Genomic DNA, 69,744 nt, shown 5'->3' on the forward strand with positions numbered 1-69,744 from the left:
CACTTACTAGCTGTGTGACCCTGGGCAAGTCACTTAACCCCCATTGCCTCACACACCAAAAAGAATTAGAGGTTGAAGGGGATGTTGAGACCTTCCGGTCCAGCCTTCTCCTTTCACAGATGGCTGAAAAGATCAGAGATTTAAGGCTCGCAGGGAGCCCGAAGGTCATCTCATCCAAGCCCCTCATTTCACAGGTGAAGAAAGGAAGTGAGAAGCCCAAAGGCTCATAAGCATCGAATGGCAGAGTCAGGCTCCATCTCTGGTGCTCCAGGACCAGTAATCTTTAAGGGCAGAAGGGAAGTGGAGAGAGGGCATCGTGGACTTTGTCCTGTAGATATTAGGAGTGATTAACCTGCCCCAGCCTGGGCAGAGTGGATTTGAAGACAGTTGAGGCTAGTGGGGTGGAAGCAGGACAGGGTTCATCCCTGCTCACTTTTTGTTCCTCCTTCCACCCCTAACCTACAGCCATGTAGATGCAGAGACACCCGGCCAACCCAAGCCACACAACCTTATCACCTCCTCTCCTAGTTGCGGATCAGAGGTGGGAAGACGATTCTAGGACAAGATTGTGTGGATAAGTAGGGCTCCAGTGAGAAGGATGCAAAACAGATCACCCAGATGGCAGTCCCACCATAAGGAAACAAATAGGGAAGAGGGCGGGAGAGAGCCAGCAAGACCCAGCCCAGACAGAAATCACTTCTGTTTTCTCAGGCTGCGGAGAACCAAAGCATGGAAGGCTGTGGAGAGGAACAGGAGAAAGGTCTTGAAGTCCTGGCAGGTAAGATGCTGCCCAATCCCACCCAGTCATCGAGCACAGGAAGGGGAGGGGAGGAGCCCTTACAGGAGGCAGAAGGGGTCCAGGGAAGAATCTCAGCTTTTCAGCTTTCGTCCAAAAGAAATAGAGGGGGCAGCTACATGGCACAGTGGATAGAGCACCGGCCCTGGATTCAGGAGGGCCTGAGTTCAAATCCAGCCTCAGAAACTTGACACTTACTAGCTGTGTGACCCTGGGCAAGTCACTTAACCCCAATTGCCTCACAAAAAAAAAAAAGAAAAGAAATAGAGACAGAAACACAAACACCCAGAGAGAGCCCCCCACTGTGAGTTATCCCAACGAGGGCTTCCCTTTCTCACAGGGACCTGTCCCAGCCTTGGGAGAAGCCAATCCAGCTGGGCTTTGGGTTTGTCTGCAATCCATCATCTGGTTATGACTGGGGGGGTGGGGCAGATCAGGAACTCTGCTCCCAGCTAGGGACCAAGGTTCTTTCAACTGGCACCTACCCCAAAGGGTGGATGAACTGGATTTCTAGTAGACACCTTCAACTCAACATGTCCAAAATCAAACTCATTATCTTCTCCCCCACCATCCCCCACCCTCCCTAACTTCCCTATTGCTGCCAGGAACACTATTATCCTTCCAGTCCCTCAGGCTCAAAAGTCAGGAGTCATCCTGGACTTCTCATTTCCTCTCATCTGCCATATCCAATCTGTGTCAAGGCCTAGCAATGACACCTTTCCAACATCGCTGGAATAACCCCCCTTCTCTCCTCCGACACTGCCCTCACCCTGGCCCACACCCTCATCACCTCATGCTTAGTTTGCTGCAATAGCTGCTGGTGGGTCTGCCTGTTTCAAGTCTCTCCTCACTCCAACCTATCCTCTATTTAGCCACTAAATAGATTTTCCTAACCATTTTTTCTGACCACGTCCCCAACTCTCCTCAATAAATTCCAGTAACTCCCTATTACCTTCAGGAACAAATATGAAATCCTCCTTTTAGCACTGAAAACCCTTCATAAACCCCCTCCTACCTTTCCAGTCTTCTTATGACTCCCCAACAAGTACTCTTTGATCCAGGGACACAGACAAGACCTTCCATCTCTCGGCCCTAGGCATTGTCCCCCATGCCTGGAATGTTCTCTCTCCTCATCTTCTGTTGAATCCCCCCTACCCTGGCTTTCTTTAAGTCTCCGCTAAAACCCCATGTTCTACTGGAAGCTTTTCCCAACCTCTCTCCATTCTAGTGTCTTCTTTCTTTTAGTTATTTCCTATTTGTCCCATATAGAGCTTGTAGTACATATCTGTTGTCTCCCCCCTTCACTGTGAGTTCCCGGAGGGCAGAGACTTTCTTTTGCCTCTTTTTGTATTCCCAGTGCTTGGCACAGAGCCTGGCACATAGTAGGCACTTAAGGCTTCACTGATGGATAGAGGGCAGGGCCTGTGTCTCCCCATCAGACTATCCCACCCACTCTTGAGTCCAACAATGGCTCACATTTATACAGTTTGCCTGTAGATGAGGGCCACATTTTTAGGCCCATTTCACAGATGAAGAAGCTATAATGTAAAGGGATAGAAATGACCCCCCTAGGACACACCTAAATGTGTGAGGCCAGAGCCGGGACTGGCCTCGACATCCATTGAGCTCTTCACCACGCCCCACTCTGCACTCCAGGGCTTTATGGATATAGAGTCATGAGTGACTAAAGCAAGAAGAGCCTTTTCAAGGAAGTCTTCACCGAAGGAGGCAGCCCCTGGGCCCAGTTGTGTAACAGAGGAAGGGCCGCGTGAATACAAGTGGGTGAGGGCAGAGAGCCTCCAAGATCTAGGCAGAGTCTCTCTGAAACCTTGGAGGAGACAACGGCCAATGTCCGCTAGGGTGGGTGGGATAGGCCTTAGCATGAAGGTCCTGAGTTAGGGCCTCACGGACCTCTATCCTCCAGCTATGCTTGAAGACATTGGTAATGTCAGAAAGAGCAGCTTGGTGTCTTCCCTCTCCGAGGAAGCCAGCACATCTGAAGATGAAGAGGAAGAGTCGGAGGAGGTACAGAGACACCTACTAAACTCTCTCCCTGACACCACCATGCCACCTCATCCCTCCCCGAACTCACAGGGTTATCCTGGGCAGACAGAGTACCGAATAGTCCTGAATACCAGGCCTGAGAACTGGGTCTATGCCTTCAGAGAGCGAGCCTTTTAGGGGAAATGACCCAAGTGGCCAAAAGATCACAGATTTCAAGCTGGAAAAAAAACTTAGAGGTCATCTAGTCTGGTCCCTTCATTTCATGGTTGGGGAAACTGAGGTCCAAAGAAATTAAGTGACTTGTCCACGGTCACACAACTTGGAGGCCGTTCTCATATACAAAAAAAAAGCCACTAGGATGGCAGGGGATTGGAGAGCATTGCAGACAGGGGTCATCTGGAGAGACAACGAACCTCCTCGGGAGAGGGACTATGACCCACTCCAGGAGACTGACCCAGGAGCCCCGGGTGGGCTGTGACGGTGTCACGTGTCTCCCTTTGTCCCATTTCAGCAAAGAGCCTGGGAACAGGACAGGAAGAAACTGATGGAGTTAGAAGAGGGTGAGTCCATCCCTAACCATCTCCCCCTGCCCCTGCCCCTGCCCCTGCCCCTGCCCCTGCCCTCTGCCCTCCCTAGGGAGACACTGGAAGGCAGACAAAGCCCACCCACATGTTTTACATGATTGCTGACCTGGCTGGGGTGGGGGGGGATAGAATTTACATCTGAAAATTTTTTTTTTTTTTTTTTTTTTTAGTGAGGCAATTGGGGGTTAAGTGACTTGCCCAGGGTCACACAGCTAGTAAGTGTTAAGTGTCTGAGGCCGGATTTGAACTCAGGTACTCCTGACTCCAGGACCGGTGCTCTATCCACTGCGCCACCTAGCCGCCCCTACATCTGAAAATTTTAAAAATTGCTTTAACATGTAATTGGGGGTGGGGCAGTGGTTAAAGCACCAGCCCTGGATTCAGAGCACCTGAGTTCAAATGTGGCCTCAGACACTTGCCACTTATTAGCTGTGTGACCCTGGGCAAGTCACTTAACCCTCATTGCCCTGCCCCCCCCCCAAATTAACAAACAAAAAGCATGTAATGGGGGGGGGAGCGATAAACTATTATAAACTAAATTCCACCAGCAGGCAAGAGAGAACTCGAGCAAGACTGGGAGGTGTCTTCCTGCCAGCTAGATCAGCTAAGTCATTAGCCCTAGGGAGGCCTGCCATGACTCTGCTGACCCTTGTGGTCCACCAAGAATTTCATAGATATGTGCCATCGTCAGAGGGGGACTCCTGGGAGTGTGGATGGCTCCATGAAGCTCATACCCACTGCTGGGAGCTCAGCTCCAACAGCCATAGGAAGAGATGACTACATTTTGGAGAGGCTCCACTCTTAGAGACCCCTGGCTTCCAGGAAGGCCCCTTGTCAGGGGCCCCGTGACAGCCATCCTGGCCATCCCCTCCACCTCAATCCATCTTCACTTCTGGGAGTAGAGCCTGGGTCGCAAACCCCTCTTCCGGACGTCAAGTCAGAGGCTGGGGCCGAAGGCAGGGATGCATGCTGGGAGGGCAGCAGTTACATACAGGGAGTCAGTCCCGGGGCATGATCAGGGCCCCAAAGCAGGGTCACAAACCTAAACTAGGAAGAAGGAGATTGAGTGGTCACAGCCCCAGGTTAGGGAGAAAGGATCCCAAGCAGAGGAGGGAGGACTCTATGGCTATCCCTTCCCCAGCCTCCCAGGCCCTGCTGGCTGAGCTGTCTGTCCTGGAGGCTGAATGCCAGGTCGAGAGGTCGTGCAGAGAACAGGCAGAGGTATATGCTGCTCAGGTGAGTGAAGCTCCCCCTTCCACCCCCACAGAGGCCTCTCCCCTCTGCACCCACGGGCCTCCCTGCCACACAGGTCATGTGTCTCAGGAAGGTCCATTCAATGTCCCACTGTCTTCCTTCCTCCTACCACTATTTACTTCAAGTCCCAGTGATCTCATCAGTGAGGGGGAGCAGTGAGGGGGGCCAGGCTTGGAGTCAGAAAACCTGAGCCAAAATCCCACCTCAGACACTCCCTGCTTGCAGGACCCCAGGCAAGCCATCCCTTTCAGCCTCAGTTTCCTCATCTGTAAAATGGAGGTAATCATAGCCCCCACTTCCCTGAGTTGTGCGAATCCAGTGAGATCCCATCCGTAAAAAGCTTGGCCAACTTTAAAGCGCTTCGTAATTATAATCTGTTATTGTCATATCTGTGCAGCTCTTCCCTCCATCACCACAGGTCTCAGCTCCTCCCTACCTTGACTTCTGTGGTTAAAAGAAAAAAAAAATCCATTGGCAGCCAAGCCTGCAGATGTAATCTCTCCTCACTTACTAGGCTGGTGCTCAGGTGACAGACACACGGACTCTGCTTCCATTTATCAGAGAGACAGAGACAGAGAAAGACAAAGAGAGAGAGGATAAAACAGAGGGAGAGGGAGGTGGAGGGAGATGATAGGGGAGAGAGACACAGAGACAGAGTGAGGAAGAGAAAGGCAGAAAGAGAAAAACAGAGAGGGGGACAGGAAGGGAGACAGAAAGAGAGAGAGAGGATAAAACAGGGAGAGAAAGAGGGAGGTGGAGGGAGATGATAGATAGGGGAGAGAGACAGAGAGACAGAGTGAGGAAGAGAAAGGCAGAAAGAGAAAAACAGAGAGGGGGACAGGAAGGGAGACAGAAAGAGAGAGAGAGAGAGGATAAAACAGGGAGAGAAAGAGGGAGGTGGAGGGAGATGATAGGGGAGAGAGACACAGAGACAGATGCAGACAAAGAGACTAGATAGGAAGGCGATAGAAGACTAGAGAAAGAGAAGACACAGACAGTCATTATAGATAGACACATATGCATATACACCTATATGTCTATATTGTTTTTCCTCACACACACCTTGTTGCATGTTGTCTTCTAATCAGAGCAAAGACAGATTGTTTTGTTTTGTTTTGTTTTGTTTTGAGGCAATTGGGGTTAAGTGACTTGCCCAGGGTCACACAGCTAGTAAGTGTTAAGTGTCTGAGGCTGGATTTGAACTCAGGTCCTCCTGACTCCAGGGCCGGTGCTTTATCCACTGCGCCACCTAGCTGCCCCTGACAGATCGTTTTTGTCTGTCCTTATATCCCAGCCCTTGGCACAGTGCCTCACTCCCAGTAGGCATTTAATAAGTGCCTATTGACTAATGGTCTTCTTTGACCTTCACAACAACCTTGTGAGGCAGGAGCCACTTTTATCTCCGTCAGATTGATGAGGGAATAGAGGCTGAGGGAAGGTAAATGAGCTGTCCAGGGTCACACAACCCATAAATGTCTGAGGGGGAGGACTGAAACCACCTGAGTCCAGAGTCTCTTGGTGACCTCATTTGTACTTGTAATCTAAAAGTCCCACCTGGTCAGAAAGAGCAGGTTTAGCTCTTGATGGGCCACCTACCAGCTGTATGACTTTGTCAAAGTCACCTCACCCAGCTCAGACTCAGTTTCCTTATCTCTAAAATGGGATAACAACACTTACAGCACCTACCTCACAATGGTTTGTAACAATCCAGTGAGGGAAAAAAATGGTTAAAATTACTGAGAAAACTACAAAATTAGAATTAGGGGGAATAATAATAATCTGTGCTTGACAGGCCCACCCCCTCAATTAGCTCAACCATCCCCCTGGGACCCACTCATTGACTCTGTGAAAAAGACAGGATTAGGCCTTGAATCTGTATTTGACGGGAAGGAAACTGAGGCTGGTGGAGAAAGTGAAAGTCTTGTCCAAGCTAAGGCTGTAGAAGTTCATTCACCCAGAACTCTCAGCCCCAGAGCCTCCTCAGAAAAGAAAGCAGCTGAAGCCTTTGACCTTGCTGGAACCCCAAAACATATCTCCCCACCCCAATACCAGAGGGGCTCCTTGAGAGAAAAAGTTATCTCCCCATGGGATCAGGGACTCCCTGGGGGCAGGGGATGCGTCTCCTCAGTGACCTGTCGACCTTGTTCTATCCTCCACTCCAGGTGAGCCAAGAGAATAAGGAGCTGAAGCGACTAAGTGTTCTCCTCCCCAGCCTGGACTCTGAGCCTCTGCACATAAAGCCCCAGGAAGAAGGGCCCCCCTCAGAGCCCAGCCTGAGTCCGGAACAGCAACACATCAGAGGTGAGAGAAGAGGCGACCCAGCCCACGGCTGTCCCAGCTCAAACTCAGGATGAAAAGGGGACACTGAGCCAGTGAGCAGAGGCCTGGGCCCAGCCCCCCTGCCCCTGCCTCCCCTCCTGGAGTCGGAGGGGCCCCAGTCAGGACTAGCCTCTGTCCCCCGTGGGAGAAAAGTATCCTGGGCCGGGATCTCAGGAGCCATGGGGAGCCCAAGCAGGTACTAGAGAGCTGTCCAGTGTAAAGTAGGGAGCACTGCCAAGCCCCCAGGCAAGGGGATGGCTACAAGGACCACCACCCCACTTGGAGGTCCGAGGGCTTCCCCAAAGCTGAGCTGCCTCTGTTCCTCTCAAGATCTTGGGGCCCAAGTGGCCGAACTCCTTCAAGAGAAGAAGGAACTAACCCTGCAGGTGCAGGAGCTCAGGAGGCAGCTGAGGGAGCAGGAGGAAAAAGTAAGCATGCCTGGGGCCCGCCCCAGACCCTAGTCCTCTTTCTGGGGCCCTCCTCCCCTTTCCTTCCTTCCCTCTCTCTGTCTCTCCCCTCCCTTTTCCCTCTCTCTATCTCCCCCCCACACTTCCTCTTTCCCTTTCCCTTTCCCTGTGGCCCCCTCCCAGAATGGGGGCTCTAGCAGTGCTGGATGCAGCACGGGGGGGGGGGGGGTGTATATGTAAATCCACTTTTGACCACCTTTTAGGGAGAGGAAGGGGGGAGGAGGAGGGGGAGGAAACGAGATGACCTCTAAACTCCTTCCAACTGGGGACCCCCTTCTTGAGCCTTTCTCAGCAGAACAGGGTGTGGCCCAACAGAAAAGGTCGAGGCAGAATGTGCACAAGTGGAAAGGATGGCTGAAGTGTCTGCCTGCCCAGCCCTCCCTCTGACATCGCCCCCCTCCTTTTCGCTGGCTTGAAATCCACCCTAGGTTGGGCCCCTTCCCCCCCCCTCTCTCTCTTTGTGAGGCAATTGGGGTTAAGTGACTTGCCCAGGGTCACAGAGCTAGTAAGTGTCAAGTGTCTGAGGCCGGATTTGAACTCAGGTCCTCCTGAATCCAGGGCCGATGCTCTATCCACTGCACCACCTAGCTGCCCCCCTCACTCTCTCTATGTGGAGGAAATAGATTTTGGGGGAAAGCTGGGGAAGGCCTGAGGAGATCAGCTTGGGGGGAGGAGGCAGGGCAGAGAGACGGTTCTAGAAAAACCCTGAGGAGGGCAAGTAGGAGGGGTCCACAGAAATGGGGTCCCCACCGTGAAGCCATACAACAAACACACAGCGAATCCCCCTGGGCACCCCTGGGTCTCTGTATCCTTGACCGGATGATCTCTGGGGTCCCGTGCAGCTCTAAATCGGAGATCCCCTGAGCTAAGGAGAGCTGTAGGGCCCAGGAGGACATGACCACACAGCCTGGCGTAGCCCCCCTCATGTGTTCGCATCTATCCGTGTATGTGACTGTGGATACAGTCCTCTGCGTGGCTGGCTGCGCTTCTGTCCACGTGTCTGTTTTCCTTCATATTCCGCATCTGTGTCCATCTCTCTGCGTGCTCATGACTGTCTCCCTCTGAGTCTGCGTGCGTGACCCGGTCTATGGCTGTCCACATCCGTCAGGGTCTTTGACACCATCCATAATAGTGCGCCTGCGCCTTCTTCCGTCTGTTTGCGAGTCTTTCTGTTCCCATCCCTCTGCACGTCAGTCGGTCGTGTCTCGCTGGCTGGCTGTGTCCGTGCATAGGTCTGGGTTTCTTTGAATGTCCAGGTTCTCAGGGGGTCTCATCCCCAGCCTTGTCCCCACAGATCCAGAAGGAGCAGCTAGAGCGGACCTCCCTGCAGATGTCCATGGGGCAATCTCAAAGAGCCTTGGCCAAACTGAAGCGGGGTGAGTGAGGAGTGTTGGGCTGGGGAGGCAGGCCCATCACCTCTTCTGAGTCAGCTTCTCCCGCCCTGGCCTTGAAGTGGGGAGATCACAAGGCGGGGTGAGGGAGGCAGGCACCAACATTCCTCATTTCCAGTCTCCCCTTCTGCCCCGGCCGCGCTCCCCGACTCTGCCGTCCTCCCTCACGCCCCTCCCTCTTCCCCTCCCTCCCAGTGTCCCACCTGGTGCTGCAGGAGTGTGGAGAGGCCTGGCAACAGCTTCACCTGGAGCAAGACCTGCGCCAGCAGGCCGAGATCTTCGCCCACAAGGTACCGTCAAGGCCCTTTCCCTGACTGGTGTGCGTGCCCAAAAGCCCCTGTGAGCAGAGGACTGCAGTGTCCAGCAAGCAAGAATTTACAAAGCACCTACTATGTGCCCAAGCACTCTGCGAGGCCTTGGAAATACGGACGAAGGAAATCGGCTCCTGCCCTTGAGGGAGTTACGTTCTATCAGACAGAGATGTAGCTTCTGAGCCAGCATCTGAGGATGGGGAGGGCATTGGACTGGATCACCCCTCCAAACTCAGCACCCTTACCCAGTCATCCCCATGACCTGGCTCCGAGGCACCAGCCCCGTCTTCTCACGACCTCCCTCTCTGTCCCTACCCCGCCCCATTCCAGATGCTGGTAGAGAAGAAGGAGGCCCACCGACAGAGCGCCATCCTCCTGCAGAACCACGGCCCCAGCACCCAGCTGTCCGCAGCCCTGGCGGAGGTGGCCACGCTGAGCAGAGCCCTGGAGGAGGCAAAGCGTCAGCACAGGGAGCAGGTGAGATGGGAACAGATGGCCAGGGAGCCGGCTGTCCCGGCACGAAGGTGATGGGCAGGGGAGGGAAGGTCGGACTGAGCACTGACAGAGCCCTCAGCCAATAACTCAGAACAGCTCGTACATTCACGGGCATGTGCGATCTGGAGCTAGAAGGGCCTCTAGATCGTGGCCTCTTCAGCTTTTTCTACTCGCGACCCCTTTTTGTCCAAGAAGCTTTATCGGTATATAAAATAAGTTTACGTAACCTTTTACTGTTGCCAAATTTTTCACGATCCCCACATTCAGTTACACAACCCCATATGGAGTCGTGACCTACAGTTTAAGAAGCTAGACTGTAGGGGGCGGCTAGGTGGCACAGTGGATAAAGCGCCAGCCCTGGATTCAGGAGTACCTGAGTTCAAATCCAGCCTCAGACACTTGACACTTACTAGCTGTGTGACCCTGGACAAGTCACTTAACCCCCATTGCCCTGAAAAAAAAGAAGAAGAAGAAGGTAGACTGTAGACCAGTGGATAGAACACAGGACTTGGAGTCAGGAAGACCTGGGTTCAAATCCCACCTGGATAACCCTGGGAAAACTACTTCCCCTCTGTGCCTCAATTTCCTCACCTGAAAAATGAAGGGGTTGGACTTGATCCCTTCCAGCAAAGTCTATGGTCCTCTGAGCTTTCCATTCAATTCAGCAAGCATTTATTAACTGCATACTCTGTGCCAGGCCAAGTACTAAAGACACAAAGGTAAAGGTCCTTAAAGAGCCCCTTGCCCTCAAACAGCTCATATTCTGCCGGAGAAACAACACATATGCATATAATAATGACGACAACAACAACAATAATAATATAGCGTATAGTACTTACTCACTGTGTACCAGGCACTGTGCTAAGCACTTTACAATTATTATCCCATGATCCTCACCACACTGGGAGGGAGGTGCTGTTGTTATCCCCATTTCACAAATAAGGGTGTTGAGGCAGCCAGCCTAGGATCACACCACTAGTAAGTGTCATTGGATCCTCATAGCAACTCTGAGAGGTCGTCGGTGCTACTATGATCTCCATTTTACAAATGAGGAAACTGAGGCCAGCAGATCAAACAAAGGAAGAAGCGCCTCTGGGAATGTCACAATAGCTAGCATTTACAGAGTGCTTTACAAATTTCGTCTCATTTTATATGCATTTGCATACAGAGAAGCACATATGAAATCTATACTCAGCATTTTCAGGGAGAAATACTGATGGGAGGGGGAATCAGATGAATCCTCATGCAGAAGGTGGCACCTGAGCCGTCCCTCAGAAGGAGCTAAGAGGGGCAGCTAGGTGGCGCAGTGGATAGAGCACTGGCCCTGGAGTCAGGAGGGCCTGAGTTCAAATCCAGCCTCAGACACTTGACACTTACTAGCTGTGTAACCCTGGGCAAGTCACTTAACCCCAATTGCCTCACACACAAGAAGAAGAAGGAGGAGGAGGAGGAGGAGGAGGAGCTAAGAATTCCAAGAGGCAGAGGTAAAGGTGGATGGCACTCCAGGCATAGGGTACAGCCTGTACCAAGGCATGGAGGTGAGAGATGGAACGTCCTGTGGGTGGAGTGCTAGAGTCTTCCCCTCTAAGTTCACCTGCTTCCTATAACGCTCTGTACGTATCTTGTATGTGCCTAATTATTTGCTCATCTCCTCCTTCATAAGAACATAAGCTTTTTGAGGGCAGGGATGGTTTTTGCTTTTTCTTTGTATCCCCAGGGTATCGTCTGGTAAGTGCCTAATAAATGCTCGTTGGTTGATTGACTGCAATAAACCATTTTAGATGGAATGCAGAGTTCTTGAAGAAGGGAGATGTGACGCACGTGGATAGGGAGGCCATCTTCCCCAGACTGCCACAGCATCACCTTGCTTCCTTCATTCCACTCTGTGTGTCCCTCCCATCTATCCTCCTCCTCAATTCAATTCAATAACCATGGAATCATGGTCTAGACTTAGTCTAGGCTCTGAGAACTTTTGTTGGCTTGTTTGCTTCAGACGCCTGCTGAAAAGGACAGCTGTCAGCAGTGAGTTAGGACTTGGGAAACAGTAGAAAGTCACCTTGGGTTCAAACCCCAACTGTGCCACTGGTGTGACCTTAGTTCAGTTGTCCAACTCTCTGAGACCCCATTTGGAGTTTTCTTGGCAGATATACTGGAGTGATTTGTCCTTTCCTTCTCCAGCTCATTTTACAGATGAAGAAACTGAGGCAAACAGGGATTAGTGACTTGCCCAGGGTGACATAGCTACCAAGTATCTGAGGCCAGATTTCTGACTCCAGGCCCAGCACTCTACCCACTGACCTTGGCCAAGTCATTTAATATCTGTGGGCCTCAGTTTCCTCATCTGTAAAATTGAGGGGGTTGAAGGAGATGGTCTTTAAGGATCCTTCCAGTTCTCATTCTGAGCCTATAATTCAAGTACAGTCCTCTTCCTGCTTGTTTATGTACTATCCTGTCTTATAGATACCATATGCATTTGATTCCAATCTCCCCAATCAGGCTGTGAGCTCTCCAAGGGCAGAGGCCATATCATTCCCATCCCTCACTCCCTACAGTCTAAGAAAGCACAGAACAGAGTACAAAGTAAGTCTAGCAAAGAAAAAAGTATTTATTTTTGTCCTGCTAACCACCAGGTGGTATCCTGGGAAGCGTCCCAGGAGGAAGTGGGATGCCTCAAGAAGCAATTAAAGGAATTAGAAGAGAAGATCTCCCAGTTAGAGGCCTTGGGTACGTTCTTCTTGGACAACCATGGTGACTTCCCCTTTCCGAAATTCCTTGTTCTTACTGCTACTCAACACATGCCCACATCCATAGCCTTTGCCTGTTGGGAGCCCCCAGTATGACAGGAGAGATAGAGATATATAAGGTTATTACAAGGAGACAGGGATGGGGAAAGGAGTATTGCTAATTGCGATGATAAATTGAAGAATGGGTCATGCTCAAGGAAAGCTTGCTGGAGAAAGTGGCCTGGAGCTGTGAAGACCCCCCTCTCCATACCTATGCTCCCAGGACTTATAAAGAAAGCTGTTATGTAGTGGGGAATGAACTTCATTTAGAGTCAAAGGACTTGTGTTCAAATCCTACCTCTACATCAAGGCAGTGAGGTGACATAATGGACAGAGCACCAGACAAATCTGGTGTCATCCACTTTACTAGCTCTGTGACCTTGGGCAGGTTACTTAACCTCTGTCTCAGTTTCCTCATCTGTAAATAATGAGGAGGATAATAGCACCTAGCACCCAAGGTTGTCATGAGGATCAAACGAGATCATATTTATAAAACTGTCAATGAAGTGCCTGGCATTCAGTAGGCATTAAAATATTAGCTATTATTATTAAGCTTGAGAAAGCCAGTTTCCTCATCTACAACATGAGGCCACTGCTCTAAATGATCCCTAAGGTCTTCCCCAACGCTTAATTATATCTGTTTTTTAAATATTATGTTCAGATCCTTAACTTTTTTCTTGTTTCCATTTCTCATTTCTGTTAGATTTGTATAAGTCTGAAAGGAGGATATTGAAGTTCTCTGTAATTAATTATTTACTATCAGTGAATTGATTTACCCTACCTATTAGCTCAAAAGTCAAAGAAACTTGTGACTTTGAGTTGAAGAGGTCATCACTCATTGGATCATAGATTATGGGATAGAAGAGATATTATTGAGCTTCCTCACTTAACAGAGAAGGAAACTGATGCTTGAAGAGGCCAGGTGACTTGTTCATGGTCACACAAAGGCAGAGCCAGTATTTAAACTTAAAGTTCTGACCCCAAATCCAGTGATCTGTGCACAACACCATGCTGGCCTAAGACACTGATTCTGGAAGTGGCTGTAATTCTAGGTGAAGTGCCCAGAAACTTAGAGTACATCTTCCTGTCTTTCCCCATCTCTGGCTATAGTCTGTACCCTGGAAGAGAGGGTAAAGAGGGCTGAAACCCCAACCCAGGGACCAGAGGATCTGCCTCCAGCTCCACCGCCACCGCCACCTCCACTGCCTCCATCCCCTGCTCCTGCAGCAGAGTAAGTATCCCTTGTCCTCCTTGTTCACCCCACCATGCTTACCCGAAATGACCTGGTAGGTGATGGGAGGAGCAGGTCCTGAAATTGGAGTGAGGGAAGGAAGCCTTTGGGGGTGGGGACAAGACAGAGAAAGGAACATCAAATGTGGGTGGAAGGAAGGGGGAGATGCTGGCTGTGGCCCCTAAGATCCTCCTCCTTACCATCCCTAGCCCTCTTCAAGTCATCCGGCTGAGGCGAGGCCTGAATTCACAACCAGGTCAGAGGGGTGTATGGGAAAATGATCTTGGGGAGGCCAACTTAGGGGGACTGAGTGGGAGAGGAAAGTCAGGGCTCAGCAATGAGGGACAAGGAGGATGTTGGGGAGAAGATGGGAAGGGGAAAGAAGGACCAGGTAGAATAGAAGGTGGGATCCCTTCCCATGGATCTCTGCCCCCTCCCCAATATCCACTGCCCCACCCCCAGCCCTGGAAGCCCCCTCCCTGGAAGACAAGAAGGCAAAGGCGGTGCAGGAAATGATGGACAGGATTCGTCAAGGAGTTGTCCTGAGACCGGCCACCAGACAGAAGGACCCCAGTCAGGTACAGCTCCCTGAGAAACCTGGCCTCTTCCCTCCCTCCCCACACCCCCAAAGGAGCTGGGCTCAGCTTTAGCAGTGGGGGTCTTAATGGAAGAGAAGGCAATGACTCCACACCGTGGAAACATGGGATTGAGTCTGCTCAATTCAGATACTGGGCGAGTCGCAGCCTTTCAGTTTACTCATCAGTAAATGAAGAGGTTGGATCTGATGCCACCCAAGAGACAGAACAGAGTTCTGGGCCAGGACTCAGGAGGACCTGAATTCAAATCCAACATCAGGCACTGGCTGTGTGACCCTGGACAAGGCACTTAACCTCTGTTTGCCCCAGTTTCCTTATCTGCAAGATAGGGATACTAACAACACCTACCTCACAGAATTGTTGAGAGGCTCAGATGAGATCATATCTGAAAAGTTCTTAGCATAGCGCCTAGAGCATAATAGGTGCTGTGTAAATGTTAGCTATTATGAAGTGCTTAGTGCTGTGCCTGGAACATAGTAGGTTCTATGTGTTATCTAAACTGCCTTCAAATAGTGATCCTCTAAGAAAGGCACTGATGTGGGTTGATCAGGACAGTGTCCAGGAGACGAGACTTGAACTGGACCCACTGAGGTAATATGTAACTCTTATGTTAGAATGAAGCTCTAGGAGGGTAGAAAATGGTTCTTTTTCTTCTTTGTATCTTCCCATCACTGCTTATAGTAGGTGCTTCATGGATTTTATTTTGGGGGGGGGGTGTTAATGGTTATTCAATTCACTAGCATAATGGGCAGCATTTATTAAATACACTATTGTGCTAGGCGCTATCCAAGGTGCTGGGTCCTCCCCTTGAGACGCCCACATTCTATTAAAAAGGAAATAGGTGCACTGAGAAGGGCATAGCAGGTAACTTGAAGGCAGAGAGAGTGCCACCAACTGGGGTAATCCAGAAAGGTTTCATGGAGCAGTGGACCCTTTGCTCAGCCTTGTGGGAAGATGAGGGTTCTGACAGGAGATGAGGAGGGAGTACACTCCAAGCAGGGAGGTTGGTGTGTACAAATGCAGGGAGGTGGGAAATAAAATGCCAAGCTCAGGAAGCCACTCATCATTCAGTTTGCATGAGCCAGGAGTGAGGGAAGATCAGGGAGTAGTATAGAATAAGGTCACCCAATTCTGCTTCCAAAGTCAGGGGAGGGTCTAGAGAAGCCACAAGGAAATCTATCTGCCCTTTCAAGGCAAAGAGAGAGCACTATTCAGGTACAGATACAACAACTGCATAGGAATGGGTTTTTTCCATGTTTGTTTGTTTTTTTATCCCAAAGGACTAACTGGGGGAGAGGGGGTCAAAATAACTAATATAAAGATAAAATGAATAGATGGATGGATCAAGAAACAGTTACTATATCCTAGGCATTGGGAATACAGATAAAAAAGGACAGGCCTTGCCCTCAAAGAGCTTACATTCTAATAAGGAAAGACAACAACTCGAAGGGGAGTGGCAGTCAGGGAAGGGGGTTTTGGTCTTTGAAATCACAGGGATGGTCAATGGCACCAGGAATGGTGGGGTTGATGGGGTGCTGAAAAGGCAGATGGAAGCAAGATGGGGAGGGGTTCTAAATCCAGGCTGAGAAATTTGTGTTTTATCCTAGAGGCAAACTTGTTGGGCAGGGGAGCCTTCTTGAGCACCTCAAGAAGATGGTCTGGCCAACTACGAGGAGGTCAGGTTAGGGAAGGGAGAGGATGGAAGCAAGGAATCCACCTAGGAGGAGGGTCATGGTCTAGGCAAGAGCTGATGAGGGACTGAACCACGGAAAGAATTTCCAGACATGTTGGGAATGAGAAATCCACGGGACCCCATGGAAGTGGGGGTGAAAACAACAGATGAGCCAAAGGTGATTCTGAGGTGGAAATCCTGGGTAGCTGAGAGGATGGCATCTCATCCACAGAGACAGGGTAGCCATGGGAAATACAGAAATGCACAAAAGAGATAGTTGTCTAACAGCATTTATCACAGAGGGCTGTGTGATCTGCAGGTTCTATAGAGATTGTCCCCTCCTCTTTTTATTCCCAGGACCTAAGCAAGCGTAGGAGTGCCGCCATAACTGAGCTACAGACCATGCTGGTGAGAAGCACTAAAACTGGGGGACAGGGGGGAAGAGGTGGGAAGGGGAGATCCAATACCGCTTGGCATAGAACACTGTGAAGCAGGCAGTGAACATCCTGTCCTAGCAAGACTTCTCTTGTCAAGGAACAAAAGGGCTGTGAAACTCACTTAAACCACATTGTAAGGGACTGAACAGCAGACCAAACCTGGGGGGCTGGTGGGGTGCAGAACCCAAAGGGGATGGGGAAGTGAAATGCTAATGGTAGAATTTCAGATACGGTGATGGAGCAAAGAGAGCTGTTTGGGGGAATTCCTTCCCAGTCATATGGCCCATAGGTAGGGTCAGCCCTGTTGGGCACTTCAAACCAGGCTATGGAGGCTGTCTCCCCCAACTTCCCTTTCCCCTAATACTATCCCCACCATGGAGCCAGGAGTCTTAGGAGTATTGTGTCTGGTTCTGGACGTCATCTTTGGGGCAAGGCCTTGACAAGCTGGACCAGAAGACGGTGACCAGAATGATAAGGGATCAAAGCACCGTACATGGGAAGATACACTGAAGGAAGTGGGAATGTTTAGCCTGGAGAAGACTTGGAGTACAGGGGAATGGGGGGATGTAGTAGCTATCTTCAAGGATGTGAAAGAACTATATTATTGTGCTTGGCCTCTGAGGACATAATTAGGAGCAGTGAAGGGAGAGTTCGTGGAAGCAGATTTTAATTTTAAACAAAGACAATTATAAAGATTAGAGCAATCCACAACAGGAGGTAGTGAGCTCACCATCATTAGAGGTCTTGGAGCAGAGGCTGTATGACCATTTATTGGGGATGTGTCGGTGTAGATCCTTGCTAGCTGTAGCCCGGTGAGACCAGATGCCCTCTGAGGTCCCTTGCCCTTCTAAGATTCCCTAATTCTCTGAAGGGCTCACTCATAGAATGTTCAAAAGTGCAGGAGATTGGGACAGCTAGGTGGCACAGTGGATAGAGCACTGGCCCTGGATTCAGGAGGACCTGAGTTCAAATCCAACCTTAGACACTTAACACTTACTAGCTGTGTGACCCTGGACAAGTCACTTAACCCCAATTGCCTCACCAAAAAAAAAAGTGCAGGAGATGGGCTTGTTGTTGCCGGTACCTCCTATTTCCAGGTGGGGTCTGAAGACTCTGGCAGCTGCTGACTTCTCTTTCTCCCCCTCCTTTCCCTTATGAATGGAGGGTGAGGGAGGGATCTCTTAAAGGCCTCTCCATCCCCAGGCTTCCAAATGCCAGCCCCTGCACAGGGGCAGCAGAAGAAAGAGGAGCAGCCGGAAGGGTGCTGATGGCCAGCTGATGGCCATCCTGCAGAGAAGGCGCCACGTGGTTGACTCCACTTCAGCAGGGCCCCAGGATGGCACAGGGGAAGGGCACAAAGGCATCCACAGGGCTGAGGCTCAAGGTGCCAAGAGCCAGGGCCTATGTGAGGACTGGAGATCTGGAAACAGAATTGTTCAGGGAGGCAAGGCTGGGGCTGACCCGAGATATCTTCCTAGAGTAGGTAAAATGACCCTTGTTTCTGAGTTACGAAGCCACCAGGGTACTGAACATTACTTCAGCAAGGAGACACAGGAATGCCCACCTGAACCAGCAGAGGCAGATCGGGCTTCTGTTCCCCAAGCCAAGGTTAACTTGAGAACCCCAGCTCTGTCAAAGGCATCTGTCCTCTGGGGCCAGCCAAAAGACCTTTGAGAAAACCATGTTTCCCCCTTGCCTGACCAGAGAGTCCCAGGGAGCAGAAAGAGCAGGCCATCAGGGAGTCCCTGACAACTTGCTGGGGGAGGTGGGAGGTGGTTAAGAGAGATGAGGCGAGGACATGTACCTCAAAGCCAGCGGCACTGATAGCAGGCTAGACCACAAAGTTAAGGGCACTAGGCTCAGGCTGCAGCTGCCCCTCCCCTAGGAAGTCCAGAAGTCAAAGTTCCCCCTACCCCAAACACCCCAACCTGGACTGCCCGCTTCCCAGAAAAGACAGGGCATCAGACAGAGCAAAGCCTTTGGATTCAGAGGCAATGGGGAGAATGTTTCCCTCAAAGGCCTGGGAGAGAGGATGCTGCACACCTCCAACCTCCCTTCTTCATCCTGAGTTCCACCCAGGCCTTGTCACTGAAGTTAATGCTATATTCTTTTCACTTTTTTGTTGTTTTTGTTTCTTCTTTCTTGTCTTTTTTTTTCTCTTGTTCTGGTTCTTCTCTCACAACATGACTAATGTGGAAATATGATTGTACTGTATAACCTCTATCAGATTGCTTGCTATCTTGGGGAGTGGGGAGAGAGGGAGAAAAATTGGGAACTCAAAATCTTACAAAATAGATATTGAAAACTATCTTTACATGTAATTGGAAAAATACTATTATAAAAATTAAAATAAAATAAATTTGATGCTGAAAAACTAAGCTGCTGGACTGTATCATTTTCTCCTTCCCAGAAAACAAAGACCCAGATTTTTAATGTTCCAATTCCCTGCCCTCCTCCACTCCAGCGTGAGCTCTTCCAAGGTCAAGGACATTGACAATTGTGAGGAAAATAGCTTATAGATCTTAAAATTCTCTGGAAATGGAAACAATGACTGTGAGATATTGCAAAAGTTAACGTGCGGTGTTATTGTTGGTATTATTGTTGATCCTCATTGGTGAGTGCTGACTGTCACTGTCACAGAACCCTGGAATTACAAAATATGAGTGTTAGAAGATGTCAGTAGGCTTCTTGTCCAATCCATGCACAAAATGAAGCTCTGCCCCAACATATATAACAAGGGGTAATCCATTTGCCAGCTTGGAGACCCCTCAGGTCAATCAATCAACAAGACTTTATGAAATGCCTTCTATGTGCTTGGTACTATGCTGAATGCTAGGGATATAAAGACAAAAGGCAAAGAGTCCCTCCTCCCAGAGAGCTTACATCCTACTAGGGAAAGTAACATGTCAATACAAATATAGGTAACATACATAAGTCACAGGATTTGAAGGTTGGAAGGGTCCTCAGTCCATTTAGTCCAAACCTGACCTAAGCTGGAATACCGGAGTGGTCATTCAGCATCTACTGTCAGTTCCATTCAGTTTCATAATCCTTTCATAAGCACCTTCTTTGTGCCGGGCCCTGTGCTAGAGGCTGAGAATACAAACAAAAATGAACCAGTCTTTGACCTCACAAAGTTTACTTTCTACTCTAGTCTATATTCTCCTTCCACTCCGAGGGAGAGGTCTTGGTAGAAAGAAGGCCACTATAATAGAAGCAAAGAATTCTAACAATGTTTTCTAAACTTGGCAATGGGAACAACAACCAAATGATCGGCTGCCTGAGTATAATGACCAATCTTGACCTTAACAAAAAAAGAGATATGAGAAGGCCCATGCCCTTCTTCTTTGCAGAGGTGCGTAAATATGGGTATAGAATACTGTATAGGAAGTCAGACTTCCGGGATATATTCATTCTGCCCAACTAATTTTTTTCTTCTTTGTTATAAGGAATACCTCTCGGGGAGAGGGAGGGAGGGATGTAATGGGACAAGTAGGTGACATAAAAACAAATTCTATTAGTAAAAAATCTAAAAATTTAGGTTTTTTTTAAGCTACAATGGAAAAAGCCCAGGACCAAGGACTGGAGGGCCTAGGTTCTAGCCCTGACTCTACCACTAACTCCTCTACATGACATGGGTGTGTTCTCTCTGCACCACAGATTCATTCCCTCACCAATGAAGGTGACAGTTTGACTATGGGACACAGTGGGGAGGAAAGGTGGCTCATAAGTCATAGGACAGGTTCAGATCCTCCCACTGATCCTGACTCCCTGTGTCTCCTTGGACAAATCACTTCACCTCTCCTGGGCTGTGGTTTTCTCAGGAAAAAGAGAGGTTTGGACTGCATGGGCTATGGGCTCTTTGTAGGCTCTCTGAAGCTCTGATCTCTAAGGCCTCTTGTAGATCTGACATTCTATGATTTTTAGATCTTCCAGTTCTGACACTTTGTGCTCACAAGACACTCCAAGGGGGCAGCTAGGTGGCACAGTGGATAAAGAACCAGCCCTGGATTCAGGAGTACCTGAGTTCAAATCCAGCTTCAGACACTCGACACCAGCTGTGTGACCCTGGGCAAGTCACTTAACCTCCATTGCCCTGCAAAAAAAAAAAAACAAAACACAAAAAACAAGACACTCCAAGACCCTTTTCAGCTCTAACCTTTGGAAAAGTTGCAGCCATGTGAGCTCCATACAGTTAGGTGGATTCCAAACTGGATGAACAGCTAGACACGAAAAATGAACCTGGGAAGTGGTTTCTAGTGGAGTGGCCCAGGGACTGGTCCTTGGCCCTGATGAAGCTGCTTGACAGTTTTACCAATGACTTGAACAAAGGCATCCTGGTTAAATGTGTAGATGGCAAGCCTTCTGGCCCAACCTTCTTTTTTTTTTCTTTTTTCTTTTTTTTGCAGGGCAATGAGGGTTAAGTGACTGGCTAGCTGTGGCATCCCACAGAGTATTGGCTCCATGGCCACCATGGCTCAAATTCCTGGCCCAGTGGGCATCACTGGACATTTAAAACTGAGGACAAAAGGAAAAAAGCACAAAGAAACACTACCACTCCCAGGCACATTCTTGGAGCCTCTCAAAAAAGAGACAAGGGGAAGGTAACCTTTCCAGTTCACCCATCAGCTGTGTGTGACCTTCAGCCTCTGGCTATAGTAGGGGAGAAAGAGGCTAAGGCTGTCCCAATTTGGCCATTCAAAGGAGACTACTCCTGCCCACCTGTTAGGAGCACAGAGGCCTCCAGCCACCTACATGTTAGGCTGTCTGTGAAGGCTGAAGACAGGCACAGAGGGAAGGACAAGCCCCCTTCTAGTTGGAAGAGGGGTGGGATGGATTCAATCCAGCCACAGCCAGGAGCCGAACAAGGAGTGGTTAATAGGGATGGTCACTGAGGCTCAAGCCTAGGGCTGAGAGATCTGAACCTCTCTCTTATCTCTGACATTTACCGTAGGTATGAGCTGGGGTGAATATATTGACATCTCTGGGCCTCAGTTTCTTCATCTGTAAAAGGAGGGCATTAAAGAGAAGGGCCTTTGAGGTCCCTTCTAGTTCTAGAACTAGCGTCTTATGACATTTGTTAAGGTTAGAGTCTCCACCTTGGGTTCAAAACGTCAATTATCATCAGTGCATGGCAGAAGGGATGGGGAAAGATCTGAGGGTATGAGTGGACTGCAAGCTCAATGTGAGTCAAAAAGGGGATATGACAGAAAAGGACTAAAGCAAGCTTGGGTTACATTGTAATGTGCAGGACTAAAGTGACAGTCCTGCCCTCCTTTACCTTCAGACCACATTTGGAATATTCAGATCTGGGCTAGGAAGGACTTGGAGTATGGTCAAGGAGATGGCAAAAGGTCTTCAGTTATACCATATGAGGATCAATAGAAATCATTCCTCATTTGTGGAGGATAGCATGTTGAACTTGGAGTCTGGCAGACCCGAGCTCAAATCCTGCTTCAGGCAAGACACTTAACCTCTGTTTGCCTCAGTTTCTTCATGTTTATAGGTTGTCTCCCCCTTTACACTGTGAGCTCCTTGAGGGCTGGGATTGCTTTTTTCCTTTGTATGTCCAGTCCTGAACACGTTGCCTGGCACTCACTAGGTGCTGGTGATGCTAATTGACTTAACTTGGGGCCAAACAAGTCAAATCCTGCCTCCAATAACTCTCTAGCTGTTAGGCCCCAGGCAAGTACCTTCATTTCTCAGCCTTGGTTTCTTCATCTGTAAAATAGGGGTGTTAATATCGTGTATTCCAAAAGGTTGTTGTGAAAATCAAAGAGGATAGGGGGCAGCTAGACTATGAGCAAGTATTTTGCCTGGCATATAGAAGGCTTTTGATGTTTATTGATTGACTGTTATGGGGGGGGGGCTTCTTGAATTGGGTGGGAAATCTGACTGGATGATATCTAAGGTTCCTCCTTAACAAATGTGTGCGGGGCAGCTAGGTAGCACAGTGGATAGAGCACTGGCCCTGGAGTCAGGAGGACCTGAGTTCAAATCTGACCTCAGACACTTGACACTTACTAGCTGTGTGACCCTGGGCAAGTCACTTAACCCCAATTACCTTGCCAAAAAAACCAAATGTGTGCAATTCTTATTCTAGTTCTAATATGATTTGTGACCTTAGCAAAGTCACAGCTTCCCCAGATGTCAGCTTATCCATCAAATACTGAAAAGATGAGATCTTCAAAGATGCAGATTTGAACCTGACATAAGGAAAAACTCCTAACGATTTGAGATGACTCAGGGCTTCCTTGGGGAGGTAAGCAGGCGGTTTAGCAGGTTCACCCTCAATGGAAGTCTTTAAGCAAGATTTGGGTGACCACTCATCAGAGAGGAGGCCCCAGGGCCTCCTGCTTAGATATGGCTGGAGAGTTCTCCCAGCTCTGGTATTCTGTCATTTGCCTTTCAGCCCTCCCCATCATTCCATGCTTTAAGATGCCTCCTACCCAACATTCCAAGAATCTAGCATTATATTAGTGAACTTTTTGAGAACATCAGCTTGCAGGAAAATACATGTAGAGTGACTGCCCTCTGCTGGATAGACATGCCCCAAGCTGATGAAAATCCATGTCAGGGCTTCCCAAATTAATTCAGCCAGGGAGGAATTTAAGAAGGCAAAACAGAGTCACTTTTCATTCAGAAAATTTGCCACTTGCAGATTCCCCAGGATAAATGCAAAGCATCATTTTTTAGACAACATTTATCATAATTAATATATAACTATCATTCTATATACAATGATTATTGGTATATTTCATAAACTAATAAATGGCAAATCCCAGTACTACGAATATCCACCCCAAAATGCCCTTGAGAAGTCAAAAAATAAACCATACTTGAAGTGAACCACCACAAACAGATTGCCCACAATTGTCCAGATATAACAGTCTTTTTTTAAAGCTGTTACTAATGTTTTGCATGACTACACATGTATAACATATTGAATTGCTTAAGTTCTTAAGGGAGGGGTGGAGGAGGAGGAGAATTTGGAACACAAAGTTTTAAAAATCGACGTTAAAATTTGTTTTTACATGTAATTTGGGAAAAAATGAAATTCTAAAGGTGTCACTAAACAGTTTACTACTAATCTCCAAAACACTGAGAACTTCTCAAAATACAGAGATCAGTAGGAGGAGGGGATGGGTCCAGTAATTCCAGGTCTCCCACCCAAACTGGGGTAACTGCCAGATGAGTCACAGCAAGACAGGAGGGGGAGGGGACCTGGAAGAAATCGAGTTGGAACGGACTTGTAGGAGGCTGGGGAAAAGGTCCACCCCACCCCCAGCCCCGTTTTACACAGAAGTGTAAAAGAAGTCGCGAGAGGGAAGAGGACTCAGTTGCAGCCCCGTAATCCAGACGCAGACCTTTTGAGTCCAAAGTCTGTGGTCCGTCCACACCACACACAGCTTGCACACGGTGAGGTAGTGTGTGTGTGACCTAGTCAAAATAGCCTTATGCTTGCTCGCTCGTCACAGGCGAACTTTGGCTGCCCTCGGAGATTACCTCTCATTATTTCCTGCATATGTGCGTGCTGCAGCCTCCGTTAGACTGGGAGCGCCATGAAGGCAAGGATGGTATTTTTGCCCCTTTTTGTATATCCAGGGCTTAGCACAGTGCCTGACACATAGTAGGCGCTTTGCTCACTACCTAACCAGTCATTTCCTTCTTGCTCTTTTCCCATTTCCCACAAACTGCCTAAAGAGATACTCCTGGGCTCTGGCTGCAGATTCCTTCTTCTGCCCTCCTCCTCCCCTCCATCCCTTCCCGACTTGGGGGGAGGAGGGGCGGGGAGGAGCAAGGTGCACCCGAAGGAATCCGAGGAAGGCCTCGAGGCTCTGCCAGCTCGCGCTCAGAGCAGCCGGGAGTGGAGAGGGAGAAAGCACGTTATTAACTACCAGTCGTTCCCCCAGACCCATAAGCCGGCGCTAGCGGACACAATGAATAGGTTCAGCCTAGCGCGGTCCTCCCAGGGCCGAACCTCCTACCCTTCCCAAAAGAACGCCGTGGGCAGTGCGGAAAACCCCATGAATGGGTCCGACCCCTTCTTAAATTTGTCTTTGGACAGCACTGACTCAGATATCATGAATGACCCCAAGTACGACAGCAGCTGGTTTTGGTTCGCTTCCTCACTGTGGGCCTCACAACGGACTGAGAAAACGCAGAGCCATTTTGCGCTGCATCCGCAATCCATCTGGATGTCCATGTGCCCTCTGTGCGCTGGCCAAGGGCCAGAGTGGGCTCGCGTGGTCCAGGAACCCCCGTACTCGATCCAGATCCAACCGTCTGACTACCCTCTGGGAAGGAAAGTCATCCAACCCACCTTACCGTCATGGCAGCCCATGGACTGGGGCGACCCCTGGGCCCACCGACAGTCATTTTACCACGGGTGGGTAAGAGGCCAGAGCCGGCAGGTAGGGGTGGAGGGAGGAGGGTGCATGCAGGTGAGTTAGGGACGGGGATCCTGGGTCTCCTATCCACCCCGGGGAACTGCAAGGTGGGAGCTGGGCAGGTCTAGCCCTCCCCTAGCTACACGGACTTTGGAAGCCAGAAGAGGAGGGAGTTCCTGAATGCATAAGGAGAAGAGAGAAAAAGAGGGACAGTCAGGCTAAGACTAAACTCTGATCAGCTGTGAGCCAGAAAGTGAGGCAGACGAGTGAGAGGGGCTTGGCTAGCAGGGAGATGGAGTGCTAGAGAGGTGCAGGTCAGGAGAGAGAGGGAGAGACAAGCAGAGGGAGACAGAGGAAGAGAGGGAGGGGGGAGAGAGAGACTGAGGGAGAGACAGGCAGAGGGAGACAGAGGAAGAGAGGGAGGGGGGAGAGAGAGACTGAGGGAGAGACAGGCAGAGGGAGGGGGGAGAGAGACACAGAGTGAGACAGAGACAGGCAGAGGGAGGGGGAGGGAGAGACAGAGACAGAGACAGAGAGGGAAAGAAAGACAGGCAGAGTGAGACAGAGGAAGGGGGGGGAGGGAGAGAGAGAGAGAGGCAGGCAGAGGGAGGGGGGAGAGACAGAGAGGGAGAGACCAGCAGAGGGAAACAGAGGAAGGGGGGGGGGAGACAGAGAGACAGAGACACAGAAAGAGACAGAGAGGGGGAGAGAGAGAGAGAGAGAGAGAGAGAGAGAGAGAGAGAGAGAGAGAGAGAGAGAGAGAGAGGCAGGCAGAGGGAGGGGGGAGAGACAGAGAGGGAGAGACCGGCAGAGGGAGACAGAGGAAGAGAGGGAGGGGGGAGAGAGACAGAAGGAGAGACAGGCAGAGGGAGGGGGAGAGACAGAGACAGAGAGGGAAAGAAAGACAGGCAGAGTGAGACAGAGGAAGAGAGGGGGGAGAGAGACAGAGAAAGAGACAGGCAGAGGGAGACAGAGGAAGAGAGGAAGAGGGGAGAGAGAGAGAGAGACAGAGGGAGAGACAGGCAGAGGGAGGGGAGAGAGACAGAGACAGAAGGAAAGAAAGACAGGCAGAGTGAGACAGAGGAAGGGGGGAGAGAGAGAGAGACAGGCAGAGGGAGAGAAGGCAGAGGGAGACAGAGGAAGAGAGGGAGGGGGGAAAGAGAGAGAGACAGAGGGAGAGACAGGCAGAGGGAGAGACAGGCAGAGGGAGGGGGGAGAGACAGAGACAGAGAGGGAAAGAAAGACAGGCAGAGTGAGACAGAGGAAGGCGGGAGAGAGAGAGAGAGACAGGCAGAGGGAGAGGGGAGAGACAGAGAGACAGAGGGAGAGACAGGCAGAGGGAGGGGGAGAGACAGAGACAGAGAGGGAAAGAAAGACAGGCAGAGTGAGACAGAGGAAGGCGGGAGAGAGACAGAGAGAGAGACACAGGCAGAGGGAGAGGAGAGAGACACAGGCAGAGGGAGAAGGGAGAGACAGAGAGACAGAGAGGGAGAGAAGGCAGAGGGAGACAGAGGAAGAGAGGGAGGGGGGAGAGAGACAGAGGGAGAGACAGGCAGAGGGAGAGGGGAGAGACAGAGACACAGAGGAAGAGAGGGAGGGGGGAGAGAGACAGAGACACAGAGAGAGACAGAGGGAGAGACAGGCAGAGGGAGGGGTGAGAGAGAGACAGAGGGAAAGAAAAACAGGCAGGGTGAAACAGGAAGAGAGGGAAGGGGGAGAGACAGAGAGAGGGAGAGAAGTCAGAGGGAGACAGAGGAAGAGAGGGAGGGGGTAGAGAGACAGAGACACAGAGAGAGACAGAGGGAGAAACAGGCAGAGGGAGGGGGGAGAGACAGAGACAGAGGGAAAGAAAGACAGGCAGAGTGAAACAGAGGAAGAGAGGGAGAGAAGGCAGAGGGAGACAGAGGAAGAGAGGGAGGGGGGAGAGAGACAGAAGGAGAGACAGGCAGAGGGAGGGGGAGAGACAGAGAGGGAGAGACCAGCAGAGGGAGAGAGACAGAGAGGGAGAGAAAGGGGGGGGGGAGAGACCGAGACGGAGAGGGAAAGAAAGACAGGCAGAGTGAGACAGAGGAAGAGAGGGAGGGGAGAAACAGACAGACACAGAGACAGAGAGAGGGAGAGACAGGCGAGGGGGGCGGGGGGGTGGGGGAGACAGAGACAGAGAGGGATCGGAGGGGTGCCGGGACAGGATGAGAGGTGTCTGAGGCTTCACTTAATATAAGGCATGTTGGATCGGATTGGTTGGGATTGGAGAGACACGGAAGGTGAAGGGACGCGAGGCCAGAACCATTGGGGAGGTGTGGTTAAAAAGAGAGGAGGCGGGACGGGGCCAGGAGGGAGGAGAAGGAGGCGTGACCAGGTCAAAGGAAATAGGGCGGGGATAAAGTGACGGGGCGGGGCCAGAAGGGGTGTGGTCTAGAGAATAGAGAGGACCCCATCAGAAAAAAGGGGTGTCAAGGAGAGGCTTGTGAGTTAATAGAGGAGAGGCGTGGCCAAGGATAAAGAACGGGGAGGGAGCGAACTGTGAGGGTGGAGGCGGGGCTAGACAGGAAAGGCCGGTGCTCCAGTGAGGAGAAGGGAGGCTGGCTGCCTCCGTCTCCGTTTCCCCGCCTGTAAAATGGTTATGATCCTAGCGCCTCCCTCCCGGATCCCATGAGACAGTCTCCTCCGGGGCTTGACTGCCGGCCCGCTGCCCGGAGGGCCCATGGGCCCGAGCAGTAAAAGCTGGGCGGGGGGATTACCTGGATGGGGACGCCCGACCAATCTGAGATTCACCGCCGCCAACCGCTTTGCCTCCGAGCCGAGCATCTCCCCCTTCCCCCGCAGGTCATCTTGTGCTTCCATCCCCGCCTTCCCACGGACCCGCCTTCTTCCTTACCTCCCCTCTGCCTCCTAGCCCCCCCCCCCCCCCGTTCCACCGCCCATCTCCAATCAACTCTTCCTCCTGGCTGGTCCCGCCCAGCCCCGCCCAGCCCGCCTCCAAGCCCCACCCTCTCTCGTCTTTCCTTTTCATTCTAGCTCCGCCCTTTCCCCCCAGGGCTGCTGCTGCTTCTCTCCAACCCCTTCTCCTCCTGGCCGGCTTCACCCACATCCATCCCCCACCCCACCCCCGTCCCCCAGGACTCCAGGCCCCTTCTCCAAGCTCTTGCGCCAAGCAAAGGGCTCCCCGGGGAGCTGCATGCGCCCTCCCTGCCACGAGTCCTTTCTTCATCCACCCGCAGCTATCGCAGCGGCAAGGGGATCCCTTCCCGAAGGAGGGCATTTGCGCAAGACCAGGAACTGCTGGCAGCCTCAGTGGGCAACTTGGACTGGCTTCATCATTGCCTGAAGCACCAAAAGGACATCCGCACTGACCGCAGGGTGCGTGCGCCCCACGGGCGCTCAGGGAAGGAACGGGAGGAATCGCAGCCCCCGCTCCATCGGGGATCCCAGGCTGCGACGGGCAGACACAGCCCCTGCTCTCGGGGAGACCCTGCCCGGTCCGCTGAACTTGGGGCTGTCCCGAACACATCGTGGCCAGTCACATTTCTTAGAAATGAAGAGGACGCTGCGTCCGAGCTAGCGAAAGGAGTCCCCAGGGCTCGTATCTCCAAGAGAATCTTCATTCCTGGAGATTAGTCTGGTGCAGTGACTGGGGCAGTGAGTGGATCGCTGTGCTTCTGGGTGGAAGAGGGGAGGAAGAAGGGAGCGATGCAGCTTAAGCATGCCCTTCTTCTTACCCCTCCCCCAGGGCTTCACAGCTCTCCACCTGGCAGCTGAACGTGGCAACCTGGAGTGCGTCACGGTGCTCGTGGAACAGTACGAGTTCCCCCTGGTGATGACCACCATCAAGGGCTGGACTCCCCTTCACCTGGCCATTAACAAGGACAATCCAAGCGTGTCCCTTAAGTGTGTTCAGTACCTTATCGAGAAGGGAGCCCCAGTCAATGTGTGAGTCCAAGGCCCCCCGGGCACTGCCCACCCCTCCGGCACTGCCCCCACCCCAGGCAGCATGGCTAAGTACTAGAGGACCCGGATCTACATCCCACTTTGGACACAAACTGGCTGTGTGATCCTGGGAACTCTCTTTGACTAAGAGGGATAGAAAGTTGCAGGTCTCCCTAGAGAAGGTTTTCACACTGGGAATTTCCTCATGTAGATGAAATCACCAGTCTGTCTTCTCCCCAAAATATATTCCTGATAATCCCCATTTCCATAGTTTTCCCAAAGTAGTTTCCTCACATCCCCCCAATGAAGCGAGTCCTGCAAGCACTCTTATTCCCATTTTACAGATGAGGAAACTGAGGCTTAGAGAGGAAATGACTTGTCTAGGGTCACACTAGTAAGTGTTCATTTATGAAATCACTTGGTACTATAGCCAGGAGATTTGGAAGGCCTATTTCTGCTACCAGTTTTCTGGGATGACCTTGGGAGAGTCCCTTCCCCTTTGTGGGCCCTGGTTTCTCCACCTGTAAAATTAGTGTATTGGACTAAATCAGGAGGGTCTCTGGGCAATCTGGTGAAACCTGTGGATGCCTTCTCTGAATCATGTCTTTAAATGATTGGAGAAAATGCTAAATTTCACTTAGATGTTGGTCAAAATAAAATTGGAGTGGGAGAACCCCAGAGTAAGAACCTATATGATGAACTGGTGGTGATGACCCTCTTACGTGTCTCTTCTCTTCTTGACCTCCGCACTACCCATTGTCTGTTGCCCTATTTTGGCCTCAAATAGCCTGATGGGGTGTAGGCAAGGCAACCGTTAGATTATGCCCATTTGACAGACCAAAGAATTGAGGCTTGTAGATGTGAGGTGATTTGCCCAGGGTCACACATCCAATCTCCTGTCCTTTCTGCTTCTAATTCCCCCTGCCCTTCACTCCCCCACCCCACCCCTGGCATGCTGCTTCTAGCCGGAATCGAAATGGCATTACCCCCCTGCACTTGGCAGCTGGGGAGGGCATGTTGGAGTGCTTAAAGGTCTTGGTGAAAGCTGGAGCTGATGTACACGCCCTTGACAACCAGAACCGGAAGGGCATCGACTTGTGCAGGGCATGGAACCACCGAGACTGTGCCCGGTAAGAGCCCCAGCCCCCGGAGGCTAGAGCCTGGGATGGGCAGTGAAGGCGTCAGGCCCCCTTTCCAGAACCCTCACCCAGGCAGACAAGGAGGGAATGGGAGGCTCTCTGACCCTCAGACTCCCACCACAGTGCATGGGAGCAGATTCAGCAGTGCCCTCTTTGATGCCAAAAAGCAGGGCTCTCATTTCCCGATTAGCCCCGCCTAGAGGCAGGTCAGAGGAGTTCATTAAGAGGCTGTCAGAAACAGACGTGAACTAGGGTCCTTTAGAACTTGAGCCACAGGAGCTCGCAGGTGAGGGAGTCCAGCCCCCTCCTTCTATAGATGAGGAAATGAATCCCAGAGATATTAAATGAACAGGTACTTGGGTGGTATTGGAGCCAGGCCTTCCTCTGCCTTAGTCCAACATTCAGTCCAGTGCTATAGCACCTGGTCTCTGTCTCATCATGTAATAAATGTGGGGCCTCCAGTTCTAGGCTTTGGGAAGAAACAAAGATCACATAAAATGAGGCTCTTGGTCTGGGTGGGGGGGGGAGTGGGGGGGAATGAGATCCTCCAAAACATGGTAAAGCCCTAAGAAGGACAGAGAAGCAAACTGAGGACCAGAGAGAGGAGGGAGCAAGGAGAGCTGGGTTTGAAGGATGGGAAGGAATTCAAAGGGGTAAGACTCTGAGGCCAGGAAACAGCCTGAGCTAAAGCCTGGAGCCCTTCGGATAGAACCCAACTAGAAGTCATGTTTGGCCTGGGGGGGGGGCAGGGCGGGTAGCTTGAAATGAGGGAAGATAGGGAGGCAGCAGGCGCTGGCAAGCCTTGGTCCTTGGCTGTGTGGAGGGCAGTGGGGTGGAAAGAAACTTGGGTTTGAACCTGGTTCAGGCTGTACTTTGGTGTGAGGTTGGGCAAGCCACTCTTCTCTGTTTCCTCCTCCATAAAGGGAGGAATAGGGCAGTAGGAAGAGCGCCCACACTTAACCCTGCTTGCCTCAGTTTCCTCATCTGTCAAATGGGTTGGAGAAGGCAATGGCAAACCACTCCAGTATCTCTGCCAAGAAAACCCCAAATGGGGTCACGACAAGTCAGATGAGACTGGAATGACTGACCAGCAATACAAAGGGACAAACCTAGCCCTAACTCCATGGCCTCTGAGATCCCCTTCAGTCAGCTATGAAGGCGCCCAACACTGGGGTTGAGGAGAGGGCTGAAGAGGGTCCAGGAAGGGGAGGAGGAGCCCACTGGAGACAAACAGGGTCAGCTTCACCCTTTTTTCTGAGAGCAAGTGTCCTTTCCTTAGTCGTGCCCTTCCCTGATGGAGCCTTTCTCAGGGAGAAGCCTTCTGAGGTCATCCCCTCCCCTCCTCTGGCTCCAGGCACCCCATTCCCTAGCCCTTTCAGCTCTCTCCACCCCACCCCTCAGTGCCCTTTCCTTCCCCTGCACAAAGTATGTAGGGAAAAAAAAGCCTCATCCATTCCACCCAGACCCTCACTTAACAACCATATTAAGTGCCTACTATTGAATGGCCAGGGGAAGATGAAATAAAAAGGGGGGCCGATGCTGTTTGGGATGGGTACAAGTGGTTGAGGATCTTGGAGGGCAGAAGGCAATTGATTTTAAGGCTAAGCCCCAAAGAGGGCACAGACAGCACTGACCCCCTGCCTCCCCACCTCTGCCTTCCCTAAACCCAGGTTCTTGAAGGATGCCATGTGGAAACAGGACAAGAAAGACTTGGCTGAAGAGATGGGTCAGCTGAACCATCTTAAAAAGCGATTGCTGGTCATGCAGAATAAATACCTCCTTGAAAAGAAGGTAGCAAGAGGCAGGAAGATAGCAGGAAAGGACCATCAAATATGTGGATGGCCAGCTTCCTCTGGGAGGGGGTGGGGGAGGGGGTTGTGGAAGGGCCCGGGGAGGGAGGCCTCAGAGGAACCCACCTGGGTCTTAGGCCTCACTGAATTCCTCTGCCCTCAGATCTGGGGCTTTGAGTTTTCTACCGTTTCTTGATGGTGGAAACCCAACTTCAGCCCTTGACACTTTGGGTCCTTTAGTTGGCTTGGTCCCTTGGGAAAACTACTCCAAGCCTACTTACAGGTCTAACTTCTGCCCATTTTCGGTGCCCATCACCAGCTCCCATTCCTTTCTTCTCTGGTCTCTGAGCCTATGTGTAGACTTGGCTGTACTTACTAGACTTTATTTCCATGGGAGACACAAACAAATACAGAGTAATAGTTGTATGAATAGCACCCATTTCCTAGCACCAGACCAGCTAGCCCTCAGAATTTGAGGCCAAGTAAGGGAACTCCCCATTCTGGAAGTCTCCAAGAAGCTGGGTGACCATGGTCATGATGTGGCCAAGGGGAATCCATGAAAAGAATAAGCACCTCTTCTGGGGGCTATCCATCCTTCCCTTCATTCATTCACACAACAGGTATTGATTAGGTCCCAACTGGGCACCAGGCACTGTGCTAGGTGGCTGAGGGCAGAAGCAAACCAACATGAAATGGTTCCTGTGCTCAAGGAACAGTTCTGAGGAGCCCACCTCTGATGCTTACCTGTATGGCTTTGGCTACATCCCTTACCCTCCCTGGGTCTCATTTCCTTACCTGTTAAAGGGGGAAGAGGGTGAAGGGTGAATTAGTTGGCATCTGAGGTTCCTTATAGCCCTAGAGCTGATTCTATTTACACAGTAAGCAGTAATTGTGAAGTACTTGATGTGCCTGGAAGAAAGATGGGGTGAAAATGGATTAGATGGGTCTGGGAGTGGAGGTGAAATTTGCCTGTTGCTCAGTCACATTCAACTCACCCTGTTTGGGGTTTTCTTGACAGAGATACTGGAAGGGTTACCACCTATCTCTTTCTCTGGCTCCTTTCACAGATGAGGAAACTGAGGCAAAGAGGGTTACATGATTTGCCCAGGGTCACACAACTAGTAAGTTTCTGAGGCTAGATTTGAACTCGGGTCTTCCTGACTCCAGGCAGAGTGCTCTATCCACTATGGCAACCCCTAGCTGCTCCCAAAAACTAAGGACAAGAGAAGTTCAAAGATTTGCCCAAGGTCACCTAGGTAATAAAAAGAAAAAGACAAAAGACTCTGAACTTCAGGTACATTTCACTATTAGGATCCACTATGTAAAGTCCGACCCCAGTTCCCTCCTTCTTCTGACATAGTCTGCCACGCCTCCTCTCCCGCTCTCCCCTCTAAGCGAAGCTCTCTTTCCCCTGTGTGTGTAAAGGGACCTGTGCTGGCCCTGTCTCCCTTGCCTGTGGAGACTGGACTCACATCAGCTTCTTGTGGACGCCTGTTGAGGAATAATATCAGAATACTGGGGCAGGAATTTCTCGAAGTTCCTTTTTCAGCAGTGTCTGGCACATGTTTTGTTTTTTGGTGGTAGAGGCAGAGTGTCCAGAGCTGTGATTGCATTGATAAAGGGAAAAGAAATCCCTTCTGTCTGTGTGCAGCAGCGTCTCCTCTACAATTTCTAGTCTGAGAGTAGCCTGGGGACCTACGAGCTTAAAGGACTTCACCCAGGGTCACTCAGCCTAGAGGCCAGGCCACCTGGCCCTCTGTTCCCTGCAACAGGCTGTCTCTCATTGGGCACATATTCAATGTGTCAAAGACAGTCTCGGGGCAGCTAGGGGGCGCAGTGGATAAAGCACTGGCCCTGGATTCAGGAGGACCCGAGTTCAAATTTGGCCTCAGACACTTGACACTTACTGGCTGTGTGACCCTGGGCAAGTCATTTAACCCTCATTGCCCTGCCCCCCCCCCAAAAAATAGCATCAGGGGTGTTAAGCCTCAGAATGGAACATGTCAGGAAAGCAGGATGATAAATGGGTTTGGGGGAATTCAAAGCTATATTGTGAGGAAAATGAAAAGGGATGGGACCTTTGCTTGGGATGGATGAGCCAATAACTGACAACTGGAAGAAGGCAGAGCTCTTCAATTTTGTGTTTTGCTTCTGTTTTTGTTGCCAAGGAGAAAGCCCTTTGCACTGGAAAGGACAATGGCTGTCAGGGAGTTGATACCTGAGATAAGTAGGGAGAGGGTAGGAGAACTCTTAAGTTTCCTTTGATGAATTCAAGTCACCTGGCCCAGCTGAAGCACATCCTCTGGTACTGAAAGTATTGACAGATGTGATTGCTGAGTCCCCCTGTCAGTAGTGTTTGAAAGATGGTGGAGATCAGGAAACGTACCACAAAGTTTGTGAAGGGCAGAGGTCTCAGTTTCCAAAAAAGGGAAGAGAAGTATCTGCAAACTAGGCCAGTGAGCTTGATTTCAGATCCTGAGAAAACTCTAGAACATCATTTTAAAAATGGATGGCCACCATCCAGAAAGGGAAGTAGTGATACCAAGAGCCAGCAGGGCTTCATCAAGAATAGGTCATGTCAAACTAACTACATTTCCTTTTTTGACAGGTTTCCTAAACGGGTTGATCAGGAGAATGTTGTAGATAGAGTTTACCTGGATTTTAGACGAGCTTTTGGTCAAGTATCTCATACTATTCCTGTAGAAAAGATGGAGATTGGTCGACTAGAGCAAGGCTTCTCAAACTCTTTCCACTCGACCCCTTTTAGCTGAAGAAATTTTTATGCACCCTGGGTATCTAGGTATATAAAATAGGTATACATAACCTTTTATTAAGTTGCCAAAATTGTTTGCAAACCCCCCCATTCAGTTATGTGACCCCCACATGGGGTAGAGACCCATAGTTTAAGAAGCTAGGGGCTAGACTAGCATGTGATCAGATGGCCTCAGAACTGGTTGGATAGTTATACTCAAGCATGGTCATTAAAGGTTTGTTTGATGTCAATGTAGTAAGAGGTAGGACTACAGTGCAGTACCCCAGGGATCTGTAGTTGGTTTACCATTATCAGTACTTCTTGGCCAAAGGCATATATGTGATGCTCTTCAGTGTGCTGAGATGCAAAGTTGGAAGGGATAGTTAATACACTAGATGACAAAATCCAGATCCAGAAGGTCTTAAAAGGCTAAAACATTGGGCTGAAAGTAATGAGGTGAAACTCAGAGATAAGCAATAAAGTCTTTTGGGGGGGGGGTTGAGGCAATTGGGGTTAAGTGACTTGCCCAAGGTCACACAGCTAGTAAGTGTTAAGTGTCCGAGGCTGGATTTGAACTCAGGTCCTCCTGAATCCAGGGCCGGTGTTGCGCCACCTAGCTGCCCCTAGTAACAAAGTCTTATACTTGGGTACAAAAAAAAAAATCAGCTTCAAGAGTACAAGGTGAGGGAAGTATGGTTAGAAAGCAGTTTGTCTGAAAAAGATTTGGGGGTTTCAATGGATCCCTGAGCTTGTGCAAAATATGAGAGAAGGGGAGGGGATGGTGCCCCAAAAAACTAATGGCAAGATCAAAATCTTGTGTTAAGGAACTTCCAGGAAGAGAGGGGGTGATGGTCCCACTGTCTCTTCCTGCTCAGACCTCATCTGGAATATTATGGCCAATTTATAGGAGGGCAACTAGAATAGTGAGGCGCTAGGAGATAATGTCATATAAGGACCATTTGGAGGAAATGGAGGTGTCTAGTCTGGAGAAAAGACTGGGGTGCAGGTGGAGGCAAAGAGGGAGGGATGGAACACGGTAGGCACCTTCAAGAGTCTGAAGGAGTGTCACAGAGGAAAGGTTGCACTTGCTTGGCTCCACAGGGCAGAACCTGGAACATTGGAGGAAGATACAGAGAAGCAAATTTAGGTTTGACGTCAGAACAAATGTCTTAACCATTAGCGCTATGTACGCCAAAGTGGGATGGGGTGCTATAGAGCTGGCAGGGTCCCCTTCCTGGGAAGTCTTCAGGGAGAGAATGGACAAGCACTTGACCATTGGGTGTAGAGGGAGTTCCTTTGAAGGTACACGTGGCTCGGACCGGGTGGCCTACCAAGGCCTTTCTAATCGCCAGTGCCTTGGCATAGGGGAGGTAACTCGAATTCCGGGCAATGGGGAGCTGCGGCCTGGGACTCCCGGAGGTGGGGAGGTGGGGAGGTGGGGAGGTGGGGGCTGGGGGCGGGGGGAGGGCAACCTCTTGCCGGACCAATCATGCGCTGCCTCCTGTCGTTCCAGAAAGAGAGGGAGGCCCAGAACCAAGCCGCCTTCACCAAATGGCTCCAAACCAAGCCTCTCTCCAGGTTGCCCAAGATTAATACCGTCGAGTCCGCGCCGGTAGCCAAGGAATCCGCCCCGGTTCCGAAGGAGCTTCCCCCGGTCACGAAGAAGCCTCCGCCGGTCACGAAGAAGCCTTCCCCGGTTCCGAAGGCGGCACCCCAGGCCAAGAAGTGCCCGCAGGTTACCAAGCCGCAGCCCCCGCCCAAGCCCCACCCGCCCCCCAAGCGGCTCTCCGTTTGGACTCCCCCCTCCCGGCGAAGATTCCGCGCCTTGAGGAGAATCAAGGCCCCTTCGGACATAGTCTCCCCCTTAACCATCCTTCCTTCTCTGAGCCCCCTCATTCCGAGTCACCCGTCCGCTTCGAGGCCTGGCTCCCAGTTCAGCTCCCGGCCCCCATCCAGCCCCCCGGCCCCGCCCGGCGCCCGCTCGCGTTCCAGCCTCTCGGCCCCGCTCGGCCCCGGCCCCGGCCCCGGCCCCGGCCCCGGCCCCGGCCTGCGGGCCCGCTTCCATTCTCTGCCTAGCCCCTCGTCCCCTTCCTGCGTCCAGCCCTCTTTGGAGGGCCGCCTCCAAGGCTCCCCCCTGCTCCACTCCCTGTCCTGCTCCGCGCCAATCTTCTGGCACCGCTCCAAGTCTTCCCTCCACCAGTCCCGTGCGTCCTTGCGCCAGCCGCCGGAGCAGAAGATCTCCGACTCCTCCGAAACCTCGGCCGCCAGCCCTCCGCAGCACCCGGTGTCCCTCCTGGACATCTACCTGGCGGACATCCCCCTGAGGCCTCCCCCGGCGCGGCTGTCCTCGCAGTCCTTCCGCGCGGCCAAGTGGAACTCGAGCACCAAGCCCGAAGCGTGGCCCGTCACCCAGATCGCCTTCCCGCAGGGCGTGCGCCTGGGCGTGCAGCCGGACCCGGTGCCCGAGCCCGACTTCTGCGGCTACCTCAAGTTCTCCCCCGACGGCGAGGGCGGCGTGCATATCCAAACTGCAGACGGCCAGTGGGTCTTCCCGGTGCCCCGCCTGCCCTTCAAGGTCCTGTTCCAAGAGCTGTGCCCGAGCCGGCGGCACCAGCGCCTGAAGGTGCCGGAGGGGCTGAGGCGCATCGTCCTCCAGGACCTGCCCCGGAGGCGCTACCCCGGGGACCAGTGCTTCTGGACCGACTCCATGGCCATGAGCCTCCGGGACACCTTCGACCCAGCCTTCATCTCCTTGGTGCGAAAGCACCAGGGGCTTCCTGCCCTCTCCCCCGCCTCCCCCAGCTCGTCGTCTTCCTCCTCCTCCCCCACCTCCTCAATTGCTCTCAGACGGTGCTGGGCCCTCCTCTTCTATTCCCTTAATGACCCCTCCTCATAAAAGAAATATTGACCTTTCCTTCTCCGTGACTGAGCTTCTATTTAGTCCAGGGCTAGTGGAAGGTGTTGGAGTGATGGAGCCTCTCCCTAACCTGATCTAGGTGGAGGCCAGATCTCTGAAGACAGTATCCGAGCACATGGGCACATCTTATTCCCCAGACCAGTTCAGAGACTCCCAGCTCCCACGGAAACCGGGCACTGAGGGGTCCCTCTCAATCCTTCCTGATTCCAGGTTTAAAGTGCTTTCCTCTGGGTCTTGGGTGGAGATTTGCTAACCAGCCCCATCTCGGGCTCCTTGAGCCCACCCAGGAGGCACTGGCCTTGTCCGGCAGTATCTTCCCCAATCACAGCAGCAAGAGGCCACTGTTGGCCCTGTAGTTGCTTAGTTCCAACAGGTACCTGAGTCAGCAGTCGCCCAGAGGCTGGGTTCAATGCCCACCCTTCCAAGTCCCAAAACATTTGTCCTTCGGGACAAAGGACTTCTCTCCCAGAAGCTCTCCTGGATGAAAAGCCCTCTTCCCTGGTGCCCTCTGTATCTCTGAAGATCTGTAGTGGGTTGTCTGAAAGTCAGTTGTTGAGTCTAGTACTAGGTATGACCCGGCATGTGTGACCTTGGCAGGATCCATTCCCTGAGCCCTATTTCCTCCTCTCTACAAGGGGGCTGAGGAAGACCACCTCTAAGGTCTCCATTGATCATCTATGACTCAACTCCAGCCCAAGCTGTCACCTCTGAACTGAAGGAGATCCCAAGTCTAGCCTTACAAGGCCTCATGGGCATGGAGGTAACCCCTCCACTCTGGGTCCAGCTGGAATTCCTGCTCAGGTACTCACTGGGCACAATGGTTTCCGAGGTGCCAGGAGATGATCTGTAGTCAGGACTGGCCCTGGTCTCATCTGTGGCAGCCGCCTCTTCCCATATCCCCTCTGAGGTGCTTGCTGTCACAAAGAAAGCATCTGGCAAACTCATTCACACTGATATATTAGAACTTAATATCGCCTTTCTCCCCAGGGACCGACATTTTAGAAAAGGCCCAAAGATCAGTACTTAATTGAAATAATGTTCTTATGGAATTCAGGCAATTCAATGGGCAAAGGCGCCACTGATGGATGCCCAACTCTGCCTAGAGGTGCCCAGCCTGCCCCTTAATTAAGTATTCAGGCATGTCATCAATTCAACCACAATGTCAGCAAATGCTCTCTGGGCTCTTGCACACCCTTCCCCCTCCTCCCCTCCCTTCCTCCCCAATCTTGGCTGGCTCAAGTCAATCGAGGCCTAGTCCTGGGCAGAGCTGAGCCAGCCCCAAGGCTCCTCCCTCATCTGAAACACAGATCCAGCCAAAAATCACAGGAGTTAGGTCAGGGGACAAGGCATCCTTTCCCCAAAGGAGCAGGGGTCTCAGCTCAAAATACTGCCCCTTCCCCAGTGAGAAGTTTCTGTTCTGTCTCTCCAAGGCACTAATTGTACCCCCTCAGTTTCATACTTTGCTATGAGGGAGATCGAATGAACCAAAACCCAGCCCCCCTCCCCAGGAAGACTTCCAAAACAGAAGGCTTCAGAATATTTTTAACCCAGATTTCGTCCAAATCTCCCCCACCACACCCCAACTCTCAAGAGGCCCGGAAGCAGCCTAGGACACAGTCATTTCTGCTGCTCCTGCTGAACAGATCACAGTCGCCTCAGGATCCTGGGCAGGGCCACAGCAGAAGTGCCCTGAGGGGAAAAGGCCCCTGACTGGAGCTTGTCCCAGACCCAGGTAGCAGTAGGCTGGGAGAAAAGAAAGGAGAATGAGTTTTCAGGGCATTAAGGAAAAAACGCCACCCAGATTCTTTATTCAAATGGGTATTTGTACTTTGACAGAAATCACAGTTCGATTCAACACCAAAAGGCTATTTCCTTTGGAAATGCACCAAGTCGTGGCTCCACCCTCAGGGTCCTCTGGAGAGAGGAACCCCTTGTTCCCTGCCTCGAGCAGAGCTGAGCCCCATACGGTGGGGCTGATGAACTAGAAGCGGAGCTCGGCCCAACAGCCCCATTACAGGTCTCGGGAGGAAGGAATGAGGGGCAGTTTGGGGCCTCCAGGCCCAAAGGCTACCCAAAGTCCAAAGATGGGTAGCCCTCCCCAGATCCCAGATGCCCGACTCTGGACTCCTCCTCCGGAAGCAATGTCCAGGTTGTATCACGTGGCCTTCAGCTTTATCCGATCCTAACCAAGACCCCTCGGGGGTGTGGGGATACGGGGGAGAGGGCCAGGGTGGGGGGAGGCTCCCCCAAAGACATCTACCTCCAGGCTCACTGCCCCAGCTCCCTCCTCCTCACCCCTGGGCCCCCTCCCCGAGTGGTCAGTACATCTTCTGCCGGCTGGGCAAGATGGCTTCTTTGATGAAGGAGAAGACGAGCAGGATTCCAGAACGTTTGCCTCGTTTGCCTTTAGTGAAGTAGTTGGAGACCACGTCATCTGTGGAGGGACAAGCCAGGATTAGGGGGCTACTGCCAGCCTTGTGCTCTACATTGTGTGACTTAGCCAGGGCCTCTTTGCCCATGGGCCAGAATAAGGACTGCAGGAACTGAACAAGGTCTACTCTGTCAGGGGACTGGGGGCTAGCCCAGAGAATCCCAGAGGATCCCAGAGGGTAGAAGCCATGCCTCTTCCATCAGAACTGGGGGCTCCCAAGGGGAGGAACACTCCCCACCCCCTCATTAGACAAGGAGCTCCCCAAAGGCACCCCCCCACACAGGGTGTGCGCATCCCTTTTCCCCCTGCTCACCTCCAGGCTGCACAGTGGAGGGTAGGACATTCTCCCCAGCAGACAGAGACACAAAGAATGCAAATGGGATTAACCAGAGGCAGAATGTGAAATAGGCCAGGACCTGTCAAAAACAAACAGTGAGGAGAGAGGACGTTCAGTATGGAGACCAGGGTTTCCAAGTGGGAGGAGCAGAGACACCAGGGAGACTCAAGGAGGCTGGAGACAATTCATAGAACAACATGGACAGTCAAAGGGAACTAGGGAAGAAAGAGAGGAACATCAGGCTGTCTAGGGCAGCCTGCAGGACTACCCATTACCTGCCTAGTCTTACAGAGGGGCCCACGCCTTGGGACCCAGCTCTCTCCCAGGCCAACCAGGGCAGGAAGCAGGGATCCTTGGTTTGTTCATCATCCTGCGTCTGCTTGTCTGTCTGTCCCCCCCCCCCCCTCTCCCTTTCTTCTTCCTGGTCCTCTGGAGCCCAGAAGCCTGAGTAGCCTTGGAGCAAGTGGGCCGTGGGGAGCTCATCCACTCGTCCTATTTACAGGAATACTCAAGTATTGCACCTTTGAATTCATATTCAAAATTAGGTTCTCTGGTCCAACCATTCTGGAAAGCAGTTGGGAGCTCTGTTAAGGGGTACGCCCCAAGGAGCTCACTAAAAAGAGGAAAGGCTGCATCTATGCCCAAATGATTGAAGCAGCGCCTTCTGGACTAGCAAAGACCTGCAAACAAAGATGCCCAAAGCCCAGGAAATGTAAATGCAACGAAATAGTCCTTTGCTGTGAAAAGCAACAAACATGCAAAGCTGCATGGAAGGGCTTACCGGAACAGATGCACAGTGAAGTCAGCAGAACCAGGAGAATAAAGTACACAAAGGAGACACTCATGGAAGTGCAAAGAATAATGAAAGGAGCGGCACAATGTCCAAGGACGAGCCCAGGGTCTTTTTTTTTTTTTTTTAGTGAGGCAATTAGGGTTAAGTGACTTGCCCAGGGTCACACAGCTAGTAAGTATTAAGTGTCTGAGGCGAGATCTGAACCCAGGTACTCCTGACTCCAGGGCCAGTGCTCTATCCACTGCGCCATCTAGTGGCCCAAGCCCAGGGTCTTGACATTGGGTGCTGCCATTATCATCATCGTCCCCCAAGTAGCAGTGTGCATCTGTTATCTCCAATGACACCAACAACCCCAGGAAGTAGGTGCTATTGTGAGGTCTGCTTACAGATGAAGAGGGCTGAGAGAAGTCCAGGGGCCTGCCCAGAGCCACACAGCTCGGAAGAGTCTAAGGCCAAACTGAAGACCTGTCCTCTCTCCGCTACACCAGCCGGCCGCTTCCAATGGCCAAGCCTGGCCCCAAAGAAGAGATCTGAGTACGCACCTCTCTACTTTCCTTGTATCAGTGGGTCTGTTGCATCAAAACTTCAATAGGTTTCCGATGAATAGCAAATGAGCAGCGGTGGCAGGGCAAGGAAGGTGACTCAGCTTACAAACATGAAGGATGGGACAGAAACCCTTCACTTACATTATAAAAAGGAGTGATTCTAGGAGGCTGCTGTGGGGCTCCATGGGAGAAGTCACACTTTCCTTAAAACCTCAATAAGCGGAAGCACCAACTGCTTTCACCCCACATTGTATCTGCACCATCACTGAATGCCCAGTGCTGGGTCCGCTGCTAAAGGCAGCCCACACTGGGCATCTGACAGAGCTGTACAACAAGAAAGCTGCAGCTATGAGAAACCGGGACAACGAGTCTAAGCAACAGCAAAGGGCTGTCTGGTCTGAAGGAATGGAAACTGAAGGCTTGGGTGAGGTTGCCAGGTCCTACCCAGGCATGATGGGAGGGGGGATCTAGGGAAAATGCCCAAACTGCCGATGTTAGCACTGTTCCCACGCTCATCCCAAAGGTGTGAGCCCCCCCCCCCTCGAGGCCATCCATCCCCATAAAGGAGTAACCAGGAATAAGATTTCTGGCCTTTTCAATGGGTGGGAGAGGGAGAGATTTAGGAACTGAAAATACTTAAAAAAAAAAAAAAACCATGAGTGACTTTTATCCCAAAGAACAAACACAGGCTAGAAACATAAGTGGAGAAGGGAAGGATCCGGAAAAATGGCCAGAGAAGATACCAGGTGGGGGGGTGGGGTTAGGGACATTTAGGGGAGGAGTCTCAGACCCACCCAGGCTGAGTGAACACTCAGAGGCCAATCCTCAGGGACCCCATCAGAGCCAGACCCAGGGGACACTGGAGGGAGAGTGGCCCAGCTTGCCCTGCCCCAGGCCTGGGGCTCCCCAGGAAAGCCCAAAGACAACTCACAAGAGTCAGAAAATGCCAACCACTGTGTTCTCTTCCCCTTGGTACCTAGGAGTGTGGGGCCTGGAGTTAGCAAGACCTGAGTTCAAATCCCACTTCAGGCTCTCCCACCCTTTGTGGTCCTAGACAGGTCACTCAACCTCTATCTGCCTCATTTTCCTCATCTGTAAATCGGGGATAACGGCTCTTCACTCCCAGGGCTGTCATGGGGATCAAATAAAGCTGTAAAGCACTTAACCCAGTGCCTAATTGATGCCCCCACCCCAAAGGTCAGACAATCCCTCTTACCTCTGAGAAGGGGTAATATTCCTCTGCAAAATACTGGAACGCTAAGTAGTGATTGACCACCACCAACACTGCCAACAGAAGAGGGAGCCGGGGAGAGGAGAGTGTCAGTTTGAGGAGAGAGGTCCATGAAGAGTCGAAGCCCTGCCCCTGCTCCTGCCCCTGCTCCTGCCCCAGCCTGGCGGCTCCCACCCCTGGGCGGGGGACTCACATCTCCAGAGCTCACTCCCTCACTCCCCCCCCACCCCACCCCGGGATGTGGGGCTCGGCACGTCTTACCCAGAAATCTTTGCTGAACCAAATCCAACGGTAACAAGAGGTGACAGACAAAGGGGTGGGCGAAAACCTAGGCTCTATCCCCCCTGCCTGCAGGTGGGAGGGGCACACGGGCAAGCCGAACTCTCGGGCTCTATTTCACAAGCTCTTGTGTTAGAGACGGGGAGACTGAGGCCCAGAGAGTGAACAACTGGCCAAGCCCCCGGGGCATTGTTCAGCAAGAGGAAGTGTAATGTTTTCTTTGTCTGGGAGACAGAAGTTCGAACTAAACACCGGAGAACTGGCCCCTCCCAGCTCCTAATCCTGTGATGGTGCAATTACCCGAGGCTAACAGAGGAAGCTGAGCCAGAAGCAACAAGCATTTATTAGGCACCTACTATGTGCTGTGCTCTGGGGGTACAAAGACAAAGAACAACCCACCCCTACTCTCAAGGAGCTTATATTCCAAGTGAGGAAACAAGTAGAGGCTGGAGAAGGCTGGGGCCTCGGCTTGGGGGCAGGGGCCATGGGGGGCTCTGTGTTAGACCCAGAATTTGAGATGCTTACAGGACGAGCCATTTGGAATGTCAAGGAGAAGGTGAGTGACGGGAGACAGAAGCTCAAGGGAGAATGAACACACACACACACACACACACAAACACACACGCACACTCTCACATAGACACACACACGCACACTCTCACTCACATAGACACACACACAAATAACGTACAAACTGGCTAAACCTGAAGCTGGTGAAGTCACAGAGCGTGAAGAGAAGAGGACTCAGTATCAGTGCCTGGGGAAGGCCTCCTGTTACGGGGCTCAGTACTTAGAAGCTCTGGAGAGAGCAGCCATGGCTGAATTCCGAGGCTCAGGAGGTCAGGAGGAGTGGCAGGAACTGAAGTGGGCAGGGACGGAGGCGTCCCCAGGGAGGGGTCTGGGGGAGAGGTGTTTATAAGCAGCAGGCAGGGGCTGGAGAATGCTGGAGGTATGTGGAGCAGGGCTGGCCTCGGGAAGGACAAGGGCCATCCCAAGGAGAGTGGGCAGCATCACAGGGTTCACACGGGGAGGAGGCACATGATACCCGGCCTCCATTCTCTCAGTAAAGTAGGTAGCAGGAGGAGAGGAGGGGAAGGTTGGGGGGGGGGTCTTCAGGAGAGAAGAGAAAGTGTGGACCATCTTCTGTGGGCAGGGAGAGAGGCAATGGGCTCCAGCGGGCTCCAGGACAGCTGGACTGCAGGGAGGGGCCAGGGAAGGTGGATGGAGGGACTTCATGGGCCCCGGGCTGCACAGCCTCATGGCTTCTACTCAGCAGATCAGGAGCTAACAAGACACTCTTCTCATTTCCATTCAGCAGCAGATGGTGGGGGGAATTCAGGCCCGGAATTTGGCAAGAGATGAGAAGCAACAGGACTAAGAAGGGAGGAGTTGGGGAGGAAGCGACAGTACAGATTTGATTTTGTTAACCACGGGGTTAAAACTGGGAAGAAAAGCTAAGTCCAAGTAGAGATGATGGCCTATGAGGCAGAGGGACTGGAGATGGTGATGGGGGGCCAAGGACAGAGAGGAATGGCTGGGGGGAGGTGACAGTCAGGTGGAAGATGGTCCAATTTTGATTAAGGAAGCTGAACGCTTGTGGGTGACGGTGAGATCCGCAGCGTGACCATCCCTGTGCCTGGCTGAGGTGGAGGGGAGGAGGTGGTCACAGGATTTCAGGAGGGGGAGGGACTGGGAGGCTGGGGAGGCATGAACTTGGGTGTTAAAGGCCCCTACGGACATGGACAGGAGCTGGGGAGGAGAGGAAGATTGTAAGCCAGGTGCTGAACTCATGGGGGAAAGAGGGAGAATGGCCTGGAATGGTTTAAACAGGGTGGAGAATTTTCACCTAGTACCTGTGGGGAAAGGAGACTCTGGAAATCACCATGGGCCATTCTGCCTTCCCCTCCAGGGTCAGTGGGCTGGAGGGTGTCAAGGACAACTCAAGAGAGGCTCAGAGAGATTACGGTTCTTGCTCAGTCACACAGCTGGTGAGAAGTGCAGCCAGGACTAAATACACAAGCTGATTTCAAGTCCAACCATCTTTCCATGACAGAACACTGTAACCCTGGGATGAGATACTCAACCCTTCTGGGCCTGCCTCCCATTTCTAAAACAGGAAACATCAAGCATGCTCTGTTCTCTGTTCTGAGGGTAAATGAAATAGCTGATGGTATGGCAACCAGAGAGATGCTTCCCATAAATCCACAATGTTGTTAGCCTTGCTGCTTGTCAGTGTCTCATCTTGGAGAGATATGGAAGGGAGATCCTCAGGGGTCTTTGTAAGAGAATGAGTTTACATGTTGCGGACCCCAAACTTCCCAGCTCCCAACAAACTGAATTTCACATGTGGAAGATCACTTACCCAAAAAAGGGGAACCACCCCCCCAGCAACAGGTGTTGATTAGGACAAGAAGAGGAAGGCAGACCCTCATTCTGCTGAACCCTGACGTCCTTGGCCAAGGCCACCAAATTGTTGAGGGTGCAGAGCTCCTAACCCCGTACCCCATTTCCCCCATAACAAAATGGATGCCACGGCCTGAGTCGCCACTACCCTCCTGGGTGCGCTCCTCATGGACACAGCCCTCCCAACCTCATCCCTAGAGCGAGAAGCCCTGGTCTACTTTCTGGCATCCTGGGGGCCCAAATCCCCCTGGTGCGGCCAGAGCAGGAACAGGGACAGACTGTCCCTGAGCTCACCCAATGGGTCCCCCCCAAAGCGAGCCTCATTAACTTCTCTGCCTGAATGGGGAAGCCAAGACAAGAAGGGGAGGCTGCAGGCCCCTCTCCGAGCTCTCTCTCACCTGCCTCTTAGAAAGGAGGCCTCCATGGTCCTACCTAAGAGTCAAAGGTCAAGCTTCCTGACCGATACAGAAAATCACAAGTGATGCCTAAGACATTCAAAGGAGGAAGCCACTCCCAGTGCATGATGGAATGGTCTGCGGTTCTGAGGGAAGTCACAGACCCTTCCCAAGGGGAAAGGGGCACAGCTGAATTCCACTCTGGGCCCCAGGCTGCTTGTACCCAAAGCATGGCCATTTCAGACATGCTCCGCTAGAAGAGGCTCCCAGGGCACTCCCCAGGGACGGGGGCCCCAAGGCCACAGGAAGAAGAGAAAGGAAATTCCTAGACACTGAAATCCGTTCAACCCCTGTCAGAGGCCGAGGGCATCGATAATAATTCACACTCAAGATTCAATCCTGCAGCAGAACCGGAACCTCATGCAGCGATGCAGCTCTCCGGCCACCCACAGCTGCCCACCCCGGCCTCTAAAAGCTTGGCTTCCGACGGGGACCTTCCTGTTACGGGCCCAGGGCACCCCAGAAGTTCTCTGGGACACATCAAAGAACCTTCTCCTTGAGAAACTAATCCAAAGGACAGATGCCCCGAAAGAGAGAAGCGGAACCAGATCAGACTGAGCTAGCTTCAGAACCTCCGCCCTTCATTCCAGTCTCCCTCACCCCTGGGGAGATAAATTTGGGTGTGGCTGCTGCCTTTGGGTCCCGAGGAGAGAGATGGCTTGAGAGATCTGCAGCCACCCCTCACCCACTCCTCCAGCCACCCCCAGTGGGGGATGGTCCTCCCTCCCTAAGGGAACTTTCCTGTCAGCTGATCACCCCCATCAGTCCTCTATAAAACTATCTACCTGTCTCCTGCTTGAGGAGATTGGTATCTCAGAGCCACACTCTGCCATGCCTTCTCCCCATGAGAAGTCCAAGGATTTCTTTCATTGTTTCCCTTCCCTTCCCTTCCCCTTCCTCTAAATAAACTATCTTATTCTAACTGCTTTTGTGTGCAAGAGGGTGTAATTCTTTCAAGAGGAATTCCTAAGGACCCCAAACCCCCTATCCCATTTTCCCCATGACACTCCCTACCTCCCTCTTTCTCACCAAGAGAGCCCTCTGGCTGGCCGCCCCCACCCCCACCCCCACCCCACCTCCTATTCTTGCCATACTTCTAGCCCACTTTCCTCTGCTAACAGTCTTCTCTATTGCCACGGCTGCTCACTGTGGGGCTCCCCACAGCCTTCTGGAGAGGCTCCTCGTCAGTTCTTGGGGGGCAGCTGCCTGGGCGACAGTCATGAGAGCACCCTCCCTCTTGTGCACAGGCCACATCTGCGCCAGATACTTACAAGAGCCAATCAGGCTCGTATTCTTAGAGACCCTGAGGGCAGTGATTTGGCCCAAGTCACCAAGCTAGACAGGAACAGGGCCAGGGTCAGCACCAGTAACCAGAGGCCCCGACTCCACTGACCTCCCAGGACGGCTCTGAGCCCCCAGGTGAAACGCTGCTGTGCTGCAAAGGAGGAGCAGGAACCAAGAGGCCGCTATGCACTGTAACAGCAATGGTGCTCAGAGCAACACGACCGAGCTGTTCTGAGCCAAAGGATCATTCCGATCCACTACGAAGGACGACCTCTGATGGAAGATGCCATCCACCTGTGGGGAGGCCTGATCTATGGCAGGACGGACCATGTGGTCCATACAGGGTTACAGCAAATGTGGGCCTCCTCTAGGGCTCGGCGGGGAGGGAGGAGTAGGGAGGCAACTCGAACTCATAATGGACCAAAAAGTAGGGAGTGACTGCTGCTGAGGTTCCCCATCCATGGCCTGGGGCCCTGGCCTGGAGTTCACCCTGGAGCCAGTTCTGCAAGGATGAGGCACTTCCTGATGAAGACCCAGACAGCACTGAGGGCAGCAGCATCAGCACGCATCACTCACACTCACACATACACTCACACTCACACACACACACACACACACACACACACACACACACACACACACACACACACACACACACACACACACACACACACACACCCCTCCCTCACACTTGCCCACAGAGCCTCGCAGGGAGGGAAAGGCCCAGGCCTGCCCTGACGCCTCCCGTGGGGCCAGGCCACACTGCCCCTGGCCTCTTTCAGGAGGCCCTCCCTCCCTTGGCCCAGTCCAGTCTGTGCTTCCCACCATCTCTTGTCCTGCTATCGTGAGGGTCATGCAGACGCACCTGGCCCATCTTCCCCTCAGACTGACCCTCCATCAGGGCTGGGCTAAGGCAGCTCTGAATGGGAGGCTCCCAGCCCCCACCACACCACTGCCTTGCCAGGATGCTGCCAAGGGAAGGGCAAGGCAGATGAGGAGAGGGCACCAGGGAGGAGAGGGCACCAGCCCCTGGGCCTCCCCATCGGGCCACTGCCCACCTTGTACTCACCACAAGACAGGATGAAGTTGGGTGAGGTCAGCATGATGAAAGGGAAAGTCTGCAGGAGGCCAAAGTAGACGAGGTTGGTGAAAAGGCCCATGCCAATCAGGAAACTGGGGAAGCGCTCAAAGACGTAGAGGCCGACCAGCACGGCTGTGGAAAACTGAGCCGAGCACAGACTGGGACTTAGGATTTACCCCGCTGCCCCATGCGGGGTCCTCCTTGGCCAGCAGCTCTGCTGGTCTCTACCGCCTCGCCCCGCCCCACTCCTTTGGGGGCTCGGTGTGCTTGGATCCATACACCTCCCAGTCTAGCTCTGCAGCTGGACACACCACCCCCCCCATCCTACTAAGGCCCAGGGAGATCGGGCGATCACAGGACAGGGGGTCTACACTGGAAGGTACCTCAGCCCCAACCCCTCATTTTACAGGTAAGGAGACTGAGGGCCAGGGGCATGAATGACCTGCCCACACTGCTCAGAGCCTCCAGGGCGGATTCCTATCCCTGGGGCTGCCTCCAGCTGAGCTCTAGACCATGACGGCTCTTTGTGCCCAGCTAAGATGGCCCTGAGGGCCGCCGGGAGGTCCCCTCTACCCCCTCCCCAGCCGATCTGTCTAAGCCACATCCCACATCAGAGGAACATAGCTGGAAGGGGCCTTCGAAGGCATCTCCTCCTCTGAGCTGAGGGGAACACGGGCACCAAGGAGCAGGGCAGGAGCTCCAAGGCAGAGGCCCTGGCATTCAGACAGACCACACAGCACATGGCAGGGCCAGGACTCCTCTGCTCACGGGCACAGGATGCTGTAGCAGACCAGCAAACTGCCAAGCAACATCCCTGGGTGGGCAGGTTGGCTTTCAGGTGTGAGGCCCTGGAGAATGACTTCTCCTGGTGATGACTCAGGGGAACAGGGGAAGATCAGGCCCTTACCCAGATCATGTATTTGATGATCCGACTGGTGGCCACCGTGTACTCTTCTATCAGCTCAGCCAAGTAGTAGAGTCCGGCCGCTGGAAAGAAGGAGCAGGAGAGACAGCTAGGCTGGCTGGCCCAGACCCAAGCCTCTTCAGGGGCCTTTGCCCCACACCCATACCGAGTGACAGTCACCATCCTCTGCCATACTGTGCCAAAAAAGACCCTGCCAGCCTCTCTTGGTTCACCCAAGTACCTGCCCTGGGAGAGTCCTTCATGCCTTGGGGGAGGGGGGGGTCAGCCCTGAAGGCCGTCAGTGACTGAGGCAACGTCCCTTACCAGGGCCTGGATGCTCCTGACAGCAGAGAGAACTACAAAGGGAGCTAATGATGCCCAAGACTCGCCACCTCCTCCAGAGATGAAGCTACCAAGAGGCAAAGACTCATCCAAGGTCACCCAGCAGGGACAGCACAGCTCAGCACCATGAATTCCCAGGCCAGCCAAGGAGTCGACACAGAAACCACGTTCAAGGCCTGTGATGCAGCCCTTGGGAGAGCCTCCTCCTGTAAAACAGCCTTGCCTCCTCTCCGATTCTCGTCCCTACCATGCCACCTTTCAGGAAACAGCTTTGCTCACCCTACCCCCAGCTCATAACAATCCAATGGGTCTACAGCCCGTTGGTGTAGAGCCTCTCTCCACCAATGCAGACCCCCAACCTGTCCATGCCTGCCCCGGGACCTTGTAAATGACCTCCATGTCACCCCACTGGTCCCCACGTGCTGGGGGCTGGCCTCCCACTCTCCTGCAGGGACTGACTCACTCATCAATTTACCCCTCAATATACTGATCGGTATCAGGCTCATTTTCTTTTCTGGTCATTCTGTGTGGACCCAGATCTATAAAATACCTGCTCACAACGTGGAGGGAGGCAAAGGAGATGGGAGCACTGTGTACAAATGAGGCTCAATCATATGGCCTTTCAAAAGATAAAAGGCACCAAGTAAGAAGGAGCCAGAATGAGTCTAAATAACATCACTGACTCCACTGATATAGCGGACAGCCAGCCTTCGAACTAGGGAGACTTGGGTTCAAATCCTGCCTGACACACATTGGTTACATGACCATAGACAAGTCACCTAAACTTTCTGTGCCTCTGAGCAAATTCTTGTTGAAAATCTTATTGGCGTCTTTTGTAAAAATCATTGTCGTTTACAAATATATACTTCCTCCCCATAAGCCATTGCTCACGTGAAAACACTTTTAACACTTTTAAGAGTTGTTTTTTTTTCGTGGGGGGAGGAATTAATTCAGTAAAACTAAAGCCTCAGCCACAGCCAACAGCAGGTTCCTTTTCCACATCCACAGCCCCTCACTTCTGCAAAGAAGGGAAAGGACAACCAAACAGCGCTGGAAGTTAGAGAAGAGCGGCAGCTTTGCATCAGTGAAGGGAGTTTCCCACACCAAAGGAAACCAATGTGCACCAGAGGATGCGTGCAGGTGTGGGTTTACATACTGGCAGAGATGCCCTGGGCAATCACTGAACCCCTGGGAAGGGCCCCAGGACACCCCCTAAGACTATCAACAGCAGAGCAGGTGCCCACCTCTGATGGCAGAGGGAGCTTCCTCCCCAAGCTGACGAAATTATCTCCCCAGTGAGGGCAGTTTAACCCACACACACGTGATTCTCACATTAGGGCATAGGGCGGGGAGCCGCCTGAGGCCCTGGCACTAAGGCCAAGCTCTCCAAAAAGAAGGAGCTGCGCGGAAGGACTTCTCGCGGCCCCTCCAGCCCCAAACTTCCTGACCCCAGATTTTACTGGGCCTCTATACAGACATAGAAGTTCACACATGTGACACAGCTCGCCCAAGGTCACCGCCAGTAAGCTCAGCCTCTGCCAGGACTGGCCCTCCCAGGATTCGGCTCACTGACCACCTCTGGGGACCTGCAGGCATCCAAGACCTGCCCCTTCCCCCAGAATGTGGTCCATGATACACTCGCACTCATGGGGCCCCCAGCAGCAACGGGTGGGTGGAGGGCACCTCCACCTAGAACAGACCGGGAAGAACACCACCAGCAAGCATCTTGGAGGCCCCTGCCCGGCCTCTCTTGAGCCATGGGTGCCTAGGCTGGGCACTACCCCTGTCCCCAAGGCCATCGTCCAGCTTCCCTGGAATGCCCCCGACCCCCACCCCAGACAGCAGGGGGGGGGCAATTTCAGTTGGCTTGGGTGATTTTTCAGGCATCCCTCCGTCAGTTCCTGAAGACCCCCGGGGCCATCTTTAGAAGGCTCTGGCCTTTATGGGTAATCTCTTCCCAGTTCCCTAAGTAGCCCCCCCCCCCAGCTTGGCCCCAGGGGGGTCTTTCCTGCTGCCTCGGCCCAAGCCCTGCTCTTTCCCCACCCCTCCAAGTCTTCTCCCCCAGAGAGACCCCCTTCCCCACTTTGTAAGCTTCCCTTCCTGTCCTCACAATCCCTTTCCTTCTCAGGGAGGGCGGAGTTGAGAAGAGTCCCCCAGACTGAAGCGGGGATGCCCCTAAACCACCTCCCAGTGCCCAGATAAGGAGGCAGGGAGGGAGGTCCTGAGGCTCCGGGGGAGCAGGGCCACGTACAGGGAAGAGGGGGAGGGGGAAGGGGAGGGACCCTGGCCAACTTAACAGAGGGGGCTGGAGGAGGAACAAGGAGAGGGAGACTTGTAATTAGGGGAGAGGGAGGGGTTCCCCAGAACCCGCAGGGAGGATCCCAATAGTGTGGCTGCTGTGTACTGGGGGAGGGTCCCTCAGCATTTTAGAGGAGGATCTGATACAGTACAAATGGAGAGGGGGCGGGGGTCGCGTAGAGGAGGACCTCTTAGTGCATTGAGGGGTGGTGAGGGTCCCACCTGGGAGGAGGGGAAGGGAGAGGAAGAGAAAGGGAGGGAGAGAGAGGTAAAGAGGAGGGAGGGGGAGGGAAGGGAACGGGAGATGGAGAGAAGAGGAGGAGAGGAAGGGGGAGGGAAGGGAAAGGGAAGAGAGGAAAAGGAGGAGGGAGGGAGGAAAAGGGGGGGAAGGGGGAGGGTCTCCTGGCATGCTGGAAGGCACCCCGCTGTGCGTCACGGGGAGGATCTCTCTATATTTGGGGGGGTAAGCCCCATGGCATACTGGGAGGAAGGGGCTCCCAATATCCCATATGGGGGAAGAGCCGGCTGTATGCGGGGAGACGGGATCCTAAGGGGATCCCCACAATACACTGGAGGTCTCCTGGTCTGGGGAAGGAGTCTCTGCAGAACACAGGAGTGGGGGGGGGGGTTTCCACTGTACACGGAGGTGGGGGTGTCTCCCGATGGGGAGAGTCTCTCACTCTGGGAGTCCCCCAGAGCGCACCGGGGGTGGGGGTGGGGGCGTCTCAAAGTCTCCCGGTCAAGGACCTCCCTGAAGCACACTGGGAGTCTTGGGGACCTCTGGAACACCGGGGGTCTCTAGCTATGGGGCTCCCCACAACACTGGGAGTCTCCTGATTGGGCGGCCTCTATAGGAGTCCCCACAGGACATTGGGGGTGTCGCTACGGGGGTCCCCGTAGTGCACTGGAGGTCTCGGAGCCTCCCAGTCTGGGGGTCCCCAACGTGCCGTGGGGGTCTCTCCCTATGCGGGTGTCCCTCCCTGTGGGGGGCCCGCAGTGCCCTGGGGGTCCCTCCTTATGGGGGGGTCCCTCGCTATGGGGAGCCTCTCCCTATGGGGTCCCTACGACACCGGCTGGGGGTCCCTCGCTATGGGGTTCCCCGGGCAGGGGCGGGGGCGCTCACCGATGGCCAGGGTGACGAAGGCCACCTGGATGAGCAGCGACAGCCAGCTCAGCGCGTACATGAACCACATGGCTCACCCGCCGCTCTCCGGCCTCCGCCGGGCCTCCCTGCTCGGCCCGGGACCCGGAGCCGCCGCCGCCGCTGTCGTCGCCGCCGCCGCTCAGGCCCCGCCCCCGCCGCCGACGTCGCCGAGAAGAGCCGCGGGCCCGGAGCGCCGCGGGCGGTTCTCACAGCGGCGCCTGCCGGCGGGAGGCCGAACTGCGGCCACAGCGCCCGCCCCGGAGCCGGAGGCTGCCCTCGCCTGCGCAGAGCCTGGAGCAGCCCTGGCCGTCCGCTCCAACCCTCTCATTTTACTGATGGGGACACTGAGGCCCACGGAGCCTAAGGGACCCAGGATCACAGCTCTGGAGCTGGGAGGGGCCGCCCCGGCTCTGCCCTCTGCCGTCTGCCCAATGACCGGGTTGAACTTAACCTCTCCAGCCCCTTCCAAGCATCCCTTGGCCGGGGGTAAACCAGGCTTCGCCCAAGACAGCGAGGTCTCCCCGGAGTGAAAGAACCCGGATTCTAGTCCCCGCGTGCTTTTGGACGAGTCACTGGACTTCCTCTAAAACAAAGCTCCAGCGAACCCGAGGTCCCTCCGACGCCCCACGCGTGACCCGGGAGTCCTTCGGGGCAGAGCAGGACAATCGTGTCCAGGTCTAGCAAAGACACGGATTAAGTGGAGGAAAGCGAGCGTGGGGGTAGGGGGAGCCCCGAGTCGGCCAGAAGGAGAGCGTGCCAGCGGGGGGACTCCCCTGGAGGGATGGGCGCAGGACAAGAGCGGGTGCCGGCGCCGGAGCAGGCGCCGGGGAGCGCTTAGCGCGTGGTCAGCCAGCGCGTCCCGGGCCGGCGCAGGCTATGCTGACTCTTGTCCCCCGGCTGGACTTCGGGGACACCGGGAGGGAGGATGAGGCTGACGACTGTGCGCAGCTCCGCCTCCCTTCACCCCGCGATGAAGGACCGACGCCGGCCCTCCTCGAGGGCGGGGGCCGTGGGTATTGGGGAGAGGGCTCTCTATCCCCAGGGCACACAGTAAGCACTTAATAATGCCTGCCCAGTGACTGACCGTGAGTGACTTCAGGCATTCAGAGGGCTGTGACCGCGCCTCGTCTGCCCAGCCCCTGAAGGCAGAAGCAGAAACAGGTGCTACATCTGAGAAAGAGCTTCTTAAAAGTAGAGATCTTCCCAACGGGGCAGCAGGTTCTCCATCCCTGCCCAGATTGCTTGTCGGGTATGCAGGAGAGGACATTCCAAATGGTTCTAGAATCCTCATGGGACAGATGAGGCCACAAATTGTCCCAACACCGGGACTTGCCCGTCAGACTAGTCCTTGAAGGCCAGGACTGTTTTGGGCCTTTCTTTGTAGCGCACCGCCTGGCACGTAGTAGGTACTCAATGAATGCTTTCCGGCTTGACCTGCCTGAGTTAGCGATTTAGCTTTGGTAGGATGAGAACCCAAGTCTCCTTCCACCCGGTCCTGGGCTCTTCCCGCACCCTGAGATCTCCCATTCACAGCCCCAAGCAAGTTCTAGAGGGAGCATTATCTAGAGGGCTCTCATAGGAATGGCCCTGGAACACTCAATCTTTTCAGAATTAATTAATTAATAGTCCTAGCCCTCCGTCCTCTGGCAGCACCAGGGAGGAAAGAAAGTCTCTCACAGGGGCTTAATGTTGGAGAGGAGTAACTTCTTATGTTCACTCATTTTTCAGTCGTGTCTCCATCTGGGGTTTTCTGGGCAAAGATACTGGAATGTTTTGCCATTTCCTTCTCCAGTTCATTTTACAGATGAGGAAACTGAGGCAAACAGGGTTAAGTGACTTGCCCAGAGTCACACAGCTAAGAAATGTCTGAGACTGGATTTGAACTCAAGTCTTCCTGCCTCCAGGCCTGGTGCTCTATACACTGAACCACCTCGATGTCCAAGGGGAATAACTAGATACCTAACGCCAGGTCCTTAATCTTTTTCCTTGGGCAGGCTGGGGAAGCCCATGGCCCCTTCTCAGAAGAATGTGTTAAATGCATAAAATAAAATCCAGAGGATGAGAAAAGAAATCAATTCTATTTAAATACAGCTCAAATATTTTTTAAAATTTTATTTCACGACCCCTGGATTAAGAACCCTTCCTATCTCAGTAACAGATGAGTTGAGGAAGGTCATGAAATTGTCAGATAAACGGGCTTTCCTAGTCAATGACACCGGAGGAGGGAGCAAAGTGAATCGTGAGGAGGGGGAATTTGCTGCCCCCAGGTGGCAGACATAAGTAAGTGGCCTTGGCTCTGACTGCCGAGGGCAGGAAAGTTTCTTATTAATTCATTAGCTCAATAAACGTGTATTAAGCACCAACAGTGTGCAGAGAACTATGCTAGGAGACGAGGAAAACACAAAGTTCTTTGCAATTGTAGCAGACTGTGGAAGTGTCAGCTCCTGTGGACCCGGAATGACAGCCAGCCCAGCCAGTCCAAAGTGGAGATGAAGAGATTGAAGAGCAGGGAAGGGAAGGGACAATCACCCACATGGACAATGAGACACACATGCCCTCACACATCCAGGCACGTGCACACACACACACACACACACACACACACACACTCACACCCCGGAGAAATCCATCAAGAGGTGTGAGGGGCTTCTCCAACCTCTCTGCTGCTGTTCCTTAAGCTGTGAAAAAAGCCCCGAGCTAATTCACAAGCCTGTCTGCTCTGCCCTGGGCTGTGGGTCTAGGAAGGGGCCAGTGGAGATGATAGAACCAGACACACACTCCCTCCTCCCCATTACTTACAAGGGCTCTCACAGGAAGCCAAAAATTGCCTATTTTCATCCTTTTCATTCAAATATTCCCCCTTTGCCCCCATTCACCCCAAATGTTGCTAATATTGTGTATAATGTACTTCTCTCTCCACCACAGAGCCCAGGACCCTGCACATTGTAAGCACTTAATAAATTTTTGCTTACCGAGCGACTGATTCACGTGGATGAATTGGACTCACAGAGTGCCTCCTTTCTTCATCTCAGCCCTGGACTTTCCCACCTCCCTGCCACTGCCCAGGCTGTTTCCTGTACCTGGAGCACCTTCTCTGGCTCATCAAGACTATTAAAGTCAGAGCCGTCCTTTCAAGCCCACCTAACACGGAGTCTACCTTGATTCTACCAGCCAGGAAGGACTTTGCTCCTCACACCTCATGTAGTACTTTATTTGTGCCTCTCTGATGACCATCCCACCTTATTAAACTAAAGTCTTATCACCGTAGAAGAGTAAGAGCCCTATGACATCAGGAGCTGTGGGAATGAGAGCCCTCCATTGCACCACCCAATGATATTAGCTTCAGCTTTTTTGTTTGTCTGCCCTCCACCTCGTGTGTGTGTGTGTGTGTGTGTGTGTAACTGAGAACAAGAACTGGGCCTGGCTATTAGCCCTGAGGCCCCCTGAGGGAGGGGTGCTCACCCTTGAGAACCCAGAGATCCTCAGAGTAAAGGCTGCATTATAGCCCTGAAGCCCCCTGAGGAGCCCCCCCCAACTATGCAATCCCTATAAGAGCTACAGTCCCCAAGGGTCGGGGCTGTCTACCCCCTGACACCCAGGGCTCCCTTGGGGCAGTGAATGCCCTTGGGTCCCTCTCTGCACTCACTGCCCTGCACAGATAATAAACACGACATTATGAGGAGGAACATACAAAGGGAAAGCCCCATTTGGATCATGTCAGTCCAGCTTAAATCTCACCACGGCGACTCCTCCATCCCACACAAATTCTTGCCGGGCATGGAGAAGCCAGATGCTGAAGGAGAGGAGAGGGGGGTGAGAGCTACCAGCCCAGAGAGAGAAAGGTCAGACGTGTCTTCCTGGGATACCCATGCTGAGCCCATGAGGAGCAGGGCATTTGGGGCAAGGCGTGGGATGAATTCTGGAGCCCCCATCTCTGACCCTCAGTCTTCCCATCTCCAGCACTCAGACCCAATCATTGGACCTGGGTTCCACACCCAATCCTCACTCCCCACCCCTGACCTTCCTGTTACTTTCTTGTAGGATTTCACTTCTGCCCTTCCCCCTCCCCCAATGAATTCCCTTTACCCCTCAATTTAACCCTAAAGATGTTATCATCTAGTTAAGTGACACAATCATCACCCCTGGACCCAAGGGATCCCAGCCAAAACCCAGCCTCAGACACAAGACAGTCACCCACTGTACCACCCCAGGTATGTCCCCCAGCTCCATTTTTTTTTTTTTATGGTTCTCTAGGGTCTTGTATTTGAAAGTCAAATTTGCCATTCAATTCAAGTCTTTTCATCACAAATATCTGAAAGTCTTCTTTTTCATTAAAGTCCCATTTTTCCCACTGAAAGATAATGCTGAGTTTTGCTGGGTAGGTGATTCTTGGTTGTAATCCCATTTCCTTTGCCCTTTGGAATATCATATTCCTTGCCCTCCGGTCCTTTCATGTAGAAGCTGCTAGATCTTGTGCTATCCTGACTGGGGCTCCACAGTACTTGAATTCTTTCTTTTTGGCAGCTTGCAATATTTTCTCCTTGACCTGAGAGCTCTGGAATTTGGCTATAATATTCCTAGGAGTTTTCTTTTGGGGATCTCTTTCTGGAGGTGCTCGGTGGATTCTTTCAATTTCTATTTTAGCTTCTTCTTCTAGAATTTCAGGGCAATTTTCCCTGAGAATATCTTGGAAGATGGTGGCTAAGCTCTTTCCTTGATCATGGTTTTCAGGTAGACCAATAATTTTCAAATTATCTCTCCTGGACCTATTTTCCAGGTTAGCAGTTTTTCCCAGAAGATATTTCACATTGCCCTCCATTTTTTTATTCATTTGGATTTGCTTTATTGTGTCTTGGTTTCTCATAAAGTCACTGGCTTCCATTTGTTCAATCTAATTCTTAGGCAATTATTTTCATCAGAGAGCTTTTGTACCTCTTTTTCCATTTGACTTTTCAAGCTGTTGACTTTTTTCTTATGTCTTTCCTGCATCACCCTCATTTCTCTTTCCATTTTTTCCTCTACTTCTCTAATTTTATCTTCAAAGTCCTTTTTGAGCACCTCTATGGCCTGAGATCAATTCGTATTTTTCTTGGAAGCTTTAGATATAGGGGCCCTGATGTTGACATCTTCCTCTCAGGGTGTCCCTTGGTCTTCCTTGTTACTGAAGAAACTTTCTATGGTCCTCACCTTTCTCTGTCGGCTCATCTTGCCTTTCTTTTACTAGACTTTTAGCTCCTTAAAGTGGGGCACTGTTTCCAGGCTGCAGTATCCCAAGCTTAAGAAGTCCCAGGTGGTATGATTTAAAGAGAATCAGGTTCTTCCTTTGCCCGGGGTTGTTTCCTGGTCCTAGATGACCCCAGACCAATTTGCCAATCAACCAGCTTTGTGTGTTGTGGTTGTTAGCTCCAATGAGCCTGTGCCCCTTCCCCACCTGGGTCACTGCTACTCAGGGCTACCTCCTGGTTCTCATCAGGGGTGTAGAATCCAAGTTCTGCCTTAGCACCAGCATAGACCCCTGTAGTCTCTCCCCTGCCCAGGGCTCAGCCCACTCACCAGACTGTGAGCTTAGTTCCAGATGACACTGGTGCTTCAGCTGATTCAGAGGCTCTGGGGGTCTCCTTCTCTGGTGAGGACTTCCTGAGACTAGATCTGTGCCAGGGTGACTGTGGGGTTGGGCCCAACTCCTGTATCAGCACAGCAGCTCCCTCCTTCTGACCTTCCAAGCCGTTCTTGGTTAGAAGATGATTTCAGCACATTCTGTGAGTTTTGCTACTCCGGGCATTTTCCTATGACCTTATTTGGATGTTTTTTGGAGTGATCGTGTCATGAGTTCGGGAGCTCACTGCCTTTCCTCCGCCATCCACCCCTGACCTTTAATGCCTATTCTCTATGCTCAAACGTAGCCTGAGCCCCCAAGTGTCTCCCTCAGTCCTCAGTTCCCCCCTGACTCTAGAGCCCTCTGGCTCAGAAAACAGGGCTCTTCATATTGTACCACCTCCTTCTTCACCCAAAAGCCAGTAAGTGGTATAGAGCTAGGCTGGTGCTCCTTGGAAAGTGCCAGGTTACCCCTTCTGCAAGAGATGCGCCTTTGATTAATTCCTTCCCTCCTTCCTCTCTCACCCCTAAAATCTACCATCCCTGCCCCCAAAGCTGCAGAATTATACTCCCCACAAAGTCATAATAGAAATCCCATCTTGTCACCTTGACATTTAGCCCATAGTCCAAGGTAGGGGATGGGTGTGCATCAGTCTCATTCCCGGCAAGGCCTTGGGAGGAGGTAAGATACACAACTTGGAGGAGGAGCCCATTGGGGGAGGGGCATAGGTCCAGTGTCCTTGTTGTTCCCTGGGCCCTCTCCCTCCCTTCTGCTGTGACAGACACCAGCTTCTGTATCTTCACTCTGTCATTTTTTTTTTTGGTGGGGCAATGAGGGTTAAGTGACTTGCCCAGGGTCATACAGCTAGTAAGAGTCAAGTGACTGAGGCTGGATTTGAACTCAGGTCCTCCTGACTCCAGGGCTAATGCTCTATCCACTGCACCACCTAGCCGCCCCTGCATCTTCACTCTGAATCAAAGTCACTGCTGCTGAGGAAGCAGTGACCGCATGTTCACCCCAGTGGCAAATTCCACCCCAAGCCCCTGCTCCCCTAAGATTCCCCTCTAAGTCTGGAGCACTGCCCTCCAGTATCCCTGAAGGACCACAGTAGGGCGGCTTGTGGGTGGCTGGAGCGTGGAGGTGAGCCTGGGAAAGCATGGGAGGAGGGAGGGAGAGGAGAGCAAATGGGGGAGTGGTCTCACTGGTTCACATGCAGACAGAGATAGTAACCTGCTGGGTAAAGACGGCCAGGACCTTGGAAATCACCTGCCCGACCTCCTCATCGTCTTCAGATGAGGAAAGGAGCAGCTCACAAGGGAAGAGAGACTTACCCAAGGTCACTGAGTTAGTGAGCAGAAGACCCTGGCTTCTGGCCAATGACTTCTGACCCCAAATACAAGACTCTTAGCATTGCTTCTATAATAAAACCTACTTTTAATCCCTTTTAATCATAATTTAATCCTAGTAATCAGCTGATATTTATGAAACACCTACTATATGCCAGGGACTGTGCTAGATTCTGGGCCTCCTCTAGAAAATCAGCATGAAAGACCGTTTTGAAATCATAGATTAAGGGGGCAGCTAGGTGGCGTGGTGGATAAAACACCAGCCCTGGATTCAGGAGGACCTGAGTTCAAATCCGACCTCGGACACTTGACACTTACTAGTTGTGTGACCCTGGGCAAGTCACTTAACCCCCATTGCCTCACCAGAGAGAGAGAGAGAGAGAGAGAGAGAGAGAGAGAGAAAGGAAAAAAAGGGGGGGGGAGTAAAATGTTGTCTCCCAAAACTGTCCATATGGGGTGGTCCACACACAGGTATAAATAAGCAAACCGACTGACTCCAGGGGCGAGTTTCCTATAGAAAGCACTTGTCAAAGACAGTAATACTGCTGCAATGTTATAGTCTTCTAAGGTTGAACAGTCCTGCAGAGTACAGTTCATCATCCTTACAATGTAGTCAAACTGCTGATAGTCCAGTATGGGCCGATTCTGTTGTACATGCAAACCCAACTCACAGGTAAGACAACGCCGCTGCCTTTCCTCTGAGGGCTCTCAAAGCAGCAGGAAGGGTCTTTTCAGTTTCTAAAACTTTCTTTTCAAATATGAAGGAGATGCCGTTTCTAACAACTTCCAGTCTTCGAGCACTGTTGAAGACTGTGGTCAATTTATCCACAATTGAAACAACAGGTGGGCCTGCAGGCACAACACATTTCTTCTCCACTTGAGAAGTAGGAGGTGCAAGCTGGTTCTGCACAAGTCCTTCCTGTATCAGCTCCTGAACCCTGGCCTCATTTATCTTTGGGAAAGGAAGAATGTGAACTCACAAGTGAGAACCTTCTATGAGGTGTGGAACTTTCTGGAATGCCATAAGAGGATTTGGATTTTCATTTCTCTCTCTCTCTCTCTCTCTCTCTCTCTCTCTCTCTCTCTCTCTGGCAATGAGGGTTAAGTGACTTGCCCAAGGTCACACAGCTGAGGCTGGATTTGAACTCAGGTCATCCAGGGCCAGTGCTACATCCACTGTGCCACGTAGCTGCCTCGAGATTTTCATTTTTGAAGAGCTGCTCTTCAAGTTCTCTGATGTACTTTATCATTTTCAGAGGGTTTCTTTCTTCAATTTTAATTTGCTCCACTTCAAAGGCTACCAACTCATCAAAGAGATCACAGGATCAGCATGGAGGCCCTCTGTCTGACACAAAGCTTGCAAATGCCATTCCATTAAGCACCTTAACCAAACCATGCTGTTCCAAGAAAGCTGTCTCATGAAAGTGTATGGGGGCAGCTAGGTGGTACAGTGGATAGAGCACCGGCACTGGATTCAGGAGGACCTGAGTTCAAATCCAGCCTCAGACCCTTGACACTTACTAGCTGTGTGACCCTGGGCAAGTCACTTAACCCCAATTGCCTCACCAAAAAAAAAAAAAAAAGGTCAGACTCTCAGATTTTTGGGGCAGCTAGGTAGCGCATTGGATAGATGCTTGACACTTACTAGCTGTGTGACCCTGGACAAGTCACTTAACCCCAATTGCCTCACCAAAAAAAAAAAGTGTATGACTGGCTCTGCATGGATTCTGATAAACTGTAGGCAAGACCTATAGCCTTGGAAAAGTTGTGGAAATAACCTAAGGAAAACTGCTCCCACTTCTTTATCTAGCATTTTATCCATGGAGGGGGGAATGCATAAACTGCTACTTTCAGACCTGGGTACAAAATCAGAGAAAGGGTCATCTATGTCTGATGTAACAGTGGTTCTGGGAGTGGTGAGAGGCAAATACATTCAGGACCTGGGGTACCTCAGAAGTTTTCTGGGGGAAATCAAGGAATCTTCTCCTTGAGAAGCTAAACCAAAGGACAGACACACCTAAAGAGATAGGCCCATTGGGTGTGGCTGCTGCCTTTGTGGCCTGAGGGGGACAGAGATGGCTCTAGAGATCAGAGCTGCCTGTCACTCAACTTCTCCCAACCACCACCGGTGGGGAATGGTCCTCCCTCGGGTGCACCCCAATAAGGGAACTTTCCATAGTCAGATGATCACCTCATCGGAATACCATGGTCCTCTATGAAAGTATCTGCCTGTCTCCTGCTCCAGGAGATAGGTATCTCAGAGAGCCACGCCTCTGTGCATGCCTTCTCCCAAGGAGAAGTCCAAGGACTTCTCTCTCAGTTCCCTTTCCCTAGCACCTAAATAAACTATTATTTTATTCTAATTGGATTTGTGTGTAAGAGGGGGTAATTCTTTTTTTTTTTTTTTTTAGTGAGGCAATTGGGCAAGTGACTTGCCCAGGGTCACACAGCTAGTAAGTGTTAAGTGTCTGAGGCCACATTTGAACTCAGGTACTCCTGACTCCAGGGCTGGTGCTCTATCCACTGTGTCACCTAGCTGCCCCGAGGGGGTAATTCTTTAAGGAGAAATTCCTAAGAACCCCTACCCCAATCCCCACTTATTTCCCCATAACAGGTCCTATGTGATCCATGAGGCTTATCTACACTGTTGGGGGTGGGGTGCACTTAGGCCTGCATGCCGGTAGAGTTTTACAACGTGCAAAGAAGCTTTGCTCTTCATTCACCCCCTTCTGGAGGTATCGGGAAGTGCTCTGGCTCTGAGTTCATATTTCATCTCCAACTCATGTCTTCCCCATCATCCGCCTCCATCTGCCGTCTGTAAAATGGGAGGGTTGGACTTTATGACCTCTGGGCTGGGGGTCAGCCTGTGCCTGGGGTTAGGGAGTCAGTCTGGGCATCAAGAAATCCATTTTCTGTTAGAAGCCAGTGGGCCTGGCCTACCATCGCCCCTGTGCCCTTCCCTTCAGGAAGACCAAGGGCCAAACCACCGACCTCAGAGGCCCAGTATGAGGGGGAGGCCTTTCGGCCCTTCCCCTCTCCTCACCCTAGCACAGTGCTCGGCACACAGTCACCACTTAGACTGCTCTTTGCCTAACTTGGTGACCTGGGAGGGATCCACCCTCCAGCACTGTCCCTTCTCTTGGCCAGCAGAGAAGCCCACCCAGGCTGGGTCCTGCTCTTCATCCTCTGGAGGTACAGCTTCCAAGCCCTCTGGACCTCTGTCCTCCTCCAATTGCAGGGAGGGAGGAAAGAAAAGGCCAAAATCTTAGCCCACCCTCGCCTCCCATAACTGTAGGCCCCAGAGTTGTCCTGCTCACACTCATGGCGGTAGGGAAGGTACCCATCCTCCTCTATGCACCTTTCCAACCCCCAACCCCTCTCTTGTCTGAATCTTTGAACCCCTCTTTCGGAGGATACAAAATGAAGAAAACTCTCAAACGCAGGGGAGGGGACACACAAGAGTACAAGGGTGTGGGAGTTTTGTTTGTTTCATCCTTCTTGTAGTTTCCCCCTTTTGTTCTAATTCTCCTCTCACAACATGGCTAATGTGGAAATATGTTTTGCATGATTGTACTGTATAACCTATATCAGATTGTCTGCTATTATAAAACTGCGCCCAGCCTCTCTTGATGGAATTTAGATCTCTTATTCCCCAAAGGGGAAGACTGGAGAATGCTAAGGCTAGCTACTTCTTGAGATTTAAATCCCCTTCTTCCTAAAAGGGAAGAAAACCAGAGAAAGACACATAATGTTGAAAATAATTCCTATGGACACAAGTTTGGGATAAACTTATATGGATTTATCAATATTATACTAGTAAGAGACTGACCACATATCTCCCTAACTTCTCAAGATCGAAGGTCGCATTGTAAAAGGAGGCACAGAGAGCTTTGGCATACCAGTTAGCATAAGCAGGAGAAAAGCCCCCCAAAAGCACATATGGTTCCCCAGAGAGACAGCATGTGATCCCAAGGAGACCTGAGAGAGAGTATGAGAGAGACAGAGACCATGTGGTTCCAGGGAGCCAACATGGCTACCTGTCCAGGTTTTTTATCCCTTTTCAATAAGAAGCAGATCGTTTTACATCAACTAAATATAATTGGGTCATTCTACATCAAACAAATTTAATTGATTAGCATTGTATAAATAGAATTGGTTGACATGATCCAAAGGTGGGCTATGTTATAATGAACTCCAGGGATGACATCAGAGAAAGGAATGCAAGACTCCCCCCCCCCTTCAAGTTGGTCAGGTCAAAGTCCATTATATAGGTGTGGTTTAATATCAATCTGGAAATCTTTGGGCTATCTAGACAAAGCTTCTGTTGTTCTCTTGGGTTTGTCCTAGATGAGATTTGATGAAGTCTCCCAAGGTGAACTTGACTTTTTTGAGGGGGGGGGGGGTGGAGAAAGGACTGATCCTTGGGTCCCCTAAAATAAATCAGTTATTTATAATTATTTTCTCATAGACAATACCTGGAAAATTAAAGAAAGAGTTTTATTAAGTAGGGAAGAAAAGAAGACTTTAACATGTTCCATGGGTACTATCCAACCTATGCTGAATAGGATACCAGGTAATAGATTATGTGGGTATATATATATGTGTGTGTGTGTGTGTGTGTGTGTGTGTGTGTATGTGTGTATAAACAAAGGCAGGTAAGGAATTTTGGAGGCAAAGGTGGGCTTAAAAAGGAATGAGTCTAGCTGTGTGACCCTGGGCAAGTCACTTAACCCCCATTGCCCCGCAAAAAAAGAAAAAAAGGAATGAGTCAGTGGGTGCCATTCCCAAGGGGAGGGGTAATGGGGAATTCCAGGGGTTAAGGAGATGGCCTTTGATGCACAAATCAGGAAAGCATTTTTGGTGATAAGCAGTTTCAAGGCTTGAATTGGAGATGTCTTGATGAGGAGATCTCTCAAAAAACAGGATATTTTTGAGAGCCCCATAACCAAAGTTAGGGGAGAGCTGGAGACAAAAAGACCATAAACGGGATATGTTTATAGTCTCATAATTTGCAGTCAAGTAAGTCTTTGGAAGATAGGATGTATCTTGAAGGCCCATAAACCACCATCACCAATAGTTCAATGTAACCCAGGTACAGTCAACAAGCACATTTCATTTTAGGTTCTAGGTGTCCCATGCAGTTATCTAGTCCCTGGAAACATCTTTTCTTGGGGCAGTCCGGAAAATATCAGGTCTTCAGGTTCTCTGGTTTCAGGTAACTTGCAGGTACTACTTAGATATTCCTGCTAAAAATCCTAAAAGGGATCTCAATAGAGGAGTTCAACACCACTCATAAAATTTACTTCTCTAATAACTAGCTCATCTTGCGAAAACCAACTCAAACCTTATAGTTCTGATCTTAGTAACAAGAGAGCTAAAAGGGAGACATCAGAATTAAGGGCTCATAGTTCACCTGAACCTTTAGAGAATTTTAGGTTATAAATGTCCCTATGCAGTTTACAGCTTTATCTAAACTTCATACCTGATGTAAACATTGTTAACAACAACCAAAGGGTTACTGAGGCCTAGATACATGTAAAGCATTCAAATACAAGCCAAATATTTCAAAATACCACAGAAAGCAAAACTCCTAAACCTTTCCAAATTACACATATAATCATTTTATCTTAGTGTTTTCTCAAAATTTTACTCAATTGTTTACATTTTTTAATTGCTAAGTATTTTAAAACTCCAATCCAAATACCCCTCAACTTAAATTAATTCCAATTTTAATTCAATTAATCAATGCCCTCCTCTGGAGGTATTATTTCCACATTACATGATAAAATGAAATAAAATTGACTTCCGTAGGTGTAATAAAAGATATTTCATAAGAAAAATGGGGAGCAGCTAGGTGGCACAGTGGATAAAGCACTGACCCTGAATACAGGAGGACCTGAGTTCAAATCTGACCCCAGACACTTGACACTTACTAGCTGTGTGACCCTGGGCAAGTCACTTCACCCTCATTGCCCTGCCCCCCCCCCAAAAAGAAAACTGATTGCATTAAAATTCTTTTCTTAAAAACAAAACTGAAGATGTTTCTGATTCAGTTTTTTTGTTTTGTTTTGTTTTGTTTTGGTGAGGCAATTGGGGTTAAGTCACTTGCCCGGGGTCACACAGCTAGTAAGTGTTAGGTGTCTGAGGCCAGATTTGAACTCAGGTCCTCCTGACTCCAGGGCCAGTGCTCTATCCGCTTGATTCAGTTTTAATAATTAATAAAATAAAATATTTTTTAAAAATTTGAGAACCTTGCTTTATACACAAAAATATATAACTAATAATAGACAGATACCCATCCACTTTAGTTGTTTAAAATCTATAAAGGACTAGAATTTCTGAATTAAATAGCTTAAATCTTATACTTGCATCTCACTATAGCAATTTTGGTCACATAAAAGAAGAGGGACAAAAGCTCTCAGGGAATATAGCTTCTCTTAACTTCATGTCCATTCCAGGCAGAAGTTATATAAATAGCCAAGTGCATTGGGCCAGGCTTAAAACCAGCCAGCTGGTATCACCTCACACCTATCAGAGTGGCAAATATAACAAAAAAGGAAATTATCGGATGTTGGAGGGGATGTGGGAAAGCTGGGATGTTAATCCACTGTTGGTGGAGTTGTGAATGGATTCAACCATTCTGAGGAGGAATTTGGAACTATGCCCAAAGGGCTATAGAACTGTGTATATCCTTTGATCAGAGATATCACTGCTAGGTTCATATCCCAAGGACATCCCCAAAAAGAGAAAAAGACCAATTTGTACAAAAATATTTATGGCAGCTCTTTCTGTGGTGGCTAAGAATTGGGAATCAAAGGAATGGTTGAATAAACTGTGGTTTATGATTTTTTTTTGTTTTTGTTTTTTTAGTGAGGCAATTGGGGTTAAGTGACTTGCCCAGGGTCACACAGCTAGTAAGTGTTAAGTGTCTGAGGCCAGATTTGAACTCCAGGGCCGATGCTCTATCCACTGCGCCACCTTGCCGCCCCTGTGGTATATGATTGTGATGGAAAATTATTGTGCTATAAGAAATGGCAGGCAGGACAATTTCAGAAATGCTTGGAAAGACTTATATGAACTGATGTACAGTGAAGTGAGCAGAACCATGAGAACATTGTGCACAGTGACAGCAAAAGTGGTTGATAAAGAACAGTGAATGACTTAACTGTTCTCAATGATACAATGATCCAAGACAATCCCAAAGGACTATTGATGAGACATACTATCCACCTCCAAAGAAAGAAGTGTTATGGATTGAACACAGGCTGAAGCATGCTGTTTTTCACTTCTTTTCATTTTTTCCTTTTATTCAAGTTTTGTTATACAAAATGACTAATATGGATGGTAATGTTTTATATAATTGCACATGTATAACCCATGTCTGATTGCTTACCACCTCAGGGAGAGAGGAAGGAAGGGAAGGAGGGATAGAATTTGGAACTCAAAACTTTAAATACAAATGTTTATTATCTTAAAAAATAAATAAATCAAACCAGCCAGGTGGGATAGTTTCCATTCCATGCATCACATTGGGAAATTGAGTCAGGAGAATCCTACCTTAGCCCTTGCCAAAAGTTGTTTTACCAGCCAGTTTATGCATGTAAAATCCCATAGGGTTGCTGACATCATGGATGATTGGCTAAGTAGCCCTGATAATCATACCTGGAGTTAGACTCAAACAGTTAACAGTCATAAGATCTTAAACAGCAAGTTCCAATAACCAGTGCAGCAGGTGAATTCACCTCTCAAGGATCACACATCCTAGATTGCAAGCATTAACTGTAGTCTCACATTGGTCACAATAAGATATTCATCATGGAACAAAACCCACAACTCATCTTCATATATTTGTACTTATGCTAAGCAGGTGCTCTTTATCCCTAAGTTAATATTACACAAATGATTTTGCTTTAAGATGCTTAATAACAAACAACAAAAGACTTGGGATGGGATGTTTAAATAATCCCAAATTGTATTCAGAGAACAGATTAGACAATGTTTCATATAATAGTATATAATAAACTATATTCAGTTATTAACTTTATAGATACACTTATTTATTCTTATATATGCATGTTTATATGTATAAACATAGGATACTGCCCTCAGAATTCCTTTAAACAATGGGAACATCGTTAAAGTTGACTTGTAACTAGTTTGCATGCATTTCTATACATGTTCTCATTCCAGATTAAATAACAAACATAGGTTAACTCAGATTTCCCATTAGGGTAACATAAGATATCTCATAAGGTAATATTATTCACCAACATAACTGATTACTGAAATCCCATTCCTTAAAACAAGAGCAAAAGAAGTTCTTGACTTTAAACCTACAACTTAACAAATTCACATCTTTGATTCACAAGCTTGTTTACTTTTGTCTAATTATACTCACATTATTTTTTGTGTGTTTGTTTGTTTGTTTTTAGTGAGGCAATTGGCGTTAAGTGACTTGCCCAGGGTCACACAGCTAGTTAGTGTTAAGTGTCTGAGGCTGGATTTGAACTCAGGTACTCCTGAATCCAGGGCCAGTGCTCTATCCACTGCGCCATCTAGCTGCCCATATACTCACATTATTTTGAAAGACTGAGATACTTCAGGAATTGCATTTTATACATTTGATAAATTCAAGCACCAATTTAGCCATTTCTTAGACCATAGAATGATAACAGATTCGGATCAAAATGGCAAGATTGGGGGCAGCTAGGTGACACAGTGGATAAAGCACTGGCCCTGGATTCAGGAGGACCTGAGTTCAAATCCAGCCTCAGACACTTGACACTTACTAGCTGTGTGACCCTGGGCAAGTCACTTAAGCCTCACTGACCTGGCAAAAACCAAAAACAACAAAATGGCAAGATCATTCCTATTTGCAGCTCATTACAGTAATTCAGATGATTTGGCATCCAGTTAATAACTAATTGATTATTACAATGGCAAACTTTCGCTTTGTCTACCCTGATAAAAGGTGGACAGGTTTTCCAGTGTGGGAATGTCCAACCTTTCCCAAGTTACTCACCTACCTTATTCCCAGGGACAAATGTGCCAGATATTGACTAGTTTTAGATCTCAGTTGTTGCTTCCTTTGACTGCTGACTGAAAGTCCAAAAAGACTTTTCAGGATCCCAGAAAAACTTTTCCCTCTGACAATAAAGTCTAACCACAGTAAGTTTGGACATAATTGTTCAAAATATCAGCATCAAAATATTGCAATACCTAAGCTTACAAATAAGATTTAGTAGGCATTCTAGAAATCACACAAAATATCTTTTACTTAAACATACAAACAAGCTTTTACAAAAAAAATTGACTTAAATGTTTCTTCCTAAAATTATTTCCCTTTCTTAAAAACAGCTTAAAACTTATCCTGATGTTAAGAGGAATAATAAATTTCTAGAATGCCAGATATTTCTTATTCAACCTTAAGGCAAAAATAAATCTTTAAACTGGAATTTATCAAAATTAATCTGGTGTAAAATGTCTTCAAGTAACATAAATAGTTTTCACAGTACTATCACAAATAAGTTCCTAATTACCACATATTTCTAAGTACCAGCCCCCTCTCATCAAAATGGGGAGGAGTGGGGGCAGCTAGATGGCGCAGTGGATAGAGCACTGGCCCTGGATTCAGGAGGACCTGAGTTCAAATCCAGCCTCAGACACTTAACACTTACTAGCTGTGTGACCCTGGGCAAGTCACTTAACCCCAATTGCCTCACTAAAAAATTAAAAATTAAAAAAAAATTAGGGAATCTCTAGGGCTGAGTCAGGTGCTTCTGCCTTGTGCATCCTGTCCACCCTTAGAGCTGCTGTGGGCTGCACTCCTTGAAACCCCACCTCATCATTCCCTCCTTTTCACACACAGTTTTCAATGATTACTTTTCAGTTTTCACATTATGCCTCAAATTACAGTACTTCAGAAGTGAGCAGAACCAGGAAAACCTTGTACACAGTAACAGCAACATTGTGCAATGATCAACTGTGATAGACTTGGCTCTTCTCAGCAATACAATGATC

General features: G+C 50.9%; 3 protein-coding genes across 3 annotated transcripts; 2 read left to right on the forward strand and 1 right to left on the reverse strand.

Annotated features, from left to right (window-relative positions):
* Positions 1 to 721: 721 nt before the first annotated feature.
* Positions 722 to 18,520, forward strand: LOC122739845 (shootin-1-like). Its single transcript, XM_043981550.1, has 15 exons — positions 722 to 778; positions 2,721 to 2,821; positions 3,312 to 3,360; positions 4,526 to 4,620; positions 6,801 to 6,939; positions 7,288 to 7,385; positions 8,719 to 8,800; positions 9,011 to 9,105; positions 9,457 to 9,603; positions 12,252 to 12,345; positions 13,515 to 13,635; positions 13,845 to 13,891; positions 14,098 to 14,213; positions 16,261 to 16,311; positions 17,544 to 18,520. The coding sequence occupies exons 1-15, from the start codon at positions 730 to 732 to the stop codon at positions 18,012 to 18,014; spliced, it is 1,755 nt and encodes a 584-aa protein (XP_043837485.1). The 5' UTR covers positions 722 to 729; the 3' UTR covers positions 18,015 to 18,520.
* A 5,011-nt stretch (positions 18,521 to 23,531) lies between these two features.
* On the forward strand, positions 23,532 to 37,234 carry ANKRD53 (ankyrin repeat domain 53). Its single transcript, XM_043981287.1, has 8 exons — positions 23,532 to 23,592; positions 23,819 to 23,917; positions 24,123 to 24,784; positions 27,749 to 28,090; positions 28,461 to 28,660; positions 29,623 to 29,787; positions 31,467 to 31,587; positions 35,852 to 37,234. Exons 1-8 carry the CDS (start codon positions 23,532 to 23,534, stop codon positions 37,232 to 37,234), a joined length of 3,033 nt encoding a protein of 1,010 aa, XP_043837222.1.
* Positions 37,235 to 39,034: 1,800 nt separating this feature from the next.
* Positions 39,035 to 52,902, reverse strand: TEX261 (testis expressed 261). The gene is made up of 6 exons (XM_043989789.1): positions 52,762 to 52,902; positions 49,002 to 49,081; positions 48,083 to 48,236; positions 42,578 to 42,645; positions 40,000 to 40,102; positions 39,035 to 39,689 (listed from the first exon to the last, which is right to left on the reverse strand). Exons 1-6 carry the CDS (start codon positions 52,829 to 52,831, stop codon positions 39,574 to 39,576), a joined length of 591 nt encoding a protein of 196 aa, XP_043845724.1. The 5' UTR covers positions 52,832 to 52,902; the 3' UTR covers positions 39,035 to 39,573.
* Positions 52,903 to 69,744: the final 16,842 nt, after the last annotated feature.

The sequence above is a fragment of the Dromiciops gliroides genome, chromosome 2 (genome assembly GCF_019393635.1).
Source record: "Dromiciops gliroides isolate mDroGli1 chromosome 2, mDroGli1.pri, whole genome shotgun sequence".
Lineage (NCBI taxonomy): Eukaryota > Metazoa > Chordata > Mammalia > Microbiotheria > Microbiotheriidae > Dromiciops > Dromiciops gliroides.

Bases quoted from the DNA above. Each gene is read 5' to 3' on its own strand.
- LOC122739845 (XM_043981550.1), top strand. From the start codon at position 730: ATGGAAGGCTGTGGAGAGGAACAGGAGAAAGGTCTTGAAGTCCTGGCA. The intron at 12,346-13,514 runs GTACGTTCTTCT...CTCTGGCTATAG, and splicing joins CTCCCAGTTAGAGGCCTTGG to TCTGTACCCTGGAAGAGAGG. The intron at 13,892-14,097 runs GTCAGAGGGGTG...CCCCACCCCCAG, and splicing joins AGGCCTGAATTCACAACCAG to CCCTGGAAGCCCCCTCCCTG.
- TEX261 (XM_043989789.1), bottom strand. From the start codon at position 52,831: ATGTGGTTCATGTACGCGCTGAGCTGGCTGTCGCTGCTCATCCAGGTG. The intron at 49,082-52,761 runs GTGAGCGCCCCC...CCTTCTTTCCAG, and splicing joins CTTCGTCACCCTGGCCATCG to CGGCCGGACTCTACTACTTG. The intron at 39,690-39,999 runs GTGAGCAGGGGG...GTCCCTCCACAG, and splicing joins CTCCACTGTGCAGCCTGGAG to ATGACGTGGTCTCCAACTAC.
- ANKRD53 (XM_043981287.1), top strand. From the start codon at position 23,532: ATGAGTCACAGCAAGACAGGAGGGGGAGGGGACCTGGAAGAAATCGAG. The intron at 24,785-27,748 runs GTGAGTTAGGGA...TTTTCATTCTAG, and splicing joins AGGGAGGAGGGTGCATGCAG to CTCCGCCCTTTCCCCCCAGG. The intron at 28,091-28,460 runs GTGCGTGCGCCC...CCCCTCCCCCAG, and splicing joins ACATCCGCACTGACCGCAGG to GGCTTCACAGCTCTCCACCT.